This window comes from Camelus ferus, chromosome 2 (assembly GCF_009834535.1).
Source record: "Camelus ferus isolate YT-003-E chromosome 2, BCGSAC_Cfer_1.0, whole genome shotgun sequence".
Classification (NCBI taxonomy): domain Eukaryota; kingdom Metazoa; phylum Chordata; class Mammalia; order Artiodactyla; family Camelidae; genus Camelus; species Camelus ferus.
In genome coordinates, this window is record NC_045697.1 from 5,846,090 (window position 1) to 5,905,654 (window position 59,565).

The 59,565-nt window shown below is 46.8% G+C and overlaps 2 protein-coding genes across 4 annotated transcripts; both read left to right on the forward strand.

Annotated features, from left to right (window-relative positions):
* Positions 1-1,217: 1,217 nt before the first annotated feature.
* TMEM128 (transmembrane protein 128) lies at positions 1,218-12,097 on the forward strand. 3 transcript variants are annotated; one of them, XM_032493894.1, is made up of 5 exons: positions 1,218-1,402; positions 2,919-3,060; positions 7,592-7,750; positions 10,027-10,135; positions 10,493-10,648. In XM_032493894.1, the coding sequence occupies exons 1-4, from the start codon at positions 1,306-1,308 to the stop codon at positions 10,124-10,126; spliced, it is 498 nt and encodes a 165-aa protein (XP_032349785.1). In that variant the 5' UTR covers positions 1,218-1,305; the 3' UTR covers positions 10,127-10,135; positions 10,493-10,648. The 3 variants fall into 3 exon arrangements, with proteins under 3 accessions (XP_032349785.1, XP_014418395.1, XP_006189101.1); XM_014562909.2 differs by lacking the exon at positions 10,493-10,648 and adding an exon at positions 11,417-12,097 and having other exon boundaries at positions 1,226-1,402; XM_006189039.3 differs by lacking the exon at positions 10,493-10,648 and adding an exon at positions 11,031-12,097 and having other exon boundaries at positions 1,232-1,402.
* Positions 12,098-15,797: 3,700 nt separating this feature from the next.
* Positions 15,798-57,748, forward strand: OTOP1 (otopetrin 1). Its single transcript, XM_032493905.1, is given in 9 exon segments — positions 15,798-15,935; positions 21,039-21,955; positions 21,958-22,237; positions 34,178-34,314; positions 39,115-39,173; positions 45,576-45,706; positions 48,742-49,361; positions 49,363-49,671; positions 56,299-57,748. Coding segments are annotated over 8 exon segments (1,833 nt in total). The 5' UTR covers positions 15,798-15,935; positions 21,039-21,829; the 3' UTR covers positions 56,470-57,748.
* Positions 57,749-59,565: the final 1,817 nt, after the last annotated feature.

Sequence of the window (59,565 nt, forward strand, 5' to 3'; positions counted from 1 at the left end):
ATAGAAGATATTAAAGAGTGCCTAATAATTCAAATTTTACTTCCTGAGAGGCTTTCTGGACTATCCATCCATGTATTCAAGCCACTCTCCCTGGTCCCCAGACACCCCAGCAGGATGAACGGATGCCCTTTGTTCTGTGCTCCCAGAACCCCATATACAGTGTCTCTGTTACAGCATTGGATTGAAATTGTCTTCTCCGCTAGATTCTAACATACTTCTGTCCTCGCCACTTTAGCAGATGCAGTTGCTCAGAGATTGTTTGTTGACTGAACTAATGAAACACTTCTGTAGATTTCTAAACTCTGCTCTATACTGTAGTAAGTCTCTGTGGTCAACTTCCGCCCAGGAGCTCCTCAAGTGCAACGTCAGGTCTTATTCTTATCTCCACTGCCTAGCATGTGCCTAACAGTTTCTAGCAGATAGTAGGTGCTCAGCAAACGTTTGAATGGTTAAGCACGAAATTTCTCAACACACGACACAGTGAGAAGGCAGGAGAGCAGGAAACAGGAATATTGAAGGAAATTAATTTGTGAATCAGTGACAGTCCTTTTCAGTTTATGAGCGTGAGCGATGGGAAAATGACGGTTCACCAGTAAAGTACAAATTTAGCTCCCACATTCTCAGCTGGGGGCAATTTCTCACAAGTCCTAAGAAGGGAGCTCACACAAACCACATATCGGTGCTTCATATCTAAACCCCAGAACAAACCCATGAGGCAAGTAAAACCCTTGTTTTGCATAAGATGAAACAGGCCCCGAGAGGTTTATTTTTTGCCCAAGCGCACCCAAGCAATCAGTGCCAGGCCCAGGCTCCCCGGCCCAGCGGTCCTTTCCTCCTCCTGGGACCTCCTCCTCCGACCCTTTCAAGTCTAACTAGGCGACTCCTGAGGAGGAGGCAGCGGGAGGAGGAAAGAAACTGGGGGCTGAGATGCTCTGGGCACAGGGGAGCCAGGGACAGTTCCATAAGCAGAGAGCAAAAGGAACCAGGCGACACCGCAGGGCCGCGCAGCCCCGCCCGCGCGCACTGGCCGGCATCGGTAAGCTCGGTCCTTCTGGGCTTCCGTAGTCGGAACACAAGGGACATCTTTGCCAGGGAAAGATTCGTATTTTGAGATTCAAATCGTTCGTGAATTTGAGCACTGAGATGGCGAAGCCACCCTCGCTCTACATTCACACCAACTAAAACCACGAAGGCAACATAGTCTCCACCCTTCACGTAAGAAACCCCTTCCCTCCGTGGGGAACGGATATCGGAAGTTCCGGTGGAGTTGACGTCACTTCCGCCCCGTCTCTGAGCGGTGTCAAGATGGACGCACTTCGGGCTCGGGAGCAGCTCCGGCGAAGATACCTGTTCCTGCCTGACGCGGAAGTCCCGCCAGACCACCAGGGCTCCACCGGGCCAGGTGAGGCGCTCCCCGGGCGCGCTCCGAGCGGCGCCGAGGTTCCCGGAGGCGAGGCACTCGGACACGGCTCGTCCCGCGGGCCTCCCGCAGCCCTGCCCAGTCAGGAGGGACCGGGTTTCGTTTTTTCCAGGCTTACCAAGTAGTTTTGGAAGTCGGGTATTTAGTGCCGTAAAAGATCTTTAGAGGTCACGTAGCCCTGCGTATCTTCATCTCAGCTGCGCTTCAGGAGTCCCAGGAGAGCTGGTTTAACACCAACTTGGCAATATCCATTAAAATAAAAAATACCCACCAGTTGTAGCTCTAAGAATCTACCAAAGAAGCATACTTGTAGCTGTACACAAGGATGTGTGTGCAGTGCTTCGTCTCAGCATTGCCTGTAATAGCGAACGACTAGAAACATCTAATTGCCCGTCAGCAGAGAGCTGGTTTAATACATTTTGATGTATCTACATGACACAGCAGGCCGACTTTTATGTACCAATGTGGATGATTTTAAAAGGGAGGCCCATAACAAAATATGGTGTGCTACCGTTTGGGTACAAACCAGATAACGTGTAATGTGTGTTCACCTATAGATACATAGAGTATGCAGAAGTTCATAGAAGTTGTTGCTGGTAGTTGCTTTGGGGCTGGGGAACTGGGGTTAAGGATAGGAGAGAGAGGTTTCATTTTAGATCTTTCTTTCCTGTGTGTTGTAAACCTTCTGTATTTATTACCTTTTGAAAATGAACACAGAATACATCATGTCCAGGCATGCTGGTTTATAAATTTTGATGGTGTCTCCCAGATTTTGTATTATGCTTCCCAGGAATTATGATGGTCAGCTAAAGGTTGAGCACCTCAGATGCATATCAGTGATTCTCACATGAACTAAGAGAAAGGGCATTTCAGTCACCTGGGGAGCTTTTCTTTCAGATTGGGCCTATTAAATGCACAGACTGAGCCTGTTCTTTCAGAGTGGGTCCCAAATGGAAGGAATTTGACTTGTTCATCACCTGTCTTGACAGGGCTGTGCTGGGACTAGACCTCCAGTGTACCCTTTCCACTTTTGAGCTGCCTCAAAAGGTTATATTTGTTTAAAATAATTAAAGTATGTAGTTGTAAGTAGTAGTTTTGGAAAATCCCAAGTCCATTTTGTGTTCTAATGTTTGCTATTTACATTTTTCTTAACAGGACTAATCACTTTCCTTGGTGATATATGAAACATAACATTAAAATTCCTTTACTGCTTGAGGGCATTATTCTTTCCAAAAGCCTGTATAAGTAAATTTGATTCCACAATTCATTTAGAGGAAGAGAAGTTGACTGTATTGAACATGTTTTACAGTAGGCTCCTATTATTTCTAGAAATATAAACTTATTTTGATGGTTTTACAGAAGAAATTGGTACTATAGTGGGAGAGAGTCTGGTTCTTAGAAAGCTCTAGGAAATTATTTTATTTGACATAAAATAGGTGTAATTTTTTCCTATGAAGTTAATGGCTATTTGATAAGCTGAAATCTCCCTTCTTTGTAGAAGCCTCTACAGCTGTTGAGAAAAAGGAGAAACCTCTTCCAAGACTTAATATCCATTCTGGGTTCTGGATTGTGGCATCCATAGCTGTGACCTATTACGCTGATTTCTTTAAAACTGTGAAAGACAACTTTCACGCTAGCAGGTAAGAAAACTTTATTGCTTCATAAGTTAAACATGCTTGTTTTATTTTTCATGTTATGTTTTGTCCGTTGAGTTCCTCACTTAGTAAGCACCTGCTTTCTGCCAGTCACCATGTTGGAGGGACTGGTGATACAAAGCTGGAAAAGAGTGTATGTGTCCTGGTCATGTACAACAGAGTGGATGAGACTGAAGTTATTTCAGTGGGCCTTTTCAGCATGAATGTTCTGTAGGGTGAGGAAGATAGTGAATTTAAGAAGGACCTAGTTCATTTGTAAACCATTGAGGGGGAAGGATTGACTGAAGGTCCTTAAGAAGACAAAGTACAGGAGTACGGAGAGGAAGGATGGAGAATTGTCATGGGTGAGAATCAGGTCTCAGAGTTTGTTTTCAGAGTAGTTACAGCTACCAAGGTAACTGCAGGTACAGGCTTCATTGAATTAGAGTTGAGGTCACTGCTGGGAGTAGTTGGGAGCCTTGAGGCAGGATGTCTAATGGTCCATCATTCACGAGGATTGAAATCTCTTGAGTACAATCCCAGGAGTTGACATGGAGGGGAAGGTTGTTAATCATACTTCAGAGTCCTCACTGCACATTGAAGAGTGTTCTGGAGGCTGCTGGATAACAGAAAAAGAGGGAGAGATGTTGGTACAAGTCAGAGTTGGCATCTGAAGGGGTGGTTTGTTTAGAACGCAGGCGTAATTGTTTGGAAGTACCAGCAGCGCCTGGAAAATGCAGAAGGAACTGTGTGATCACAGTTTCTCCTCCAGGGGCCATCAGGAGGAGCTGAGAGTCCTGGAGGGCAGGCTCGGGAGTGAGGGAGCAGGCAGGCAGGGGAAAGTAAGCGCAGGGGAGTTTATGTAAACTGCTGGAGGGAGAAGCTTGTTCTCTCTTTCCTTGTTTCCACAAGCTGGAGCTTTCCGTAAACACTGCCATCTCCCAGCCCTTCCCCTCACTCGCTCCTTCTCTGGGAGGTTGTGGACTTCCTGACTGGATTTGGGATGAAGACGCAGATGGGTAGCTCAGCCCTCTCTTGCTCTTGGGAGCCAGCTGCTTGCGGTCTGAGCAGATTTCAGGCTGCTCATCTGTGCCGTAGCTTTATGGGGCAGCCCTGATGTGAGACGTCTCTAGGTTTTCACGGTAACTGGGAACCCGGTGTGCAAGTCTGTCTATTTCTGGGTTTCAGGATGAGGAAGCACTTTGTCCTCGTTCACCAAAACCATCTTCTTCCCATAGCTCTGTCGGTAAAACAGCGGACAGTTGATCTTTATTAGCCTGTTCCTTTCTCTCTCCCAGTTGGTCTAGAACTTGGGATGGGGAGTGAGGGAATGGTTACTTCCTCACCACCAACAGCAGCTGCCCCTTCGTTCATTGAATATTTCAGGAGAGCCTGAGATGCGTACAGTTCTGGTGACAGGTGAACAAGGCACGTTTCTCACCCTCCAGCAGCTCATTTTAGGCTGTGATAGACAGGTGAATAGGTCACGGGTGCATACTGTGTAAGTGTCTGTGCGGGATGCTGTGGGGGCACCTAGAACGGGCGCCTAGTCCAGCCCAGCCTCAGGAGGTAGACCTTGTTGAGGCTGGGGAGAGGTGAGAGGATTTATCTCTTTGTGTCCTTATATGCCCTTATCTATAAGAACGTGAGTACCTGAGTAGTTTAAGGAAGTGGCGAGGTTCGGAAGACTTCATCGCGCTGTAAGATGTTTGGGGCACCTGTGGTGCTAAGTGGCGTGCCCAGGAGCTCACTGCTGGTGTGTGGCAGAGCCTGGACTCAGCGTCTGAACCGGGGCTGTGGGGCATGAAAAGGAAATGGGGGCGGGAGGGCATAGCTCCACGGTAGAGTGCGTGCTTAGCATGCACAAGGTCCTGGATTCAATCCCCAGTCCCTCCACTGAGAATAAATAAATAAACCTATTTACCCTCACCACCAAAAAAATAAATAAATAAAAGGAAATGGAAATCATAGGCCTGCCCTCCAGAGTGTCATCTTAGAGGAAAAGGGACTAAGTGCCTGCTCAGAGGCAGAGGAGTTTGAGGAGCGTGCCTTCTTGCTGAGACCCAGGGAAGCAGGGAGTCGCCGCAGCCCAGGCGTGAAAGCCCTGCCCCGAGGCCAGCAGCGAGGCTGCCTCCCACCTTCTCAAAGACAGTTCATTCCTCTGATGCTGGAAGTTGCTTCCCTTTCACCCTGCTATTAGCCCAAGTTCGCAAGCTCAGGACGTAGGGTTCTTGAAATCTATGCAAGGCTATAAGATTGTATGTTCAAAGGTGGGAAAGATAAGTCAACATTAAAAACAAAGCAAAACAGTGTGATGCTTTAGAAATCAGTTTTCTAGAGAGTTCCGGTTGCAGGCATCAGAATCAACTGTGGAGTTAAAACACATGCATACACACACACACACATACACACACAACTAAAATTACAATCCCAGGCGCTCAGGGCCTTCCTCAGACCCCCAGTTCAGAATTTTGGAGACGGGGACAAGATAGCTTCCCTTCAGAAAGCTGCAGAGGTGACTGATACACAGCCAGAGCTGATGCTCACTGACTTGCAGTGGTTCTATTTTGTTCAGGCAGATTTCTCCTTCTTTATGTCCTGTACCGTCAGGACAGAGAAGCCACACTAGGCTTCCTGGTGAAGATAAAGACTGAAATGAGTAGGAGGAAGGATTCTGACAAAGAAGGAATCCCCATAACTCTAGCACAGTGTTCCTCTACCTTTCTTTATTATCACCTCCTGAGAAGTCTTTTTTAAAAACATCTTTTTCCTAATATATGACTTGAATATTTGTGCTTTATACAGAAAAAAAAAACGAAGATTTTTTTTTTCTTCTCTTTGCGGGTGATTTTCGCCCCGTTGAGAACGCACGTCCTAGCAGGAGAGCAGTCTTTGAAGACCCCTAAGGAAGAACATGGGAATATTTTCCCCCTCGGTGTCAGCAGTAGAATAATGGTGGTCACTGTTGAGGATTAGCTGTGTAAGAAGAACTGAGCACTGATTCTCACAGCTGTCCTGGGAGCTGTACTGTTAATATTTTCAGAGCACACTAAGGTTGAGTAATTTGTCCAGAGTCACAAAACTAGTCATGCAGAGCTGAGATTCAAACCCAGATAGGTAAGTTTTCAAGGGCTGTGCCCCGAACCCCAGCACTCTCCTGCCTCCTGATTCTGAGTCCCAGAATTGCAGCCGCATGAATTGCCTTAAAGGAATCTGGGTCCTGGCTGTTGTTGGAAGTCCATGCAGTGCCTGGGTAACTTGACTGCTCTGACTGTCTCTTCCCCCTCTCCCTTCTGCGTGGAGTCGATCTTCTTCCCGTGGAGAAGGAAACGCTAACGGGGGGTATTGTGTTGAGTTGGGACTGGGAGAGGGACTTCATTTTCCAAATCTGGCCTCCCCCAACGGCCAGCTGGAGCTGGAAGGAAGGGCTGGTAAGGTTTTCTCGCACACACTGAGCCAGGTCTTGGGTGGAGTCAGAAGGAAGAAAAAGCCATTGCCCCTTGGGAGAGAACTAGAGATAGTCTCAGAAAGGGGGGGGGGGGGGGTTCGTTTAGAAATCTTTTATGAGAGGCAATTTGAATTAACTACTTCCAAATGGATTTTCAGTATTCTAAGGAATCCTGCTTAACTTGGAGGAGTTGATGGTACCTGTTGAAGTCTTCTTTACCCTCACACTTAAAACTTCAGAAACAGCCAGAAAGCCACTATCTTTCCTGCGTTTTTAAAGAAAATGCATTGCTGTAACCAGGGTTCTATTTTGGGTGGTTCGTTTATGAAAGTATGTCTGTGTGTGTGTGTTTAAAGCCTTGCTTTTTCATTCTTTCCTGCGTTTCACCCACCTTTACTCACCCGTCTCCTGTTAGAGTGAGACTGGAAGCTGCGATTGAATAACTGCGTCCTCTGTGCCCCTCCCCTAGTCGGTAGTCTTAGAAATAGATTTTTAGTCTGGTGATGAAAACCTTTAAGATATCTGCTGATTTGCTAAGTGATGTCAATCAGCACTTTTTTTTTAAACCATTTTATTTTTGTCTGCCTATTTGCTTAACAATCACTGAATTTCTAGGCAGCTTCAGGTAACTGCAGAGCCTTTATAAGTAGTTTATATTGTCTAGACCCAAAGTCTGCTGTGAACACAGTCTGGAGCAAAATTGGAAATAACGTCTTTCCAAAGATAGGCTTAGAAATTCTGATCCAGTAGGTTAAGGCGCTTCCTTTCTCTAGAAGCAGGGCTGGGTCATACGTGACTGGTGGGCACCATTCACAGGTATAGCCGAGTAAACAGAGAGTATAGACCACCAAAACCAAAACCCCGTGTTAGGAGCAGGTCTCACAATTCGAATCCACCTGTATTCAAAGGTGAACGTACAAAACCTTCGCCAGATACTTGTACTGTCAAAGACAAGATACCTGCCACTGGTAGGCCCCCATCTGTGTGAGCTGGTGTCATATTTAAGATGCGTGGAAAAAGACTATTTGCTATTAGGCTGTGGAGAGGGTGTGTGAGAGGATAACAAGGATGTTACTCTTGCCCCTACAGTTGGTTTCCCTGTGGCGGTGCCTTGCTGCTTGTCAGCTTATCGATTGCATTTTACTGCATATTCTACCTGGAGTGGTACCGCGGAATCGAAGACTATGACGTCAGGTATCCAGCCCTGATACCGATCACCACGGCTACGTTTATTGTAGCAGGAATTTGGTAAGTTAACTTTGGAATAACTAATAGGAATGAAAAATGTTTTGATCAGGTACATGGTAGGAAATGTAAAAAAAAAAAAAGGAATAATGGGAAAAGAGGCTCCCTGATTCCCTTTTCAGTGGCATCTTTCTCATGTATTTAGTTATTCAAAATACAAGTGGTGACATGCTATGTATATATTCTGCATTTTGCTTTTTAAATCATTTTTGCTGTGAAGTGTAATACATAGAGAAAATTGGAAAAATCTAAATTGTACAGCTGAATGAATGGTTGTGAAATGGGCATTGGTGTGAACCCCACCCAGATCAAGAAGGAGAACCGAGCTGACCCCTTGAACTGCCCCTGTGTCCCCTCCCACTCAGTACACCTTCCTTCCTGCCCCAGGTAAACACCGTCCCCACCGTCAGGGTGCTTGCTTGCTTTTGCGCCTCTTAAATACTGTTTTTGTTTCGTCTTTTTTTTGAACTGTATAGAAGTGGATTCACAGTGTGTATTCTCTCACATTTGACTGTTTGGCTGTTTCCATGCAGCATTACGTATGGTTCATCCATCTTGTCGTCCGTAACAGTCAATCATTTCTATTGCTGTTCAGCATTCCATCCTGTGACTGAGTCCCACTTCATCCGTCCTGCTGTTGATAGCGTCTGGATTGTCCCTGTCTGGGGTTGATATGAGTGATGCTGTTTAGAACAGTCTTGTGTATGTCTTGTGTGCATGGGCGCACTTCTGTTGGGTGTATGTGTCCGTGCGCGTGTATATGTACGCAGCTCCGGAGGTGAAACTGCTGCCTCATCGCGTAGGCACACCTCCAGCTTCAGTAAACGGTGCCAGGCTGCTTCCCAAAAAGGTTTTTTTGACTGAGTCATATTGTTTAGAATTCTTCCATTTGGGTGCCTGTTAGATGTCATTTTTTTTAACATGTTTTTATTGAGTTATAGTCATTTTACAATGTGTCAAATTCCAGTGTAGAGCACAATTTTTCAGTTATACATGAACATACATATATTCACTGTCACACTTTTTGTTTGCTGTGAGCCACCACAAGATCCTGTATATATTTCCCTGTGCTAGATGTGCCTTTTTAATAGATTCTTTTTAGTAGTTACCTGGTTATCACTGCACGGACATTCATGATTTTTTTAACTAGCTCCCTGGTTTTTTATTCTTTTACTGTTATAAACAATGCTGCAATCAATATCCTTATTCGTAAGTTAATAGATTCTCAATGAAAAAAAATTTTTTTTAATGTTTATAAAAGTATACTTGCTTACTAAAGAAAAATCTGTAAGTTACCGAAAAGAAAAGATAAAGAAATGAAGAAAGAAGGGAAAAGAAATCCCATGATCCTGCCAACCAGAGAGAAAACCACACCATTGTGTCTGGCCTTTTAGGTTTTTTCCTTTCTTTATGTTAAGTGAATTTCCATTTTGGGAAAACCACACACCTCTGTACCTATTCAGTTTAAATGTATTTTTTCTGTGATTTATTTTCTGTAGTTAAAGTTTATGGATGCTTGGCCTGTGTTACATTGTGATGTGGTTGTTATTAACCCTTCAGCGATGTGTGTAGACAGGTATGATATTCTGTAATTTCTTACAAGGCTAACATCAATCCCAGAAATGTCATGTTCCTTTTCAGAACAGTAGGATTATAGCTGTTTAAGTTTCTACTTATCAAGACGTTATATCTTAATAATTAGCCATCTGAAACCCTTACTTGACTATAATTTTCCTTTACTAACTTCTGCTCTTACAGATTCAGTCCATAAAAATCATCTGCGCTTAGAAAGCCTTTTATTCTTACCTTGGTGATGAGAAGTGTTTTCCTTGGTATCAAATTTAATAGCAGCTTATGAATGATGACTTTTTTCATTGTGTTTCTAACAGGAAAATACTTTCAACCATCTTTTTTTTTCCCCCCACCACGATAGTTGGGTAATGTGTGAGACTGTGAAAGCAGGCTGTAGTCATTTTACTTCGTGCTCCTGTGCAGACACTAGAGACGTAAGTGTGAAGCCATGCCGGCTCTCACGAGAAGAGCTTTAGTGATTCCACTTCCAGGTGTTTTGTGAAGAGATTGTGATATTTCCAATATGGGCTAAATCACATGTCTGAGAAACACGAGAGATGTATATAGAGAAAGTTACTGGCTGAACGCGCTTTCCCAGACTGGGTGAAAAGTGAGTTCCTCAGATCTGGAGTCTGCAGTGTAGTGTGTCTGTATGGAGTCCAGCTGTGGTTGTCAACCCTGCGGGCTTTTTGTCCTTTTCCTTTCAGCTTCAATGCTGCTCTGTGGCACGTGTGGTCGTTTTTCACTCCGCTGCTGTTGTTCACCCAGTTTATGGGGGTTGTCATGTTGATCTCACTCCTGGGATGATGTCTGAAGGTAAGGTTCTGGGATGGTATTGCTGCTAACGGGCTCATCTGGCAAAGGCTTCTGTGGCAGTTCTCAGAGGACACAGCAGGAGCAGACTGCTCGTGAACTGCTTCAGTGCATAATTTATTATTATAAATATTATAATTGAAGTAACTATGTCAATAAATAACACTGTTTCAGAACACCCGGGCTGCTCATCCATTGAACTCTGAGATGAGAGGGACTGTGATCCCTCCCCTTCTGCATGATTTAGTTCTAAGGGACGACTGTTTAGGGAAGGCACCTTGCCCTTCCAGGTTCTGATGACAGTAGTATTTGCACCTTCCGACTAGATAAATTCACACATTCGTCCATTTTCTATTGCAGGTAGCCTCCACTAACTTCTACACAAATGACTGTTGGCTAGATCATTCTTTGTTAGTGGGAGTATGGAAAGAATGGGCAATTTTACCCAATTCAGAAAAAAAAATTCTACCATTTTCTGACCTTCCTGGCTGCCTTATAAAAATCTGATGGAGTACACATCAGCCTTTTCCTGCTATGTTATTTAAAGAATTTCTGCCTCCACACGGACCCCTGCATCCTCGGGCCTGCCGCCTTACACAGTGGGGTCTGTCTGCTGAATATCAGATAACTCATTTATTAAATAAGCATGTGTTGAGAGTGCTCACTCTGCGCGCTTAGGGACGTGATGAAAAAGACAGCCCCTCTCATGTCACTCACCTCAGAACTTGGAGGCAGTCTCCATACATCGCTTTACACGTATGAAAACGGAGGCCCGGAGAAGTTAAAACACAATTAACTTAACTAACTTAATTAAGTTAATACATTAAATTATTGAGGCACAAAAGAAAACTGACATTTCAGCTCACAGACAGCATGTTCTCCCTTTGAACTTTTAAAGGTAAGTCACTGTTACCAGGTAAGGAAGAAATGGACGCAGCCTTATTGCCAGTCTGAGAGCGGTTGCTAGCACGCACGTGCTGCGCTGTGGAGGCCCCTCCAGGCATCGTGCTGGTCTAGGACGTTGGACCCTCACAGCGCACCCTCTGTCCCTGTCGACATGTCACCACAGGAACTTTCCCTCTTGACCCCGTCTCCTTTAAATCTTTGACTGTTTGGTATTGAGTTTTTACACACGATACAGGAGCTTTCGGCTTATTTGCTGACATCAATTTATAGTTGGTAACAAAGAGCCAGATAGTGTTGCAGGCATGTAGACTGAACTGTGCTTTTTCCCATTAAGTCCAACAGCTTAAGACAGAATGTCTCACTTGGGTTTTCTTTCAGGATTAAGGGCAATGTCAGTTTAAGGTGAATGGTTAGCATCCTGCTAGCTGGGAGCATCACAGACAGAATGGAAAGCTACACTGATTTTGCATCTACAAGGTGAATGGTTTCCTTGGAAAAATTGTAACTTTATACCTCTGAGGTTGAAATCAGAATAAATTATATTTCTTTTGCATATTCTTCAACTCAGGTGATCACTGAGTTTTTCAGATTCAAAGTAGAGATATTCCGTTCAAAACAGAAATAGCTTATTTGCAGTGTCAATCCTTTTGGATCATTAGAGAAAGTTTGTTGTAAAAATTTAAAGTTTCATTATAGGTGGATAAGGTACTGCCAGTGTTGTTGAGAAATTGTTCACTCTTCCACGTGAGGGATAGCAGTTTATTGTATAAGACAGGTTATTGTATGCTTATATGTGTAACTAGATAGCTGTGTATATAAAGGAATGACCGTGTCATGTGCCTTTAACCCAACCTCAACAATTACGATATAATTTCATTTGTATAATAGTTTCGTTAGGTGAGAGGACCAATTGAAAGAATTTTATGTTTTCCCATCACTCAAGATTTTATCACTGTAAATTACTGAGTTTTTAACACTTGTTTAACTTACGAACTTTTAATCATTCTAAGTATGTAGAATTTTTTTCTTAACATTTAAATAAACTATTTTTATAACTTTCTTGTGGGTTTTGGAGTAGTTTCTGTTTTCAGCTACTAGCACTTGGGGTTAACTACAGAAATAAGGCTTCATCGTAGAGAAGGCTACTCTGCTTTTCAGAGACCTCTGGAAGACTGTATTCGAACTTTCAGATACAAATATGTTTACATTAAACCTCAACATAGTAAGCATCATGACACATGAAGTACCTTACTTCATTTCCACTCCCCACCCCAGGGGACTTCAGGCCGTGATCTGTTTCCGTCACCACTTGTGGTCTGGCTCAGGTCACACCTGCACCCACGCTGCAGTGGTAGCTAATCTCTCTCCAGCTGTGAGGCAGGAGCAGTATCTGGGCTGTAGGGTCGTGGGTGACAGGCATAACATCTATGAAACACCTGTTTCGATGCCTGGCACACAGTAGGTGCTCACTCAGTAAGTGGTAATGGGGAGGGAATGAAAGACAAAGAAGATCCAAGATCCAGAAAGGGAAGAGGCATGTGTGATCCGTGAGCAGAATCGAGCCCGGTTCGTGTACACACACAAGTGAGGGTGTGGAGAGAGAGTCGTAAAGTAAGGAGCAAAGTTGAGCTAAGGTCAGAATTAGGTGGCCGCGTCAGTCAGTGATGAGAGGGTCCAGTGCAAGGTCAAGGTTGCAAACCCCCGGGTAGGATTAGAGAGGGCATTGGTTCAGACCCTCGGCAGGGAACTCAGGAGGAACCGGGACCCTGCTTTATGGCTGTGCTCTTGTTTCTTGATTGTTCCTCCCAATTTCTGTCTTCCCTCCCTTCCCTGATTAGCAACTGCTTGAATCTGCTCTTTGGAACACAGGGAGAGTCAGGGAGGCTGAATGAAGTCTATTTCCTACAAACAAGAAACGGAGAACACAGATCTGTATCAGGGGGACCCCCACAGGGTCCTGCTCAGTATCAGTCAAGACCAAGCCTTCAACCTGAGTTGCACGCTGGGGGCCCAGGCTCCGACGCAGCTGGTGACAAGGCTTTTTTGTGAAGGGTTTTAATGTGCACCCTGGGTCCAGAACTATCCTGTTACATTCACTTAGGGCAGAGATGTCTTTGCAGAAGCTAGAATGTTTGAATTTTGGGGGAGCACAGAGATAGAAGAATCTAACGTAGCTCAGGGTAAAAACCAGATTGAGTCTCCCCGCACCCTGTGTCTGGGACCTAGCTTAGGGGCAGTGGTCTTTCTAGGAGACTAATAGGATTTAGGATCCTGGCTGTTTCAGGGTTCTTCGGTTTTATGCAACAACAACAAAAAGTCTCTGGCTAAGCAAGAGAGAAATGCATTGGAAAGGAGTCAAGAGAAAGGCTAAGAGCCACATCCTTGTAAGAGGGGTACTTTCAGGGGCGAAGGGGGGTCGAGGTCTTAGGAGCTGTTACTAGGTGCCCCCTTCTGTGGCCACAGTTAGGATAACTGCCTGCCTTCCATTTAAAAGTATTTTAAGATTTTGATTCAGCTCAATATTTCTTGAAATGGTAAAGAGTTTTGGTGGAATTTAGGAATTGTTTCCATGGAATTCATAAAAATAGTTAAATAAAATAGCAATCGGGAATATTTTGTACACACCAAGGGCTCACTTTAAAGAAGCAGAATTGTGGGCTCTGGGTGGAGGGGAGACTAGGGGCTGGACAGAAAGAAGAGTAAGTTACGCCACAGAGATCTCATCTAAGTCTCACAGATTCAGCGCTGAAGGTGAGGATGAGGATTTTCCCAGTTTGGCAGAAATCACTGTGTAGCTGCTTTATTTCTCAAGCGATGTGAGCAGCTAGCTTTTGGTAGAGCTGCAGCTCTTACAGACTTTCATACCTCAATTGGAATATTCTTCATGCCTTGAGCTGCATCACTCCTATCAGCATACAAACATGTCTACTATTTCCCGTCTTCAAATGAATACACCTAAAATAGGGTTCTCTCATGCCCCCAGGGCTATTAACCACTTTATTTGGTCCCCTTTACAGCAAAACTCCACCAAAGAGTTCTCTATGCTCGTGATATCCAATTATGTTCCTCGTGTTAAAAAAATTGTATGGTGACAAAGCCCAGGAAATTGACATGTCTATTCCAATTTATCCTTCTTTTTAATCCCCTGTGTAGCATTTATCTGATCAGAAACTTGTCCTGATTTCCTTTCTAAGAAGACTACATAGGGGATGGTTAATTAAAAAAAATTTTATTACCATGTTCTAAATAGATCATTTTAAATGAACTGATTGAATCCACATTACTTTTTTTTACTGAAGTAAAGTCGATTTACGTGTTAATTTCTGGTGTACAGCATAGTGTATGTGTGTTACTTTTAGCTTCAGAAGTCATCATTTTTAAGATTATATTTAAGAGGCAGTTAACTATTACAAATAAATCATTTTGATGAATTACAGTATTATCTACTTTTACAGTAAAGGATCCTTTTGATTGTTTAAAAAAATTATATGAAGACATGGATGCAAAAGGGTGTGTATAGTGCTCCCTTCTATATACAATAAAGAAGAGTCAAAAAGGACCTCAGGAACTTGGTTCCTCCCAGCCCTCACCCCCAGGGGCAGGAGTGGGCCCCAGAGTTCAGGTCATTGCTTCCCTCGCTCCCCTCTCCCCAACCCCCACCCCTCAGCCTGATCGCCACCCTCTCTCAGGCCCATCAGAACTCCTTTCATAACCCCTCTACCCCTGTCATGGTGCCACCACAAAGCCTGGTTCTCCCGGGGCACCCTCTCACCCCCTGGGCTCACTCCCACATGCATCTATCTGTACGTTCCTGTTTCATCTATTGCCATGTGACAAAGCACACCAAACATAAGTGGCTTAAAACCACTGCCCCCATTTATTTTGCTCACGCATCTGAAATTGGAGCAGGAATTTGCAGGAACAACTGGTTTCCCCTCCATGTGGGGTACTCAATGAGGCTGGATGGTCCACTTCCAAGGTTGTTCCTTTGTGATTGGTGAGATGGCTCTGGCCGCCGATTTTGCTCCACGTGGACCTCTCCATGGGGCAGCTTGGGTTTCCTCACTGCAGAGGAGATGGGGTCCAAAGGTGGGCATTTATATTAGTTTTCTGTTGCTGCTGGAACAAATTGCCACAAACAGTGCTGGAAACGACAGAAATGGATGATTTCACAGTTCCGTGGTTAGAAGTCTGGTCTGGGTCTTGGCTTAAAATCAAGGTCTCGGCAGGGCTACATTCCTTTCTGGAGGCTCTTAGGGGAGAACCCCTGTCCCTGTTCTTACAGGCTGTGGGCAGAATTCAGTCCCTTGCGGCTGTAGGACTGAGGTTAATATATCACCTCCAAGATGACACGGGGGATGCTGTGCCTGGTACTGCACTTAAAAAGGAAGCAAATACTTACGGGGATTTCCTAGATGTTGGAGGCAACGTCTCCACGTCTAAGTGTGTTACCTGGACCTCCTTCCTGAGGAACCCGCGAGTCTGCCAGTTTACGTGGGTATTGGAGCAGGGGAAGGCTCGGAGCCATTTCCAGGCTGTAGGACACACTGTTCCATCTCTTCGGTCTTATAACCTGACAAAGCCAACGGCACTTGAAGTGTCTGTGGCCGATAGTGGTCTTGTCAGGAGACACTGGCATGAACGGTTTGGAGACTCCCGGTATACAGACCACAAGGATTTAAAGCAAATCCATACCGTCTTCTGCAGATAATTATTTCCCTTTTGAAAAACAACTTCTCACTTGTTAGCAGGCCCTGGTGGAGACTGAACACCAGTTGATGGTGTGAACTCGATGTCACCTGATCCACTGAACCACCAGGTTGGGCCCGTACAGCAGTAACATACTGTTGAGTAGAAATGGAATACAAGACTTGACCTTGAGCAGGTTGGAAACTGAGTAAGTTGCACGTGCAGGTGCCTCAGGTTCTCTGGGACCAACTCCTGCTGCATTGTCCCCTCTGATCCACACCCGGGGTCTCAGGGGGGAGTTTTTCGTGACTGAGGAGAAAAAGCTGAGGCTTAGTGTACGGCTGGCTCTATGTGATATGATAACACCAGCCATCGTGATGTGATGATGTCCAACCACGTGGACAGCTGCAGCATTGCAGCCCCACCCAGGGATCCCCGAGGGGAGGTGGTGAAGGAAAATCTCCCCAGTGGGCAGAGTGCTGAGTGGGACATTTGTCCACTTTGTCTGGACTGAGAGACATCCAGAGTAGAAATCTGCATGAACTCATGGGTGGTCGCTAACCGGCTACCTATGTGGCTAGATGCTCAGTGACTTGGGAAAGAAACAACTCCATGACTGGGTACAAGGAGGCTGGAGGAAGAAGGATGTGGATGGATGTTTCAGGATGAATTCAGAGTATGAAGATTTGCATCTCATGAGAATGCTCACCAGCAGTGACCCCTGGGACGCTGGGGATGAAATAACATGTTCTGTGGGTGTCCGTCAGCCCCACTGCCTGCCCACCCCGGTGCCTGCTCAGTGGGCCCACATACAAGGTACATGATGGCAGGGATAGAGGCTGTGGATGCGCTCGACAACACAGAAGTCCCCTCTCCAAGGCTGACCCGGTTAACACTAGTGCTGAGTGCAGAACCTGCAGTGACGAGTTGAAAAAAAGAAAATTTTTGGAAACGTTTTCCATTGAGAGGGGAAAACTTTTTGCCCTCCCTTGAATCCCGGTGGGCTCATGACTGCTCTCACCAGTATGGGATGCCATTAATGATGCTAGTGGCGACTCAGGTGAAGTCAGAAAGACCATACAGCCCTGGTGAGTTCTCTTGGAATGCCTGCTCTCCAGAGGTTCTCCCCTGACATGCTCCCTCTCAAAGCCCAGGGGCAAGGCTGTGAGAGGTTCAAGCCACTTCAAGAGGCCACGTGGAGGTGCTCTGGTCGGCAGTCCCAGTGGAGCCCAGTCTTCAGGCTATCCGATTCCAGGCACCAGAATGTGAGTGGAAAAACCTTCAGATGGTCCCAGCCCTGACCGTTGAGTCGCCCCCAGCTGCTCGGCTTCCCAGCCAGGGCCCTAGACATTGTAGACCAGACGGAAAATGATCCCCGCTGTGTGCTCTGCAAATCCTGACCCACGAGATCCATGAGCACAACAAGATGGTGGTGGTTATGTACCACTCAGTTGGGTAGTTTCTATGCTGCAATTGAACCGCTGCCAGTAGCAGAGACGCTCAGCTGCTGATGCAAAACTTCCCCTGGGGAGAACTGCCTGCTGGGCGATTGATTGTATGGGATTCCTTCCAGCATGGAGGGAGGGGTAGCTCGTCCTCCCTGGATAAGACACACCTTCTGAAGATGTATTTGTCTTTCCCTCCCATAACGCTCCTCCTGGCGTTCCCATCTGCACACTCAGGGAGAGTCTTAGCATTGTCAGGGTATTCCACGCAACATAGCTTCCAATCTAGCAATTTATTTCCCAGCAAAAGAAGTGACCAGAGACTCCACCAATGCCCAGGACTTAGCATCCGCTCAGAGCCCACATCTAGTGTTTCCCAAAAGATCTGTGTATAAAAAAAAAATGACATTAGTGGGAAAAGTAGCTAAGTTCGAATCAGATCTGTACTTTAGCTGACAGATTTACATCAATGTTAATTTCTTCATTTTGACAAAGGTACCAAGATGTAGAAAGTATCAGGGGAAGCTGGGGAAGGGGAGACAGGTAGGAATGTTTATGCTATCTTTGCAACACTTCTGTAGATTTAATATTATTTGAAGAGAAAAGATTAAGAAAAATCTTTGGTTTGGACCTCTCCCAAGAGAATGGTCACCATGCTGTAATGCAGTATGTCCTTTGGGGCAGCCTTGGAGGAAGGTCCACAGTATATTTGTAGCAGGTTGACAAGGCTCTTCTCAAGGAGACCCAGCCCCCTCTTCATTCAAGAGCTCTGGGTCTGCAAACTGGCTCATGAGTGGGAATTGAGTGAGAGTTTTTGGACTATCTCTTATGAGTCAAGATAGGTCTCTCTTTACTTTCCCTAGAGATTTTCCAGCTCTATGGATCCAATAACACTTTAATTGGCTGCCTGATGTGAATTAAATTGTGCCGCCCAAAAGATACGTTGAAGTCCTAACCCCAGTAGTTGTGAATGTGACCTTATTTGGAAAGTTCTTTGCAGATGTAATTATAATGTAAGTTGAGATGAGGTCATAGTGAAGGAGGGTTGGCCCTTAGTCCAATATGATTGGTGTCCTTATAAGAAAAAACATCCATCGACAGATGACTGGATAAAGAAGATGTGGTACATATATACAAAGGAATACTACTCAGTCATAAAAAATAAAATAATGCCATTTGCAGCAATATGGGTGGACCTGGAAATCATCATTCTAAGTAAAGTAAGCCAGAAAGAAAGAAAAATACCATGATATCACTCAGTGGAATAATAAAAAAAAAAAGACACAGATGAACTTATTCACAAAACAGAAACAGACTCATAGACATAGAGAACAGACTTACGGTTTACCAGGGGGTAAAGGTGGGTAGGAAGGGATAAATTGGGAGTTCGAAATTTGTACCTCTTGGGAAGTGATGGAAATGTTAGCTATCTTGATTGTGGCCATGGTTTCATAGCCGTATACATCTATCAGAATTCATCAAATTGTACATCTGAAATATGTGTAATTTACTCTACAGAAATTATACCACAATAAAGTTTTTTTTTGGAAAAAAAAAAAAAGAGGGACAGAGAGAGATGCAGACAGAGGGAATATGGCCATGTGACAAAGAGGGCAGAGATCGGAGCTGTGCAGCTGTAAGCTAAGGAAGGCCAGGATGGCCGGCAACACTGGAAGCTGGAAGGGGCCAGGAAGGATCCTCCCGAGATCCCTCAGAGGGAGCAGGTCCCTGCGGACACCTTGATTTCCAGCTTCCAGGCTCCAGAACTGTGACCCAATACATTTCTGTTGTTTTAAGCTGCCCAGTTGGTGGCACAAGGTTCCAGCACTCTAGGAAGCTGCTACACTGCTCCCCTCTTATTCTTAGAAACTCTGGGATTATACAGCCACTGGCAAAGATAACTGGGGGCAAAATCTAATTGACTCGGGTCCTGTTGCCCGTCGAGGTGACGGTGCTCGTGTTACCTGAGGGAGTGAAGCACTGCCAGTTGGCCTTTGCCTTTCTGGAACCCTGTCATCCTCACTGAAACTGCGGAGCCCATGTTTCAGGGCAGCAGGTCTCACCATCGTTCTGTAACCAAGCAGGACCCTATAGGGCCTTCCTGGTACAGACCACCAACAATGTCCTCTGCCTGCCTCTTGTCTGTAGACAAACTTTAGTCTCCCAGGATTCCCCAAGTTCCAAAGAGTACATTTAATCAGGGAAGTGAGAAAGTGCTTCATATATCAACTCATTTTATCCTCATGGAAACTTCTAAGAATGATTACTCTTAAGAGCTCCATGTCACAGATGAGGAAATTGAGGCACAGTGAGGCTGAGTAACTTGTCCAGGGTCACACAGCATTAAGTGATGGAGCCAGGAATCAAACCTTGCAGCCTGGCTTTACAACTCACCCCCTCACCACCACTTGATGTTGCCTTTCTCTATAAATTCACGTTGACTTGAGTTGATGTCTGATCGAGCCACAGATATACACACATTTCATATACACACGTTCCAGGCAGCGCTGCGTGCTAAGAAGGAAGACGAAGCAAGGTCAGGGGCTAGAGCACAGTGGGGAAGACACATCCCGAGTCCCACACCTGAATGATCTGATGAGGAGGTGGCACCTCGCTTCCTCCTTCACACAGCCTTCATCCGCTTGTGTGTTCGTTAACTCCTTGGTTTATTTACTGAGTGTCCACCAGGCTTGGCTCTGGGGACACCCCGCTGAAGGGCACAGTCTAAGCTTTGTATTGATGGCCATGTTCCCTGGTCACCACCTGCCTTTCCACACTCATTTCCATGCACACGGTCCACCCTCCTCTAGAACGCCCTCCCTACCCTGCCCATGTCGCTTGGCCGGCTCCTTCTCCTATCAAGGCTGCGCAGGTGATGCCTCCTCCCGGAGCCTCTCAGCCTTCCTGGCAGACTCTGGGCTCACCCAACTCTCCCATCCAGGCAGCCCTGCTGGCCGGACTGCTTGCTCAGTCTCCCCCACTGCGTAGGAGCTCCTTGAAGGCAGGGCGGAGTCTCACATCTGATACCCTCCAGCTTCCCAGTGAGTTAAATACTTGTCCATTGAGTGTGTTTCCATCAGAAGGTCGGCTCCATCAGGGCGGTCCTTTGTACCTGAATCCCCGGTGCCTAGAACAGAGCCTGGCAAATGATTCAGTGTAGGATGGATGAGAGTTGACTACATACATGAATGAACAAACTGAAAGCATGAATGACGGCCAGGCAAGGTCCTCAGGTTGACTCCCTCCCAGCCCAGGGCTCCCCCACAGCCAGGTGCCTCTGACAGTCAGAACCAGCTATGTAATTTGCCAAATCCACTGAAAAATAAAGATGTGAGTCCCCTTGTTCAAATATTAAGGATTTTGGAAGGGCAACAGCAGGATGTTGAACCGAGGGGTAGAGGGGATCTCCTGGGCACCCAGCCCTACGTTACTGCACAGGTGGGTGGCTGTGAGGCCTGCCTGCCTGCCTGCCCGCCCCGGCTTCCCAGGCTGCATCCCCCAGCAGCTCCCTCCCAGCTCCCCCCTCCAGCCCTGATCTCAGCCATGCCCAACCTTGGGACCTCCTGAGATGGGCACCCTGGTGGCCAAGGTCAGCTTCAGGTGGGCTGGGGTAGCTGAGGGAGGCGCTCAGGCCAGCACAGTTGCAGGGAGGAAGGACCTCAGGCAGCCCCCAGTGCCAGCGCCACTCAGTCCAGAAGAAGCTCTCCATTCCCCTGGAGGAGGAAGAGAGGATATTTTTTTCTTGGGAAGTGTCTCCTGCCTTATCTACATTGGGGACCCCCTGGCAGACACACAGGTGCACAGATGTAGAGACAAACACAGACACAAACAAAAAAGATACCCTGTCTCCCTGTTCAAAAATCTAGGGACTGGCGCTGCCACCCTCTCCCAACTGCCGGCTCCAAACAGACACACCTGAACCGATGGCCAGACACAGAGACCTGCCCGGAGGAAACATACTGCGGAAACACGCGGGGACGAGGACAGACAGACAGACTCAGGCACACGGACACTTTCAGGCTCACCTAGGGCTCTTCGGTCCGCAACGCAGACGCTCAGGGACATCCGAGCAGAGCGCGCACCTTCGGAGCCCCCGGCGCCCAGCTCCGTCGCAGCCACGCCTCCCGCGCCCACCCTCTCGGGCGGCTCAGGGCGAGCCCACCGCCCCCCACCTCCACCCCAGGAGCCCGAGGGAGGCGCGCGGGCAGGGCTGGGTAAGCCGGCATCGGTTCAGGAGACGGAGCTGCGGATAGCGGGCGGGGTCGGGACGCGCGGATACGGGAGCGGGAGGACGTCGGGGCAGGGCTGGCCCGGGGCCAAGGCATCGGGGGCGGGGAGAGGCCCGCGTGGGTCTAGAGTGGGCGGGAGGGCTGTCCCGGACTTTGCGGAGTGAGGGGAAGTGGGCAGTGCGCACTGGGGAGCGCGAAGAAGCCGAGGCCAGCCCGGGTTAGCCCAGGTCAGCGGGGTGGGGGCGGTGGTAAGTCGATCGGGCGGGTACCTTGACCGAGGGCAGAGGGGCAGAAGGCGGGAGACTAGGCGTCCGAGGGTGATCAGGACAAGGCAGAGGGCGTCGGGGCTAGGGCAGGGGACAGGAGCAGCAGGTGGGGCCCAGGTCGCAGCCACCCCGGGGACTAGACGCAGTGAGGGTCGCTCAAGGATGCACGAGGGCCAGGCGCCGCCTGCATCTCCCCAGGCCGCTCGGGGCGGCCCCGACAGGGTGACGTCGGGGCCCGCGGCCTGTCTGCCGCCCCAGCTCCTGGCCTCGGGGTCCCCGACGTCCCCGCGTCCCCCCCTCGGCGGGGCGCTGTCCGCGCCAGTTTCCCGCAGAAGCTGGCGGAGGCGCTGAGCAGCCAGTACGGGCTGAACGTGTTCGTGGCGGGGCTGCTGTTCCTGCTGGCCTGGGCCGTGCACGCCTCGGGCGTGGGCAAGAGCGACCTGCTGTGCTTCCTCAGCGCGCTCATGCTGCTGCAGCTGCTCTGGATGCTGTGGTACGTGGGCCGCAGCTCCGCGCACCGCCGCCTCATCCGCCCCAAGGACACGCACGCCGGCGCGCGCTGGCTCCGCGGTGAGTCTCCCGTCCGCGAACCGGCGGGCGGGCCTGCTCGCCCGCTCCCTGCAGCCCGGCCGCGCCTCTGAGCCCTTCCCTCCTCGACTTTTCCCTTTAGTCTTTTCTTCTCGTGCACCTCTGCTGGCTCCCCCACCCCACCTCCTGCCTTTCCTTCTCTCTTTTTCTTTGTTAAGCCTTTATTATTCAAGCAGCCTCCTCTCTCTGCCTCCAGACTCTTGCCTTACATTCCATCGTTAGAGCCACAGTTACACAAACCTGTTCACACGTTTCCTTGGCTTAAAACCCTGCTGTGGTTGCACTGACCCCATGATGGAGGCCACACTCGCCGTCCTGGCATTCAAGGCCTTCTAAGATCTGGCCCCGGATAGCCTCTTCCATTTTAGCCCCTCCTTTGCCTCATTCTGTGCGCCAGTCTCAAAGGCTTTCAGTTCCCATCACAAAATCTCATGTTTCCATGCCTTAGTATATTCTGTTCCCACCTCTTGGAATGCCTCCCACCTGCTTTGCTTTCAAAGACAGGGCTCAGGTCCCACCCTATCTCCCTCCAGTGGTGCTTTTCCGACATCAACCCCCACCCCTACCACCAACCCATCACTTTGTGGTTCTGACCACACTCCTTTTCCCCTCACTGCACCCTAGGTAGGCACTGTTCTTCCTGTTAACACTTATGTCCTCTCCACCACACTGGAGGAACTCTTCAGTGCTCATCTCGTGGTCCTAGGGCCACCTCAGGGCCTGGCACAGAGCGGGTGCAAAGGAAATGCAGTTGGGATGAATGATGTAATGAATAAGTGGATAAACGTTCCAGGCAGTGGGGACAGAAGCACTTGCTAGTCACTCACAACACATCGATTGAAACATTGTCAAGATAAGAACACTCCTCTCCTCAAGGAGCTTCTGCTCTTGAAAGGGAGATAGACATGATACAGGTCAGAGGGAGGAGGCTGTGGGAAGTCTGATTGTGGAGAAAGCCGCTGTCTGAGAAAACTTCATGGGAGGGGCCAGCTACATTTCACTCCGTGTGGTCCAGACACGTCACACTTCCCTGTCTGAATCTCAAGTTAGACCTGAATTTAAGACCATTGTTGTCACTTTCCTTGCGGGATGTTGGGCAAATTACTTAATCTCTCCAACCCTTAGTTTTGGCAAGTGCAGAATGAGACTCAAACACTCTGTAGGATCAGGGACTGCTGGGTACAGGGTGGGCTCCCAGCACGCGTTCGTTTTCCCTCCCACCCACAGTCTCAGCAAAGGCTTGGCCTCAATGCAACTTTCTCCACCCACCTGGCAGAAATGACCCCTCACTCCCACGGGTCACCGAGGCTCCCTCTGTGTAGCACTCTTTTGGTCCTTGTCAATTTCTGCCTTGTCTTGTGACTAGCTGGATGTGAGCCTTGTGACCCGGAGGATTTCAGGTTTCTTAGGCTCAGGGTTCTTAGGTTCCTCTTGCCTTGGGAAAAACTGCACACAGCTCCAGGCTGGCGCAAATGCCTGCTCTGAAAATGGTTGTTTAAGGGAGGTTTGTAGTTTTATGACTCTGTGAATGACAATGAGTCCAGGGCCCTATCAAACAAACAGACAAGGATGAAATGTTATTTTGAGGCTATTGACTTAAATAGGTAAACTATCACACACACAGGCTTCTGGACTCTGCTTTCCCATAGTGGCAGGGTCCTTCCTTTGTTCCTTCCTCACTTCCTCCCCACCATGCTTCTGCCCTTCCTTTTTCCTTCCCTCCTTCCTGTCTTCCCCCATCCTTGACCATCCTTTCCTTTCTTCTTCACCCTCCCAGTTCCCTCCTCATTTCTCTGTCCTCTGTCCCTCTTTCCCTCCTTCCTTCCTTTTCTTTCTCCCTCCCTCCTCTCATCTCTCCTTCTTCTCTCCCTCCCTCAACCCTATTCTTCCTCACTCTTCCCTCCTCTCTCCCTCCTTCCAGGAAACCTCGAAGCACTGTGGCCTGAGTCAGTGGATGAATGGAGGTGCCAGTTCCCCAAATTGGGAAGCCAGATGGAGGAATAGGGGTGGGACTGCAGAATCAGGGTCCCTCTCGTGGACGTGTGACATTTGCGATGGCAGTTAGACATCAGGTAGAGCTGGAGTAAATGAGGCAAGTTAGAAAGAGCACATAGTAGGTGCTCAGTAAATGATGTGACTGTTTAGACTCTCAGCAAGTTGCCCCAGAATAACATAGCTCTCAAGGGAGATACGTGGATAACGGAACGCTGCTAGCCCTGGAGGGCGTGGCTTGATGTCTCAGCTCTGTCGCCTTCGCTTTCCTGAGTCCTGGTTTCCTCACCAGTAAAATAAGAATTCCGGCCACCTCTTAGGGAGGAGCTGGGAGATGTTGAGTGAACGCAGTTTGCAAAGTTTTGATAAAACACAGCTTATCAAAGAAGCAGGAGGGTAATTATCCCAAAGGCTTTCAGGAGGCCATGGGGCCAAGGAAAGTGCCTTCAGCCCCGGCAGGAACTGAGGTTTTCTCTGGAATCATAGCCAGCAAGACAGGTTTGACTTAGCTCTGCCCTGGCTTCTGTGACAGTCTTCAAGATCTGGGGCTCTGAGAGAGAGGGCCCGTCTGCGGAGGTCTGGGCACTGAGGTTTTCCAGAGATTGTTTTTGCATCGTGATGTGGGCTGTGAGGCATTTCTTTGAGCAGGAAACAGTTGGCTCCACCTACTGGGTGTGAGAAAGTGAAGACTTTTTTTGGAACAAAAATATTGACCTATTTAAAAAAAAATCAGTAGAAATGATGAATTATTCATCTAGACTGTGTATTTGCTAAGTACAGAGATTGATTTCTTCTGGAAGGAGTGGCAGCAGCTGGGGCACCTTGCACCAGCCCAGGGTGTGCGGGGACGTGAAAACCTAGTGAATAGCTGTTTCATCCAGTTAATCACCAGGGTCTTGTTTCTCGTCTCTTAAAAGACTACCGCAGTGAAGGCAGGTTTCTTCCTTGTTTCTGGCCTGTCTCAAGCCCAGAGAAGCATTATTAACACAAAATCATGACAATGACGACAATAAGGCTAATAACTAGGTTTCCTGAGTGCATTCAGAGCGCAGGTACTTTAGAGGCACTGTCCCAGCTGTTGGTCACGGCAATTCTTTCTCTGCACATGGGAATAATCACTCCCAAATCTACTCCTTTTATGAGATCAGATTTTTACAATGTGCTTTTTCTTTCTTTCTTTTTTGTGCTTCTTATTTCAAATGAGGCATATCTGTGTATACAACACACTGCATCTCGGTCTAGCCTGCCATCCCTGGAAAAGGGCACTGTGCTTTTTGTCCCTAAGGGACTAGAAGTAAGCTGCTTATGTAAGATCAGCCCAGGGGAGGTGGCCATACAGGTGGTAGAGATAAAAAGTTCAGGACACAATGATGGATTTTGGAAACCATTTCCACGTGTGAGAAAGTGAAGGTTGCAAAAAGAGATGGTTCCAAGGACCTGTGCGAAGAGGGGCGGGGCGCTGCAGGGGATGGTGGCAGAGAGCAGGGGAGGGCCGAGAGGGTAGGGATGAAGGCTGCAGGATGTCAAGATGCAACTGTTCCTGCTCTCAGGGAGCCCACAGTCTTGTTGCACACCAGGACTCACAGAAACCCCTAGAGGATGATTGACAGGTTTGCAAAACCTGGTGTGCAGTCTGGTGTGGTGGAGGAGGGAGCGGTCAGGGTGGGTCCCCGTGGGATCCCAGCCCACCCCGATAACTTCCCGGCAGATGCAGACAGTTCATGAACTCTGGTCTGGACTTCACTTTGTCTCCCTCCTCACAATGCATGCTCATCTCAGTCTGATAGCTTTGCTCTGCTGCAGACACAGCCCTGCCCAGACACGCCTTGTTTCTTTGGGCTTCTGTCCCTGCTGTGGGTAACGCCAGCCCGTATCAGTGTCCCAGAAATAATTCTTCCCCTTCCCCCTCTTCTTCTTCCCTTTCTTCCCTTTCTTCCCTTTCTTCCCTTTCTTCCTCTTCTTCCTCTTCTTCTCCTTCTTCTCCTTCTTCTCCTTCTTCTCCTTCTTCTCCTTCTTCTCCTTCTTCTCCTTCTTCTCCTTCTTCTCTTCTTCTTCTTCTTCTTCTTCTTCTTCTTCTTCTTCTTCTTCTTCTTCTTCTTCTTCTTCTTCTTCTTCTCCTCCTTCTCCTTCTCCTTCTCCTTCTAAAACAATGATTTTCTTGAGATATAGCCCGCATACTGTACAATTCACCCATTTAAAGTGTGCATGAGCCACCAGTTTGCAGAATATTCACAGACAGGTGTAACCATCACCACGGTCAATTTTAGAACATTTTATTGTTGCAAAAAGAAACCCTGTGTCCTTTAGATGTCATCCCCCTATACCTCTTACCCACCACCCCAGGCCCTCCCAGGCAACCACGATCTACTCTCTGTCTCTAGATTTGCCTGGTCTGGACATTTTTATAAATGGATCTCATCTTGGCAACTGGCTTCTTTCACTTAGCATATGTTTTCAATCTCATGGCCGTCCTGGAGGTGGGCGTTATCACCACCATTTTCCAGACCAGGAAGCTGAAAGGGCTTCGGGGGCAGGTTTGAGCCCTTGTCACTGGAAATATTCAACAGTGGAAATCACTGGAAATATTCGAACAGAGTGAGAAAGAGAAGGAGGACATGCTCCTTGCTTCGGTGCCGTGGGGCGATGCTAACAGGAGGTGGAGAAGGTGAAACCCTTTACATGCGTTTTGCTTGTCTTCTCCGTCTTGCAGAGGGATCTCTGGAACCTGCAGAGAGGAATGGGGAAGGCAGCCAAGCCCACAGCCTGGGGGTGACTTTGGTGGTGGCTGGGAGGAAACTGTGGTCCGGTTTTGTTCGACAGCCTGAACTGAGCTCCCTTTCTGTGCCAAGCACTGGCTGGGCTCTGGGACGGCAGGATGATGGAGGCGGCCCTGCACGGAGGGCTTCAGGAGAGGGCGAGGGTGGGGCAGTGAGGAGCAGCAGAGCATGATGGCTAGGAGCCTCCTGCCCCTGGCAGGGCATGTAGCCCCCCTTCTCTGCCTCAGCTTCCTCATCTGTTTAATGGAGATGATCATGGCCCCTACCCCACAGGGTTGTATGAGAATCAGTGAGTTAGTACCTATAGAATGCTTAGAGGAGCCCCTGGCATATAGTAAGGGACATCGATTATTATGATGAAATAAACAATTCAGGGCCCAGGGTGGGTGGGTGGATAGAAGGGTAGCCTGGGGCAAGGGTTAAAAGTTTAGGGAGAGGTCCCAGAGGAGGACCTTCTGCTTTTGCTGGAGTCTGAAAGTGAGTCTAGAACCCTTCATGCAGGCATCAGACCTTGGCTTTGTCTAGTGGGCAGTGGGGAGCCATTGAAGTTTTTAAAAGAAGGAAGTGATGTGATTAGATTTGTATTTCAGAATGGCCATTCTGTCTGCAGGGTGAGGCCTGGTTTTCAGAGGAGTAAGCAGGAGGCTGGGTGATCAGTAAGGAACTGACTAATGAGAAAGCTACCCTGAATTTAAATAATGATCAGAGAACACACAGAATATAGAGAACAGTGTGACAGTGACATCCAGCAAAATTCTGGAGCAGAGAAAGATACAAGGGGTTTTGAACGGTTACTTCAGGAAGGGGAGCAGTGCTCCCAAGGCCCAGCCTGCGGTCACTGTGAGAGAGAGAGTCTTGCCTAACTCCTTGAATTTTCTTCCATATTTGGTGTGCTGGGGTGGGATTTCTGGTCTACTATAGAAAATACAGACCTAATGTCAGGACTGCAGCATCAACAAGATGATGCTGGCTGGGCACTGATTGGAAAGGAAGTCAGGCTGCGCATGGAGTGTCATGTCCCCCTTTGAGCATTGTGAGCACCTATAGGAGGGCGGAACAAAAGGATGTTCAGTCTGAAAGAGAGAGGACGTGAGCTGGTGGGGAAGAAAGTGCAGCAGCCCAGCTCCCGTCAGCTCCAGGCCATCCTTCTGCTCACAGCAAACCAGAGCCACTTCTCCAGGGAAGCCCTTCCTGATGGCTTCAGACCAGATGCGGCTTCTGGGCTGAATGTTCTCATAGTACCCTGTTCGTTTTCTTCTTAGTGCTTACTGAGCGGGAGATTGTGTTACTTTGTTTGTTGATCTGACCAGACTGTGAGCTCTTGAGGGCAGAGACCTTGTGTGAATGTGCTTCCCACTATAACCTGAGCTCCTGGCACAGTGCCCAACCTGTAATAAGTGCCAACTGGTATTTACTAAATCATCAACTGAATGAGTGGATGGACGAATGAGAGTGACGGCAGAACCTCCAGCGAAGAGGATGGCAGGTCTGGGAGACTGACCGCAGTTCAGTGTAAGGACGAGCATCCTAATATAAGCACCAGCTGGTGAAAGAAGGGCGCACCGGGACGGCCAACCTCCCGGCCCTGGGCATGTCCTTCCAGGTGGGGACCAGACGGCTGCTGGTCATGAGGTACTGGGAAGCACCCTTCCTTGAGATGGGAGATGCAGACAAGCTTTGTGGGCCCTTCCACCTCTAAGGTTCTAGACTCCCAGGAGGGATTTGGGTTCCTAACACAGACGAGGGTTCTCCCCTCTCCTAATACTACACATTTCAGGATTATTCTCAAGCAATGTGGCTGGTAAACTTTCTAATTAGTTCTAATTTGTTGGGTGTTTCTTTGTGATGGTAGTGATGACAATAACATTCCCTTTATAGAATTTTCTTCTAGGTGCTCTTCATTTAGTGACTCATTTCATCTCCTCTACATCCCTCAGAGATAGTCAGTCTTCTTATTATCCACATTTGACAGATGGGGAAGCTGAGGCACAGAGAAGTTAAGTAATTCTCAATGTCATAAACTATAGTATGTGGTAGAAAAACAATATGAAGCCAGGTAGTCGGCTCCTACCACTACACTCTATGTACAGTCTTTTTATATAAGAGATTTTTGTCAGTATGCAAGGTGACATTATAAAACCAGGTTTATTGATTGAGTGTCCTGTCTTATGTCTACTAGATCTGTTTAGTTCTGAAATCTTCCACTCTTTTTTTGTTTTAAGTAGCAGTTAGATATACAAAGCAAAAACTAATCTACTTGGGCACACGTGTGGCTATTGTATCTTCCTCATATGTCATGGTTATTTATTTATTTTTTTCCTGTGTAATAATAAAGGTGGGGGACTTCCTTGTCCTATTTTTTACATTGAACCCTAAGTCCCACGTGGTCTGATATTAATGGTCCTGTTTCTCCCGTCTTTTTGTTTGTGTCGCCTACTTCCTCTCAGTCCAGCACTCTATTTCCCTCTGTTATCACTTAGTTAAAAGTGTGATTCATATGAAGAACATATAGCTAGGTTTTATTTTTAATTCAATATTCTCATCCTTGTTTATTAATTAATGAGGGATTTAGATCATTCTAATTTACTGTAACAATTTGTGTAGTGGACTTTATTGTTTCCATTTTTAAGTGATTGTAATGATTTATTTTATATACTGTTCCCACATTTTTCTTTTCCACATGCTTGTTTTTGGAGCCCTTGAACATTTTATTGTGTGTTTCTATTCCGTTGATGGCTAGCTTCCTTTTCCTCATTCTCATAATCAGATGCACATTACTTCATTCTTATCTGGAAGCCCAAATACTCCATATCTCCCCTGGCAAGACACATTGCTTGCTCCAAGACACTCCCATTTCCTTTCTATTCCAGTGAGATAAGACTTTTAGAATACATTTGTTTCCCTTTTCCCCCTGGTACCCATCTCTGCCTTGAGAACTTTGAAAGGTTTTTCATCTCTGCTCCTCATTCAGTCCATCCTCAACTTTATTCTATGTCACAAATCGTTACAGAGTGTGTAAATTAGACATTTCCAGACAAGTTATCTTCCATTTGGATTTAACTTCTCTTATCTGTTTTCTTTTCTATTAATTTGTTCATCTGTCTACCAGACTCATTCACCCATCCTCCCATCCATCCTCCATTCATCTTTCCTCCATCCATCCATCCTCTATCCATCCATCCATCCATCCATCCATCCATCCATCCACCCATCCGTCCTCTATCCATCCATCATCCATCCATCCACCATCCACCCATTTTACACCCTCCCTCTCTTCCTCCTTTTTCTTCTTCCTTCCATTACACATTCATCTACATCTTCAATCTATTGCAAAGTTTATTGCTCACTCTTGTTCCCCCTCCTCTTCATCTCTTACTTTGAGGACTCTCTCCTAGTTCACTGGCGGTTTGGTTAAAGCCCTTTGTCAGGCTAGTTATGTGGGTGACATTTTCCCTCCATTTCTTTTTTCTCTGTCACCTTCTCAGAAAATTCTTTTCTGACCACCCACCCTCACCCTCAGTCCTCCCAGCTTTACTCTTATCCAGGCACTCGGCACTTCCTGGTGTTTCTTCTATGTTTATTATTTATTTGCTTATTTTTCTGACTTCCCCACTAGAATGTTAAACTCACCAAGGGCAGATACTTTATTTTATTGACAATTTTCTATCCCAAGTGCCTGGACCGTAGCTGGAGCTCAACAAATAACTGTCAATGATATTTGGCGTCTCCTCAACCATCTTTCTGACTTTTGCCTTGACAACTGGGTGACATTTTGGCTGGGAACAGGGTTATTGAGATGCAGCCCTTTTCTTGTGGTTCATCTTAGCTTCTTTTCCACTGGCTTCCAGATTCCCCATGATGCAGATGAGAAGTCTGGTACTAGCTCATGCCTCTGTATTTTGTGCACACCCCAATTTATGCAATGTTATACGTGAGTATTTTTGTCTCTCCAGCAATCTTATTTGTATACCTTTGAGCCCCTGGCAAAATGCCTCATGGATAGTAGGATTCCCCAAATATTTGCTGTATAAATAAATGGATGGGAGGATGGATGAAGGAAGGATGGAAGGACTCCAAGAGTGTGAGAAGACATATGATGTATTCATCACAACTCTTGAAATGTGAATGAGAGAGATGCTCCTAGAGATGCTGTTCTTCTCAAGGCGGGGGTCCCAGACCCACAGCCTCACCCCGATCTGGGAACTTGTCAGAGGTGCAAATTTGGGGGCCCCACCCCAGACCTACTGAATTAGAAACTCGGTGGGTGGGGCCCAGCTCTCTAGGTTTTAACAAGCCCTCCTGGTGATTCTGACGCAGGCTCAAGTTTGAGAACCACTGCTGGAGACCCATCCCATTTTATAGATGAGAAAACTGAGGCTTGGAGCAGGGGAGTGACCTGCCTGAACTCACACCTTCCATCAGTGGCACAGCCAGGTTCTTATAGTTACAGCTGTGGTCTTGCCAACCCCACCAGGCTGCCTCAACGCATCTGGTTACTTCTCTTTGTCATCAAAATGAACCACGCATTTGTCAAACCATTTCAAAGCATGGGGATTGAATGTCCACTCTTATAAGCATTCTTACTTCACTGGGGGTTTTCCAGGATGTAAAAAAAAAGTGACTTAGAGTTGTTTCTATAAGACTTTGAGCAATGGAAAGGAGCCAGGCGATTGCATTACTCACTGCAGGCTTCTTAGGTGGGGGCTGTAAGTTTATAGCTCCCCGTCAGGCTCAGGGCCTTCTCTGGGGCCGTGACGCATCCCACACACGAGCCGGTTTCCTCGCGTTACTGGGAGAGGGCGTGTGTGTGGTGGTGCCTGTTGGTCCAGGAGCGGAATTAGGGACTTTGATGTTGATCAAGTCCCCGTGATCGATGCTTTTTTCTGGCTGATTTCTTCATTTGGTTACAAGTTTCTTTTTAATGTATTTTGTGTACTCCTTCCCAGTCTTATTCACATGCCTATTTTTAGTACGTTTTCATATTTTTTGTCAACCGTGCTGGATATACTGTCAAAGAATGTTCCTTTTCTTCACTTCACCTAGCACTGCCCTTTCTATGGCTGCTATAGACCCCGCCCTATAGTTAAAAAAAACTGAACTTTCTATTTTACAGAAGAGATGCAAAGATAGGACAGAAAGTTCCTGGACACCTGTATACTCCTGACTTTTATTCTTTAGAGAGCAGGATTTTAGGATAAGAGAACCGAGATTTTTGAACAGAGCAGTGACACTCCTAGGTTGATCATTTTGGGTGGAAATCTTCTAGAGGTCTTCTGCTGCTTTGGCAACTTTGTTGAATGTATATCTCTTGTCAGACTCTGAGATATACACAGGGTAGGTACAATGAAAAATAGGACACGGTTTTACCTTCTAGATTCAGCTCACCAAGCCAATAGTACAATTTGTTTTGTACATATTTAAAAATTTTTAAATTGTGATAAAATATACAGATCAGACAACTTTCCAACATAGTCATTTACTTGTACGGTTCAGTAGGGTTAAATGCATTCATATTGTGAGTTAATTACAATTAGTCTCCAGCACTCTTCCATCTTGTAAAATGCAAAGTCTGTATTATTAAATACCTCCCCGTTTCTCCCTCACCCCAGCCCTCCGCAACCACCATTTTACTTTTTTGTCCCTATGAATTTAACTACTCTAAGGAATCTCATTTTGTGGAATCATACAGCCTTTGTCTTCTTGGGACTGGCTTGTTTCACTTGGCATGATGTCCTCCAAGTTCATCCACGTTGTAGCGCGTGTCTTGTTTTTAAAAGCTGAATTATAGTCCATTGTATGGATATACCACCCTTTGTTTATCCATTCGTCCATCGATGGACACTAGGATTGCTTCCACCTTTTGGCTGTTGTGAATAATGCTGCCATGAATGCGGGTGCACAGATAGCCCTTTGTGTCCCCTTTTGTGTATAAACCCAGATATGGAATTGCTGGACCATGGGGAGTTACTGATTTTAATATTTTGAGAAACTGCCATACTGTTTTCCACAGTGGCCACACCATTTTACATTCCCATCAAGAGTAAAGGTTTCCAATTTCTCCACATCCTGGGCAACATTTGTTATCTTCCTTCCTTCCTTCCTTCCCTCCCTGCCCCCCACCACCCGCCTTCCCTTGTTTGAGCAGTGGCCATCCCACCGCATGTGAGGCAGCATCTCTGTGATTTTCCTTTCCCTAATTAGGGATGTTGAGCATCTTTTCATGTGTTAATTATCCATTTCCATATGTTCTCTGGAAAAATATCTATTCAAGTCCTTTGCCCATTTTTTGCAAAAAACTTTTTTGGTTAAATTGTAGTTCTTTATAGACTCTGGATATTAACATCTTATTAGATATATGATTGGAAAATATTTTGTCCTGTTGTGTGGGTCAATACTATTCTCTGATACACAATTTTTTTTTTCATTTGATGTAGCCCAGTTTACCTATTTTTTACGTTTGTGGCTTGTGCTTTTGGTGTCAAATCCAACAAATCATTGCCAAATCCAACATTGTAAAGCTTTCCCCTTATGTTTTCTTCTAAGAGTTTTATAGTTTTAGGTTTTACATTGAAGTCCTTGACTCCTTTTGAGTTAATTTTTGAATATACTGTAAAGTAAGGGTCCAGCTTCATTTTTAAAAAGTAAATTTTATTTCATTAAAATTTTTTTATATTAAGACAAATGTATGTATATGCATGACTGGGACATTGTGCTGTACAACAGGAATTGACACATTGTAATTGATTGGACTTCAATTAAAAAATTAAAAAAAAATTTTTTTAAATAGAGCTACTGGGGATTGTATCCAGGACCTCACATATGCTCTACTGCTGAGCTGTACCCCCACCTGCATTTTGTTTTTTTTAATGGAGGTACTGAGGCTTGAACCCAGGACTTTGTGCATGCTAAGCATGCACTTTACTGCTGAGCTCCGCCCCTATCCCTCTAGCTTCATTATTTTACATATGGATACCCAGTTTCCCAGCACTGGTTGTTGAAACAAATATCCTTTCCCCATTGAAATGTCTTGGCACTCTGGTCAAAAATCATTTGACCCTACGTGTGAGGATTTAATATAATTTATTTTGAAATGATATCAGTGCATGGTAACACTTACATGTGTGTGTTTCTAACACCCATTCCCCTAATTTAGGTAGCATCACATTGTTTGCAGCCATTACCATCATCCTGGGATGCCTTAAAATTGGGTACTTCGTTGGATTTTCTGAATGTTTATCAGCCACTGAAGGAGTTTTCCCTGTCACACATGCAGTCCACACTCTGTTGCAGGTAAACCACGTGGTCTTTGCTTATGTTGCCTTGGTTTCTGTTAAGCGTATCCCAGGGTATGCAAAACAGGATACTTGGCGGGGCAGTGTGAGGCGAGGCTCAGTCCTTTTAGCTTCCTCCGCTGTAAAATGGGACTGCGTGTCCTCTTGGCCATTTTAAGGGGAATCTTATGAAGCAGAACTTACACTGATGAAGAGTCGGGAAATTCTGCCAAGTCAGAGGCAAACAGAAAAGGCTTGGGGGAATTTAATCGACGGTTTTATTGAGATAAAATTCACCTGCCATACAATTTACTCATTTAAAAGTGTACAATTCAGCGGGTTAGTATTTCATAGGGTTGTGCAATCCTCACCACGATCAATTTTAGAACATTGTCATCACCCCTAAGAGACTTTGTGAGCCATTACAGTCCTGCCTCTGAGTCATTGAAACACTTCTTTTTGTTTGCCTACTTGTGGATTAAAATCTTTAGAAATGTGTGAGAGGTTCTTTCTCAGCATTGGTCAACATGGTTTGGCTAAAAAGTGAGGATTTGATATATAATTTAAATCTATAGCTTAGAATCAGAAAAATCTCATGTTTGAAAAAAAATCTTAGATGGGCCTCCAGTGTAGTTTCCAGAAATCCCTGGAGATGGCACTCAGAGTTGAGATAATAATAAAGGAAATACTTAGTACTTCTCTAGGACTTTAGAATAGGCAAAGTGCTTTTCATTCATCACTTCGTGTAAGGCTCCCAGCAACTCCACAGGAACAGCTGTTGGATTGTCACACACAATCCTAAGGAAGAAGTTGGAGGTCAGAGAGGACAAATGACTTGCCCAAGGTCACAGTCAAGACACAGTTCCTCTCCATGCAAGTCACCCCGGAAGACCATGGACTTGGTCCAGTGGTACTGCTATTGCTCAAAATATTTCTGGATTCTCAGTTTGGGAACGTCCTTCAGGACCTATTTCTCATCTCCAAACACCAACGATGCCATTTTTAACCTCTGTCCTTTATAAAAAGTGGTCTCCACTCTGTGTACCTCTGTACAGGTGACTGCCTGTCGGGTCTTGGTGACTTTAGGGTGCTTCTTGAGGTCAAACACATTCTCGCAAGTGGAGCTCCTTGGGGGCTGTGCCAGGTGGGCTTGCATCATCTGGCCTCTGTGGGAGCCCTGGTGGAACTGGGCAGCAGCTTCCAGGGAGACTGGTTTGAAGGGGTCACCTTGCATTCTGAGAGTTGTTACAGGCTGAATGGGGTCCCCCGCATTCATATGTTGAAGTGCTAACCTCCAGGACCTCAGAATGTGACTGCGTTTGGAGACAGGGTCTTGACAGAGAGAATTAAGGCTAAATGAGAAGACATGTGAGCTGTTGGGGGCTGTAAGCTGGGATGGACTGGAGCCATGGTTTAGTGTAGCACTTATAAGCATGAACTCTGGTCAGACGACCTGGCTCCAGCTCATACCAGCAGTGTGACCTTGGGCAAATTACTTAACCTCTCTGGGCCTCATCGGGTCTCATCTGTAAAGCACCTCCTCTGTGGGGTTGTTGTGAGGATGAAGGCGCTGATGTGTTTGAAGCATTTTGCAGTGAGTGCTTTGTCTAGACTGACAGCCGCCTAGGAGCTTCAACTTTACCTTGAGGGCAATGGGGAGCCATTGAAGGCTCCAGGCAGAAGAATGGCCTGAACAGATTTGAGTTTTCAGAATATCACTCCGTTGCTTGGTGCGCTGGCGATCTCTTTTCTTCTTAATTTAAGGCATTGTATCAATCAGTCAGTCAGTCAATCAATCCATCTTTCTATACCTATTGGACACGCCCTACATGCATTTGCTACATTCAATGATGGGAAAGTGAAAAATATTATTTTTTAGAAATAGATTTATTTTTAGATTGTGGTAAAATACACATAACATTTGCCATCTTAGCCATTTTTAAGTGTACGTTTCAGTAGAGCTAAGTATAGTTACATTGTCGTGTAACTTCTGGAACACTTTCATTTTGCAAAAAATCAAATTCTGTGCCCATTCAACACTAACTCCTGATTCCTACCACCGCCAGCTCCTGGCAACCATCATTCAACTTTCTGTCTCTATGAATTTGACTACTTTCTGTCCCTGAATCAGACAAGTGGAATCATACAGGATTCGTCCTTCTGTGATGGGCCTGTTTCACTCAACATCATGTCCTCAGGGTTCATTCACATTGTAACAGGTGTCAGAATTTCCTTCCTTTTTTAAGGCTGAATACTCTTCCATTGTATTGATGGACCATATTTTGTTTATTCATCCATTGATGAATATGCGGGTTGCTTCCATCTTTTGGCCATTGTGAATAGCGTTGTCATGAACATGGGGGTACAAATACCTTTTTGAGACCCTGCTTTCAATTCTTTTGGCTATATACCCAGAAGTGAGATTGCTGGATTATATGGTAATTTAAAAATATAGTATATCTTTACTGAAAAAAGTGAAAAAGAGACTAAGAATTCATCTGTAAGTCCATCAACTGAAATATTTGTTGTTTTTATGTGTTCCTTTCATTCTTTGTACTCAAGTGTACATTCTTGTCAATATTTTACATGCAAGGTGCAGAATTTTCTGTTTAGAGTTTTACACTTTAAAAATAATAAACTTTTTTTGTGTTGCTATGTAGTCTTTATAAAAGTGTTAGTTAAGTAGCCATCTAACTTAGAATTCATGGATAAATACTAATTTGCTCCACTGTTTCCATATTGGTAGGCTAAATGTCATCTTTATCAGAAGTCACTGCTACCTGTTTTGTAAATTGTTGGATGTTTCTTCCTAATTATTAGAGAAATGCCAATGAAAATCACAATGAGGTATCACCTTGCATTGATCAGAATGACCATCATCAAAACGTCTACAAACAATAAATGCTGGAGAGGGTGTGCAGCGAAGGGAACCCTCCTATATTATTAGTGGGAATGTAAACTGGTGCAGCCGTTATGGAAAACAGTACGAAATTTCCTTAAAAAACTAAAAATAAGGCTACCATATGATCCAACAAGTCCATTCCTGGGCATATATCCAGAAAAGGTGAAAACTCTAATTTCAAAAGATATATGCACCCCAAATGTTCATAGAGTACTAGTTATAAGAGCCAAGATGTGGAAGCAACCCAAGTGTTCATCAATAGATGAATGGATAAAGAAGAGGTGAGATATGTATATATAATGAAATATTACTCAGCCATAAAAAAGAATGAAATACTGCCATTTGTGGCAACATGCATGGACCTTGAGATTATCATATCAAGTGAATTAAGAAAGAGAAAGACAAACATTATATGGTATCACTTATATGTGGAATCTAAAAAGAATGATACAAATGAATTGTATATAAAACAGAAACAGACTCACAGACATAGAAAACAAACTTATGGTTACCATGATGCAAGGCAGGTGGGGGAGGGATAAATTAGGAATATGGGATTAACAGATACAAACCACCATACATAAAATAGGTTAACAACAGGGATTTACTGTAGAGGACAGGGAACTATGTTCAGTATCATGTAATAACCTATAATGGAAAATAATCTGGAAACAAATAACCAAGTCACTTTGCTGTACACCTGAAACTAACACAATATTGTAATTCAGCTATACTTTAATTTTTAAAAAAAGTTTAAAAAAATTGCCAGATGTTTCAAGAATCTTGCCCTGAAAGTGTCTTTCAGGGCAGGAGAGTAGATCTAAGGTAAAACAATGTGGAGGAGAGGGGATGTGTAAGTGCTTTTTGTGGAGTGTTGTCTGATTTTCTTTGTATAGCACTTAATTGCAGAATGAAGGCAACTGTACGAAGTGCTCAGCTCTGTTTGGCACATAGTAGGTGCTCAACACATTTTTGTGTCTAACTAAGGCCCCAAATGCTTTAGGAGCTCAGATGGTGCCTAGGGCATCAGGGGTGCTCATCCGATGTCCGCAAATGAGTAAACTGACAGGTGAGAGATTTACTGAAAATGTTCCCACTCCACGCGCTGTTCCAAGTAGTTGACACGATTTATCATATTTCACTTTTCACAACACCCTCCAAGGTAGCTTCCATATCATCCCCATTTCACAGGTGGGAAAACAGACTTACCCAGGATGAAGGGAGCTAGGATTTGCACACAGGTCCGATACCGCCCCCGTTGTGTTCAGCCCCCATCGTGAGTTGCTTCTGGTGACCCTGTGGCTGGGGGACTGTGAAATAAGACTGTGTAGCACAGGAAACTACATTCAATAGCTTGTAATAACCTATAATGAGAAAGAATACGCGAAAGAATATATATGTATAACTGAATCACTATGTTATATACCAGAAACTAACACAACATTGTAAATTGCTTCAATTAAAAATAAAACCCATCATGAATCAGTTCTGTTCTTCATTTAAAGCACTTGAAATTTGGTTTCTGGCCACTGGCATAGTACCTGTTTAGTGGGTCTTTCTTGAATGAAGCCCAACATGGGTGATATGAACAGGTGAACAGGGGTTGTGACAGGTGGGCTGCCCCTCCCCAAACCCTGCCCATGGCAGACACCCGCATCGATCACAGCACCACTTCCTCCGACACAGGAGGCCTCCGTCTGATTCTCACAGCAGTGTCCCTGGAGCGCTGTCTCCCCCGGGAACGGCACTGCCAGCTGAGCTGAGGATAGTGACCTGCTGTTTTGGGGGCTGGAGGTCACTGACGTTCCCGATGTGTCCTACACCCTTCCCTTAAGTCTTGTAGCATCCCAAGTGTGTAAGTACAGTGATGGTTTTCCTCCTGATGCATCGTTCTTTTCTTCCTTTATTTTCATCTAGGTGTATTTTCTCTGGGGGCATGCAAAGGATATCATCCAATCTTTCAAAACACTGGAAAGGTAAAACTTGTGGGTAATTGCTTTCTGTGTTGAATTTTGTGTTCATTTAGAATGAACAGAACTCATCACTGCCACCTTGCTTGGGTTTTAAATATGGGACCAACTCTCCTCTCCATCCTGACAAGCAAAACCTTTAGTCGTGGCCAGGGGAGGGGACCCTCCGCCTTCCGTCTCTTCCAGGACAGCCCTGGAAGTAGAGTGATGTGGGTTGAATGTCAACTCTGCTCTCTTAGACATCTCCCCCTTTATAAGCCTCGGTTTTCCTCCTCTGCAAAATGGGGATAATAGCATTGTCAACCTCTGGGGACTGAAGGAACTCATTGGTGTGAAGCTTGTGCCTGGCATGGAACAAGGACGAAGTAAGTGTGGGGTCTGTTATTACCTCTGTCCAACCTCTCTCTCGATGATTGTGAGGATCAAGGAAGAGAACCTGCAGGATAATGGAGTGAGTTACCTAAATGCAAGGATTGTTATTGTGTAAGGAGCTCTGTGTGCTCACATACAGAGGAAGCAAGTCATCAGTACTGGCTTTATAGAAAGATGCCTCATGGTAGAAACGGTCAATGAGGAACAGAAAACTCCCCCAGGACCATCTGAAATGAAAACTAATATTTAAAAGATTGTATACAACCACCAGCTGGAACTATTTTAATAGAGTATTGAACTAGAAATAACTTTCACCAAACTTATTATGCAAAAAGGATCAGCTTCAATGAGAAGTGAAGCATCTCTTGAGCTCTTGCTGTGTGCAGAGCCTGCTGCCTGGTGATGTGCAGTGGTAATGGGCTGAGGTATCCCGAGCATCATCCTGGGAGTGTGCAGACTGCGGTCTCGCCCGTGCGGCCCAAGCCTTTGCCCTGGGCTTCAACCCCAGTCTTAACTTGAGAAGCCACGCCTCCTGGCAGAGGAGGGGCAGGATGTGGGCGCCAATTCTTCTGCCCCTAGGGGAGAGAAATGGACAAATGGGGTCTAATGGACAAGTCAGGGACAAATGAAGTCCAGGCCCCAAGGATATAGCAAAGGCAGCTTAACTTGTCCCTTAGAGCAGGACAAAGACTTCCACATCCGTCCTCACATTTAATCTGGGCTCTGTCAGGGTGACTATGGTAACTATGCTTCTCTGCGTTAAATGGTGTGGCAGTGGGTTCCAGCAGGTTAGGGAACTTACCTGGGTCTCCAGAGTACAAGTGGCCAGCCCGGAATTTCCATCCAATTTCTCCCATTTCATGTGCTGGGCAGCGAGGAGTATGTGTGTGTTGCTTACCCCTCCTTCCATCAGTGAGGCTGGGCTCTTCTCGCAGCTTGGAGAGAACTTACTGATTTTGTTCTGGGACATGGGCTTTGCTTCATCTACTCCAGAGACATTCTTTAAAAAATGTACTTTTTTCCCCTGATAAAACTTGTAAGGATATAATAGAATTTAAAAATCACCATAATGCCATTGTTATGGACTGAATGTTTGTGTCTGCCCCTAAATGCGTATGTTGAAGCCCTAACCTCCAATGTGATGGTATTAGGTGGTGCCTTTGGGAAGTGATAGGTCATGAGGTCATGAGGGTGCAGCCCCTACAATAGCATTAGTGCCCTTAGATTAGAAGAGGAAGAGACACGAGAGCTCTCTCTCTCTCCGAGAGCACCCAGAGGAAAGGCCATGTGAGGACACAGTGACAGGCAGCCGCCTGCCAGCCACGAAGAGAAGCATCACCAGAAATCAACTCTGCGTGCACCTGGATCTTGGACTTTGAGCCTCTGGAACTGTGAGAAATAAACACCTGTTGTTTTATTCTAGCAGCCAGAGCTGAGACAGCTGCCACCCAGCGGTAACTAGTTACATTGTGGTCTGTTTCTTTCCAGTCTTTTTTTGTGACTAGAGATATATTTTTTCTTTTTCCTTTTTACAGTTGTGGTCCTGCTCTTCTTGCTCTGTTTTCCCTTTTCCTTTTGTTGTTAACATCTCCCTCGTTGGTCTTTTTCTACACCGTGATCTTTGCTGGTTGCACATTTTGCCATTGCTGTGGTTTATGGAACTGGTACCTTGTTGTGTTAGTCAGCTCGGGCCGCACGCTGGGGGACTTAACAACAAAAACTTATCTTCTCACAGTTCCAGAGGCTCCAAGTTCCAGGTCAAAGTGCCAGCAGGTTGGTTTCTGGTGAGGCTGTCTCTGGGCAGAGTGAGAGAGCTCTCTGGTGTCTCTTCCTCCTCTTAGAAGAACGCCAGTCCTACTGGATCAGGGCCCCACCCTTATGACCTCATTTAACCTTTATACCCATTTATACCCTAAATGTCTCTAAGTACAGTTGTTACCCCAAAGGGGGAAGGAAAAAGATCCCAGTTCTTGTCTTACTGGAAAGACAAGAATTCAGGTGGGAGATGGGAGCATTGTGTAGCGAAAGACTTTAAAGGGTTTATTAGCAAAGGGCAAGTACCCCTCCAAGAACAGGAGGCGGGCTGATCCAGGGGCAGGTGGCAGTGGTCTTTGTTTGCCCCCTTCTCTTATACCCTTGCTTAGAGGTGGTCTCTTGATTGATTGACAGCTCTTGCCCCTGGAGTGCTTGGTCATGCTCGTCCCGTTTTGTGCAGGTTCTGACCCATGATGCACATAGGAAAGCCCATGGAGGAGCCTAAACCGCCATGCTAATTACATTACAAAGGGCACTGGGTCCCGTCCAGTTAGGTCCCTGTCACTGCTGTGCAGTTGCTGCCCTCGGGTTCTAACCGGTTGCTTGCTGGCGCTCATTTGGAGGAAGTAAAGCCCCTTTATGCCGCAGCAGGCAAACCGCCATCTTCCGGACCATGCTCCCCCTCCCGCACCTTAGCTGCCCGTGCCCCGCTTATCTAACTACCCGACACAGTCACACTGGGGGTGGGTCTTCAGCATGTAAGTTCTGAGGGGACACATCCAGTCCATACACCTCTTGTTGGACATCTAATTTGTCTGAAAGCTTTTGTTGTTGTTATAAATTGTGCTCTAATGAACATTTTTCAATGAACAATATTTTTGGACAGCTCTGATTACTTTCTTAGCTTAAACCCCTACAAGCAGAGTTGCTGGCATCAAGGGTGAGATGTTTTCAACAAATGCAGATTGGGCAGCCTGTCGTCCCCAGGAACTCCTGGCTGAGTCTGTGGGCTTTCCCGTTCATAACGCATTTTCTTTTACATGTATTACTCATGAGAACCTCTCTAACCCTGTCAGTTAGAGACAGTAGGTATGATCGTGATTCCACTTAGCAGAGGAGGAAACTGAGGAATGAAGCAAAGGTCCACGGTCAGGCAGCTCACTTGGGCATCACTGGATGGGACCTGAATGTTGACTTTAAATCCACGGCTATTTCCATGGCATCGCAGCAGCTGAGGTGGCCAGCGGGGTTTGCTGGGTGAAGTCTTTCTCTTTGCTTTAGTCACTATTCAATCAGAGCCTCAAGGACACTTGGGCCCATTTCCCTCTATGCAGAAAAGGGTCTTCGGCTTGCTTTCTAGGTCTGTGCTATCCGATATAGCAGCCGCCAGCCACACGTGGCTATGGAGCACTTGAACTGTGGCTGGTTTGCACTGAGATGTGCCATGAGTGTACATGACACACCGGGTTTTGGAGATTAAAATAAAAAACAGAATGTAAAATATCTCAGTGATGACTGTTTTAGTATTGATTCTATGTTGACATGGTGGTATGTTAGATATAGTGGGTTTAACAAAATATGATTAAAATTGTTTTTTCCTGTTCCTTTTTGCTATTCTTTTACTGTGGCTACTAGGAAACGGAAAATGACTTATGTGGCTTGCATCAGTGTCTTGCATTATCTTTTTTTGGACAGTGCTGCCCTAAGCCACGTACCTAGACATTTCCCATGAGAACTTTTCATCTGAGGGAACCCTGAAGGACTGGGACACAGTCCTGCCTTGACCTTGCTTCTTGAGTGACTGGAGACAAGTCACTTTCTTGTCTCTGGGCCTCTTTCCTAAACTGGACAGTGAGTGGTTTGAACCTGCTATGCTTATAGCTTGATTTAGCTTGTTTTGATTGTCAGGCAAAGTGTTAACCATTTTTGAGTTACTTACCTCCTTTAGGTTTTAGAATTAGACTTTTCTTAAAAAAAGAAAATGGAAGATTTGACCATCCCACATGTGTCTGGCAACAAAGAGCTAGAGTTGGAATTGTTCCCTCCAGATAGAGTCTGGCCCCTTAGTTAGCTACAGTCCCCACCACCCCCTAATGTCACCCACTTCATTCACTGATGTTGTCTGCCAGGCCCTGGAGCTTTCAGAACTCAACACTCCTGGACTTACTCTTTTCTTTCTGGTCTTTCAAGCCAATATTCCAGTATCCATGCTTTTAGTACCTACAGGGACTTTTCTCCTGATGTGGGAAGTCCCTTTACTGGTTTGAGTCCTTTTCTTTTCTCAAGAGTGAAGTTTAGAGGAACAGCAGTTCCAAAAGGAGGGCTGGATACAAAAAGATGAGGTCAGCGATGTCTCACGAAAGCCTTCTCTTGATTGTGCTCTGGGGTTATGGGATCCAAGTAGGGGAGAGGCAGTCTGGCATGAGGAAGGGATGCCTGCCTTTAGTTAGCAGGACAGCTTCCAGCTCCAACCCACAGGAGGCTGCCAGCTCGCGGGGAGCATGCGTGGCAGAACAGGCAGCAGCTGTGGGCGGCAGCGGTCTCACCTGCCTGGGTGCAGAGGGTCTGGGATTAGATAGCTCCGTTTGGAGCAGGAAAGAGAAGAAAGGGGGAGCTGTGTGCATTATAAGTAAAAGAAAAGCCAGCTGGCCTGAGGCAAACAGCATTGTCTGCGTTTGTCAAAGGCTCTATACAATGCCTCCCCGATGCCCGAGGGGGAGGCTGGCCACGGTCTATAGTAACTGGGCAAGCGCCAGGCGCAAGAAGACGGGTAAGCGCCTAACTCAGACCCGCCCCCGCCACAGGTGACCGTTTCCTCCTCCACTTGTGCCTGGACATTGGGAAGCGGCCAAAGGAAGCTAGAATTCAAACGAGGAAAGGCTTTGCCTGCGGGTGCTCATGGGAGCCCCAGAGGAGTCTTCTGGGATTGAAATCCAGAGGAGAGGCAGGGTCAGGGTTGAGTACCCAGCTGCACCATTTTCCCTTAGGCAGGTGGTGGACAAGTGTGTCCTGGTTGCAGCCTCCGGCCTCTGCTTTCCAACTGGAAAGCGATCAGTTACACACAAGTTTCAAGGAATGCGTCTCTCAAATCACCTGCCTTTGCTGCACCTGCTCCACGCAAGGCCCTTCGTTAAGTACCCTGGACGCTGCTGATGCGAACACGTCCTCAGCTGGCAGCCACGGGGAGACTTCGGAGGTTTGGAACAGACAGTGACCTCATTGGAACCATATCCCCCCAGATCCCGTCTCTGTTTCCCACAGTCCAGAGTCCACTCTCCACGTCATTCTTTTTCTCCTTCCTCAAGAGGCAGCGTGGCACATACGCAGGGACAGAACCCTGGGGTCGGACTAGAACAACCTTGTTGCTTGCTAACTTTCAAACCCCAAATGTGGTTACTTATTCTGTTTGTGACTATGGCCTAACTCCCGAGCCTATCAGACTTCAGCATCTCCGCGGTGTCATCACAGAACAGGCTCTTTCTATGTTTCCACTCTGCCATCCTCAGTGGGTGAGGGTTTCAGCCCATGCTGGTTGCTTTGTGGTCACAAGGTAGCTGCCGCAACTCCAGCCTTCATGTCTACGTTCAAGGCTGGAAAAAATGGGGAGAAGCACAGTAAATAGGCTTTTCTCATTCTTACCTCTTTCATCAAGAAAGCAAAAGCTTTTCAGTAGTTCACAGCAGATTTCACCTTACTGGTCAGAATGGCCATGCCTAACTGCAAGGAGACCAGATAGTGTGTCTCTGGTTTGTTTTGGTGTCTTCAGAAGTAACTGGTAAGACTGAGGGGGTGGATAATAATCATGCGGTTGGCCAACCAACAGTAAGGGCGTACCCAACTCTCCAGATTCTCAGTGTAGCCCTTTCATCTTTTCTTCATCATTCTCTCCTCTTCCTTTCTGGGAGAAAGGGTTTAGGGTATGGTGGGGTTGGTAGCCTGCTTTGAGGAAACTTCCATGCCTGTATCCCTGCTTCCAAGACCCAGTACGTTTTTGTCCCATAGACAATGAGTTGAACACTGGCAAGTTCAAGATTAAGGTCGAGTGCCAAGACTATGGTTTTGGAAGTTTCCAGAGAACTGCTTCTCCCAGGCAGGCAGGGAGGGGACCCACCCAGAGCCTGAGATGCCAGACAAAACCACAATCACGGCTAAGAAGGAGGCGTGTGTGTGTGTGTGTGTGTGTGTGTGTGTGCGCGCGCATGTGTTTAATGTCTCTATCTCACCCCAAGGGGCTTGGAGCTTCCCAGGGCTGCTCCAGAAATAAATCCTTGTGTTTTTCAGGTTTGGGGTGATCCACTCGGTGTTCACCAACCTGCTTCTGTGGGCCAACAGCGTCCTGAATGAGTCAAAGCACCAACTCAACGAGCACAAGGAACGGCTCATCACCCTGGGCTTCGGGAACATAACCATAGGTGAGTGGTAGCAGTGGCCCCGCCGCCACATGGGAATGTCTGGGAACCTGCAGAGACCAGGCTGTTCAGAGCTGGAGGGACGGGTTTCAGGGTCCGTCCAGCTCAACATCAGTCAGACAATCCTCTGTTGTTGAAAATCTTTCAAAACCTCCCAAGTCTCTCATCCTGCCTCCTTAAGTAGGGTGCCCTGAGCATAATGAAAGGTTTCTCCCACGACTCAGGGACATGTCAGACCCAAGGGCCATCATTTTGAGCGCCGTTTCTCACGGTCCAGTTTGGTGTGGAAACGAAGGTCTTTGTCTACAACCGTGGAAGACGGGTGGTTGTTTCTGTTTGTGTTTTTAATGAAACCTCTGTTACTAATACTTTCTATTAAAAGTGTAGCTTTGAAAAATCCATACAAGGCTAATGGTATGTTGTGGTTAATTGGTTTTCGTTCATTTGAAGGTTTTATTCAACTCTGCTTGGTTGGCCATTTTCCATCTTTATTTCCCCCTGTTCCTGTAGCGCTAATCTTTTTATTTTCTTTCAAAGTTCTTTAGCATTTGTGATCTGTCACTTTTCTATTAGGACACTGGGGTTGAGAAAAAGGCAGGGAGGGGAGGGGTAGAGGAAGGAGCAGTATACTAGAACTGGGTGTCTCGGGTTTGGGTCCTGTTCCCATCACGTACAAGCTGTGTGACCTTTGGAAACCATTCGACCTCTCTGAGCCTTCCTTTTCTCATTCATAAAGTGAGGGCACCTGAACCATGGACTTTCCACGAGTCCTTCCAGCTTTCGTGTACTGCATCTCTGTACTTTATTCAATGCCAGGGCAGTCACGGAGAGAACTTTAAACCCGTTTCCTCACCAGTGGGGTGGGAAAGACAACAGCAGGGGTGCACGTGATGTGTCTTCACCAACCCCAGCTGGCAGCCCGCTCTTGGGATGGCCACTCTCTTGGTATCAAAACCAGTAACAGCAAGGACAAGAATAACAAAAATAGAGTTTTATTAAGCATTTTTTTGAGTGGCTGGGACATTAAATTCTGCCCCAGTACTCTGAGGTAGGCTACAATGACTGCATCATACAGATGAAGCCATTGAGCCACAAAGTTAAGTAAGTAACCCAAGGTTGCACAGTGAGTAGGTGATTGAGCCAGGGTTTGAATCCTAGCAATCTGGCTTCAGAAACCTCTGCGAAAGATGAGATGAGATTAATTTATTTAAAAAAGGAGTCCATCAGCACTAACATTCTGTTAATCTGAACGTTTTCCTCTGATTTCTTCCCTTATCTTTTGCATCATATTGTACTGGGTCATAAGTGGCGGGGAACTCCTTAGGAACTGAACATTTTAGTGTTCTGCAAAGGCGCTACCACAGAGCTATTAATGCTGCCACAAAGAGCTTTTGTCTGATTTTGTAAGTAGTATATGCATATCATATCATAAATTAAAACCACTGTTTTACAAAGTGTAAAGAAACAAACCCACCGTGTCACCTACCCGGGAGTGCAGTCAAGTGCTGTTAACATCTAGTGATTTTTGGTAGAGAGTTACTTTTTATTCATTTATAGTTGAGATTATACTGCAAATATTCAATGTTTTTTTTTTCTACAACCTACAATAAGAAACAGATTTTACACTGCAACCCAAATGCACACATCCCTGCATGTATATGCATGTGTGTATGTCATGAAATAATAATCTTACTATATCAGAGACACTCTTAAATTTATATTATATTTGATTCTGTTCATTCAATCCCATTTTATTCCATTACAATTCCATTAAAAAATATTGATTGCTTCTCTCTAAGTTGATTTCACAACTGAGTTCCAGGTTGTGATGTGCATTTAAAAATACTGGATATAAAATTTGTTCTTATTTTTTTCCCATTGTATTGTAACATGATTCTTTTCTTGTGTCATTAAAACACAACTTGATTTTAACTTTTAATGGCTGCCTACGATTCTATTGTAAGGGGATATCAAAATTCACTTCACACTTTCTAAACTGTTAAGGTGTTTTTCTTTCTCAAAAACCCACAACAACAACAAAAAACCAAAAAACAAAACAAAAAAAGCCCCACGCACAACAAAATTTTACCTAATGCTTTGATTATATTTTTGACTTTTCCCTCAGAATAGATTGGAATCATAGGCCAGAGACTTTATATCATCCTTAAGGTTTTTGTTGTTTATTTCATGATTAATTTACAAAATTTCCCCTCCTAGTTATGAAACGGCCCTTGGCACCATCGCCAGGTGTCTTCCGGAAGGTGGTTCCGGCTCATGCCACACTGGCTAGCTTCGGATGTTCTCAAGAGGAAAATCTTTGCTGACAAGACGGGACGTTTTCCCTCACAAAGTTGTTTTTTAAAAATAACTTAAAAATCACACATGTAAATCCTATTCATATAGAAGGTTTAGGAAATACAATAAAGCAAAATCTAGAGGAAAATGACACACTGTGCACCGTAAACTTACAGCATCGTATGTCAGTTACATCTCAATAAAGCTGGGAAAAAAGACATTCTAGACATTTCTTTTACTGAAAAAAACAAAGAAAAATCACCTGCCATTTTCCCCACCCAGAGAGAACCATTGGTAACATTTTAGTTTATGCCTGTCCAGATTTTTTTCTGTCTGTCTGCCTCTCTCTCTATCTACATAAAGTTATGTATCGTCTGTGTATCTACTTGGAAGAACAAATTCATACTCTATCCTCTTTGGGAAACTGCTTTTGTTCAACAGTATCTTGTGAACATCCTTATATGTTGTCCAGGAAATTTCTGCAATACGATTTTCAATGGCTGGGCAATAATCTGATGTCTGGATAAGATGTAATTCACGTAATTAGTCCTCTTTGGGGGGTATTCCTGGCTGTCAATTTAGCCATAATATTAAATGTGATAATACGCCATGAAACACATGAGCTTTTAACTCAGCAGGCAAACCCAAGCATGAATCCACAGGAAGGGTATTTCTTTGTGGTTTGCCGTGTGGCCACTGAACATGCTAATCGCCCTCCCTTGCGATCTGCCTCTGTCCCCTAGTCTTAGATGACCACACGCCTCCGTGTAACTGCACGCCCCCAGCACTCTGCTCTGCCATCTCGCAGGGGATCTACTACCTCTACCCTTTCAACATAGAGTACCAGATCCTGGCCTCCACAATGCTCTATGTCCTGTGGAAGAACGTCGGGCGCAAAGTGGACAGTCACCAGCACCAGGAGATGCGGTTCCGGTTTCACGGGGTCACGCCAGGCTCGGCCCTGGGCCTGACGGCGCTGGCCACCACGATTGGGGTGGTGGTGGTGTATCTGATTCGGATCGGGCGCTCCAAAACCAAGAGCGAGTCGGCCCTCATCATGTTCTACCTCTACGCCATCGTCTTGCTGATGCTCATGGCAGCGGCAGGGCTGGTTGGGATCTGGATCTATAGGGTAGATGAGCAGTCCCTGGATGAGTCCAAAAACCCAGCCCGCAAACTGGACGCGGACCTGCTGGTGGGCACTGCCTCCGGCTCCTGGCTCATCTCCTGGGGCTCCATCTTGGCCATCCTCTGTGCGGAGTCCCGCCCCCCGTACACCTGGTACAACCTGCCCTACTCCATCCTGGTGGTGCTCGAGAAGTACATCCAGAACCTCTTCATCATTGAGTCCGTCCACCGAGAGCCCAGAGAAGCTCTCCGAGGACATCAGAACCCTGCGGGTGGTCACGGTCTGCAACGGCGATACCACGCCCTTCGCTTCTTCCTGCCCCAAGAGCGGACCTGCGGCTGGGGCCGGGGCTCCCCAGGGCAGCGAGCTGCCACCTGTGGCCAATGGAAATATGTGTCTGAGTGAGGTTGGCAGCAAAGAGGAAGAGGAGAGAAGCTGCGAAGGGGTCCCGGCCCCGGCCCTCTGTCCCCATTTCCTGCAGGGCAACGCCCAGAGAAGAGTCTTAAGGAATATTGCGGCCTTTTTGTTCCTCTGCAATATTTCGGTAATCTGCCTCAAGTTATTTCTTTATTTAAAAAAAATCAATTAAGCTATTTTCTTTGCCTTTTTCAAATAAGGAATCGAGGCAGCTTGTAATCAAAATCATTTAAGTGTAAGGAGAAAATAGGAACCTAGGCTCATATTCTGCAAATCCGTTTACCGAGTATTTGCTGTGTGCCAGAGGCTGGGCTGGGAACTAAGAATGAAAAGTGGGAGGGCTCAATCTTTTTCCTCAAAAAGGTCACAGCGTTAGTGGGAGAGGAAAACAAGGAAAAAATATAATGCAGTGAGTGTGGCCAGTGCTGGGACAGGGTCATGTGCAAAGGTGTCATGGGAGCACGGCTTCAGGATAATTTCAATGAGTAGGGAATGCTTGAAGTGAGACACTGTCTCAATTTGGAGTGCTTTTGGCTGCAAATTATAGAAAGCTTGACCCGCAGTGTCCTCAGTCTTAAAGACAAGAATTCTGGAGGTAGGCTGCTCAGGGTTGGCCTGGCAGCTGAACCCTATCATAAAGGATCCAGGCACTGTTCACCTTTGCCCTCGACCTTGGTTGATGTGGTGCACACTGCCACATGGTCATAGGATGGCTGCAGTGGCACCAGGCATTGCATCTTGGTTCAAGACAAGAAGGAGGGAAGGACTAGTGCTAGGCAGTGTCTGTGATGTGACCACCCCTGACTACAAGGGAGGATGGAGAAGTGGATGGTTTGCTTTCTAGACTCTAAGATGGAAAGTAACAAGGGAGAAAATGAACGGTCTCAGCACCGTCTGCCTCAGCCTCAAGGAATGGTGGGAAGTTTACCAACCGTGGTCAAGGCCAGGACAAGCCTTGGGGCAGTTTGGGGCAGAGGGCACATGGTGTGCAAAGACACAGAGGCAAAGGACACTGAGGCCTGTCGGGCGAGCATCAGGAGCTTAGCGCGAATCCCGTACATGTGAAGCAGAGCGGCAGAGCGGGGATAGGATGGCAGGTCCGGCTTGAGCAGAGCTTGGTAAGCCTGACTGAGTCTGGTCTTCATGGTGAGGACAGTAGAGGACCCTCTGGAATTTGTGTTTTGGGATGATCCCTTGGCAGCAGCATGTGGAAAGGATGGAGAGAACTAAGACCAAAGTCAGGGAACCCAGAACAGAAGCCCTGCAGCCGCCCAGAGAGGAAATGATGGGAACGAACTCACACCAGACAGTGGCGGCGGGGATGGAGAAAAGGTAGAGAAATAGAAAGCTTTGTGTGTGGTTGGGTTTGTTCCAGAAGGACAGAGAGGGATGACAGGGCTTGGTAAGAGGGAGGGGGACCCAGCCTTTGGCACCACACAGGCCTCTGCAGTGACTGTGGGGATGCCCCGCTCACAGAGCTGGCCGATTATCACGGTCACCTCTCTGCTACCCACCTCCGTCTCATCAGGGCTGCTCTGTTTCCCCACGAGCTCACTGGCTTTTACCTCCCCTCTCCCATTTCAGTCGGCACATGCCCAGGGGCTGCAGCTTTTGATATCATCCTACAGTCACGACATCGGGGGTGGGGGCATCTGAAGCCGAAATAGCTATGTGTCTGCCAATCAAATCCAATTCTTGCTTTGGGTCACTGGGACCTCGGTCCCCCTCCAGGTCAGCAGACAGGTATGAGGAGCTCTGAAGGGAGAAGGGGTCCCAGAAGAGTTTGGCTCCAGTGGGCCCCCTTCTTCCATCTTAAAGACATTTATGGAGCACCTGCTGTATGCTAGGACCATTGTGGGCACAGCAGTGAACAAAGGAGTCAAACAGGGAAACAAGAGAGAGACGGAGGTCAGTGACTAGGGCGGGGCTGCACGTGCTGAGGGGCTTATATCCCTGGAGGGGGTCGGGTATCAGCTCAGATTCTTATAAAGTCCGAGCTGGTTCTAGAACTGCCCCTAAAGCTTATTGTTTTTCACACACCGCGAGGTATGAAGATCTGTCTTTTCAGTGAGTTCAGAAAAGCCTCGTTCTCTGAGCTGCATCTTTGCTGCACCACCAGGTGGCGTGCTTGGCTTGCTCTTTTGGACCAGCTTGAGCTAGGACAGCACCGCCTGCAGTACTGGAATCAAGTGCTGATTGATTGATGGTCTGCTGGGACCCGAAGGCTGGGTTCAGGGCTCTGGACCCAGGAGGAGGCTGCGTGTTGTCCCTTCATCTTTGGGCTCCATCCCTGGTGGCCCCAGGCACTGCCTCCGTTCACTGAGGAGTGAGCCAGAGGGTGGAAATCATTGCAGGCTGATGTCTTAGGATGACCCGAGCCAACCCCATGGGCAGCACTTTGAAACTCCACGGTTGGCTCTCTATTGTCCCAGAGGCATGTGGCAGGGGCAGCGACTGTTCTCCAGGACCTGGGGGCTGGCACGGAGGCTGCAGCTGGAGGGGCTGGTGTGCATGTCCACGTGGGGAAATAGGCAGCTGCGGAGTGGACAGTAAAGAGAGGTGGATGTGATGATGGAGGAGGTTCGGTGCTGTGGGGACCTCGGGGGTCAGGAAGGCCTCCTCTGGAGGGAGGGTGGCTGGTGGTGTGGGGGCAGTCTGGGCAGAGCCAGGGGCATGGGGACCACATGGATGCAGGGCAGGGCAGGGCTTGCTGGATGTGCCCAAGGTCCTGGAAAGCAACCCACGTGGCTAGAATTCAGAGAGCAGGGGACAGAGGCGTGAGAGGCATCAGGGCAGACCACACAGGGCCTCGTAAGCCACAGCCATTAACCTGGACTTAACCCTAAACACAACAGAAAACCATGGAAGAATTTTATGCCAGGAGTGACAGGATCTGATTCATGGGTTTTTTTCCTTTTAAATTAAATTAATTTAGTTGTGGTAGGAAACACATAACATTCACACGATTGTGCAACTATTACCACCACCAACCTCTAAAATTTTCTTCACCTCGAGAGACTGAAACCTTGTACTCACAAAGCAGTTCTCCCTTCCCTCCACCGCAGCCCCTGGCGAACGCCATTCTCCTCTTTTTCTCTGTGAGTCTGACTCTCTAGGTCCCTCATCTAAGTGGAATCATGCAGGATTTATCTCACGCAGCATGAGGACCGCCAGGTCCATCCACGGTGTAGCGTGGGAAGGGACAGGGATGCCAAAGGTGACCTGCAGATTCTGACTCGAGTTCCTGGGTAGATGGGGATGCCACTTACGGAGATTGGGGGCCTTGGAGGGGGAGCAGGCTTGAGAGGGGGCGCAGGTGGGAGGGACATTCAGTGGTGTCTCGAAGACATCCGAAAGGACATAACCAACAGGCAGATTTTTTTTTTTTTTTTGGTTTTCTCTTGCCGTGTAACCAGCGACCCCAAATGGATGACAAAAATAGCAACCATTTTACTAAGTGTCATGACCTTGTGGGTTCGGAATTCCGGCAGGGCTTGGCTGGACAGTTCTGTCCCTCGTGGCAGTGACTGAAGCTGGTGGAGGGGCTGGCTGGGTTGGAAAGTCCAAGAGCTGGTGCCTCGGGCTGGGGAGACTGGAAGGCTGCCCTCGGCCGGGACGCTCAGCTGCAGTGTCTGCTCCAGCCTGGGGGTCTCGGGGCAGGCGGACTTCTCAGCTGGTGGCTCAGGGCCCCAGAGCCAAGCTTCCAAGGGATTGGACGTGCCCGTCTCTTAAGGCTTGGGTGTGGAAATGGCACAATTTCTGCCATTTTTATGGGTCACGCAGTGACAGTGTCCATCCAGGTTCAAGGGAAAGGGACACAGATGGGCCCTCTCCCAAGGGGATGAATAGCAAGAATTACAGTCAACGTAACAGCAGATGGAAAGGTCTGGATTTCAGGAAAGAGGTGCACACTTTCTTCTTCCTTCCTTCCCGTTTTCCCTCCCTCTCTCCTTTTCTGAAAATACAGCCGCCACCGCGTGCCTACTGAGGGCCAGGCACTGGTGTGAGTGGTGGGAGTGCGACTGATCTCTGGTCTTCCTCCTGTGGGGCTGACAAACCAGATGGCAATAAACAGACAAGAGAGACTTCCCGGAGTGACTCGTGTCCTGCAGGCACCTAGGAAAGGAGGGTGTGCAGACAGTGCTTGGGGGGCCCCTGTAGATCAGAAGGTTGAGCTGGTGGGAAAGGCTCTTCAGGGGTCACATTAGAGCCCAGGGCTGGATGGCAGGAGGGGCTGCGAGTGCTCCAGGCAGAGGGGGCAGCCGGTGCAAAACTGCAGGTGAGATGAGCTTGCCTCCTTTGAGAAGAGGGGAAAGGCATGTGACTGGGCTGGGTGGGTGGGAGATGATCCTGGGGGTGGGTTGGGAGTGGGAAGGGATCAGCTCACAGAGGGCTGCCCCCTGTAGGGGAAGATTTTATTTTAAGTGAAGACTGTAGCTGTTTAACCAGGGAAGGGACACGATCTTATTTACAGAAGAAATTAATCTGGCTCTGAGTGGTGAATAGACGGTGGAGTTGAGTGTAAGCATGGGCCGCTGCATCAGTCCAGGTGAGAGAGGGAGTGGTGGCCTGCACAGGTGGAGCAGAGAGTGATGGGTGGGTTGAGGATGTCATTTTGGAGGTGCGGTCGTCAAGACTTGCAGATGGATGGGATGGCAGGTGGATGGTTCTGAGAGTAAGTGGGAAGGCCAGGATGATGCATAGAGTTTTCACTGAGTGAGTGGGAGGAAGATGTTGCTGATGAGATAGGGGGAAGTGGGGAAGGAACGTTGAGTCTGAGATGTGTTTTAGACCACCAAGTAGCCTGTGGGCTGTAGGAGTCTGGAATTCTCCAGGCTAGTGATTTGGATCTGGAAGTCACAGGTTGATAGCTGGTATTTACAACCAGGACCACGTGAGATCATCAGGGGTCATGGGTATAGGGAGGGAGAGGACTCGGGAATGAATGAGCGCAGGGACCAGCCAACCTTGAGAGACTGAGCAAATGAGGGGGAGCTAGCCAAGGAGAGCAAGAAGGAGCAGCTGGCGTTGTAGGAGGACCCCTAAGGATGCAGAACCGAGAGAACACTGTGGGCTGGAGATAAAAGTCTTGGAAGGTTCTGTATGGAGATGTCAATGATAGCCACGTGTATCAGTTACCTCTTGCTGTGTAAGAAATGACCCCCAAACACAGCAACTTAAAACAACAGACATTTATCATTTCACGGTTTCTCTGGGTCAGGAATCCAAGTATGGCTTGACAGTTGAGGGGGAGGGGATCTGTTTTCAAATCTGCTTATGCAGCTGTTGGCAGGATTCAGTTCCCAGTGGGTTGTTGGGCCAAGGGTTTGAGTTCCCTGCTGGCTGCGGGCCTGAGACCTCCCTCAGTTCCTGGCCACGTGGAATCTCCACGGGACAGCTCACAGAGTGGCAGCTGCTTCCTCCCTTGAGAGATGGAATGAGTGAGAAGGACTCCGGAGCCCTTCTGTAGCCACATCTCAGAGGTGCCATGGGACTCTTGTCATGCTCTGTTGGTTAGAAGTGAGTTGCTAGGTTCAGCCCAACTCGAGGGGAGGAGGCTCCACAGGACATGATTCCCAGGAGGTGGGACCACTGGGGGTCATCTGAGAGGCTGCCTGCCGCAGCGTGGGGCTGGAGCAAGTTGCAGAAGTGTCAGTGTGACAGAGAGGCCGGCCTCGAAGCCCGGAAGTTTAAGAGGAGTGGGGAAGGAGGAGCTGGGACAGGACCAATGAGTAGGTTCCATGAGCAACAAAAATAATAGGTTATTGCTTTATGTTTTGCAAACGTAGTTGCCATTTTATTCTCATCTGAGCCCTCTGAGACAGGTGTCAGTATCCCCATCTTACAGATGAGGAAACTGAGGCTTGGAGAGGTTCAATTACAGTCTATCAGTGGCATGAACCCAGGGCTGGCTCCAAGGCATGTGCTTCTCCCCCTGATTCGGGGGATGTGGGCAGGGCCTGAGCTGCCTCTCTAAGCCAAGACAAGCCAGAGAAAAGACCACAGAACTCACCAGCCCAGACCCACGTGATGGGGCTCTCCAAGCACCTGTGCTGGTATGTAAAGGTGGGCATGGGAAACGGGGGACCTCCACTGGAGGAAAACGCTGGGGGCTGTGGGAACACAGAGGGAGATCCCCCTCTGCCTGCTTAGATCAAGGAGAGCTTCTTGGAAGGGGAGGTGTCTCAGGACTTGGAAGAAAGTAGTACTTAGCAAAAGGAAGACAGGGAACCCTGATAGAGGAACAAGCGGGAGCAAAGCCCTGAAGACTGGGGAGAGAAAGGCACACTTAGGGGCTGAGCGCAGCCTGGGGAGGCCAGGGTGAAGGGCGTGATGAGGGACGTGGACGGGGGTCTGGTCACTGAGGGAATTTGGACTTTCTCCTGAAGGCAACTGGAGCCCTGGTGAGTGACCAGCAGAGGAGTGACAGGTCAGACGTGTGCTTTATAAAGACCACCCCCGCAGCCACATGGGGGTGGAGTGAAGGTGCTCACTGGAGTAGGGGGGACATGGGAGGTGTTGCAGCAGTCCGGGGGGAGACCAAGGGCTGGACCAAGGTGAGGGCTGCGAGGATGGAGAGAACCAGGTAGAGCGTTTGTACAGGAGTGGGGCTCCGTGGGCTGATGGGGGACTTGGCGCAGGGACTGCTGACCCCTGTGACAGGTGTGACCCTGGTCTCCCCGAGTCCAGATTGGTGCCTGGGTTGGTGTGGGGCCCCAGGCGGCTGCTGGGACCCACTCTCCTTCTCTTGCAGCTCTGGATCCCACCCGCCTTCGGCTGCCGCCCTGAGTACGACAACGGATTGGAGGAAATTGTCTTTGGCTTTGAACCCTGGATAATTGTGGTCAACCTGGCCATACCCTTTTCTATTTTCTACCGGATGCACGCAGCTGCCTCCCTCTTTGAGGTCTATTGTAAGATATAATCTGTGTCCACATCAAAGACTGGAGCAGGGAGCTCACGAGAGAATTCAGTGGAGCCATCTGGGAACCGGGAGGTCGGGCAAATACTGCCATACAAAGGCGAGAAGGGCTGCCTTTTGTCTGTGACAATTGTTTTTCCCATGAGCTGGAGTGGCCCATCACCCCGGGTGGATGTAAACACTTCAGATTAAAATCAGTGAGGTGGCTGAAGTCTGTCCTTGGTTAGTTAGTTCTAATCAAACCCAAATTACTTTCTCTCCTAAGTGAGATCTTCTCTTTTAGAAGCATGTGATCCTAGATTGGGAAAAAAAAAACATATCCAGTTTATTTTTCATAAACATCATTTTCTCGTCTCATGTTATGATATTCAACCCTTTCCTGACCATCTGCATTGTATAATCACCCTTACATTTTATCCTTCCCTGAGCTGATAAATGTGATTACAATCACATATAGTTTATACTGTACTTTCTGAATATGTTTAATTTTTTGAACAAGGGTATTTTTATCATTCAGAAGGAAATTTGTGTCTAGATCAATATAAAGGACATGTTTCTCACCTGAAATTGTGGCACATTTTCACTTGTAATCATTTTTAAGTTTTTAAAAAAATGGATTTTACTGTCTTTCTCTCACTATAAACATATACATGATTATTTTAGAAAATTTGGACATTTCAGACCAGTAAAGAGAGAAAAATCACCTAGGATGTCACTGTTCAATTGACCATCATTTTTTTCTTCCAGTTTTATTGAGATTTAATTGATGTACAACACTGCATAAGCTTAAGGTGGACAGCATAATGGTTTGACCTACATACATCATGAAATGATTATCACAATAAGTTTAGTGACCATCATCATCTCATACAGATACAAAATTAAAGATAAGGGTCTTGACAGTCATTTTTTAAAAAAATCTTGGTGTGTTTCTTTTAGCTACATGGGTGCATAGGATTCTTTTTATGTTGTTATTGTTATATGTGCCAGCGATGATGCAACATGTTGAATTCTGTATGCGTTTTCCCCTTACTTAACAATATGGCATAAACCTTTCCCCCACACTGATATAAACTCTTTGTAAATATCATTTTAATACTATATTATAGTCTATCAAGTACCATAATTAGTTTCCTGTTGTTGGTTTTAAAGTGTAATTTTTTGTTTTTATAAGTGACTGCAAAAATCAACCATATATGTAAGGCAATTTTTATATCTAGAATTGCTTCTCTAAGATCTAGACTTAAAATCAGGATGTCTGTCCAAGGTTAGAAATATTTTAAAGCCTCTGAAGGAATATTGACATTTGGAATGGCTTTGTATACACTTTTTCTTAGTTATTTAAAAGTCATAATAAAATTAGTTTACTTCCTGTAAATTCTAACATGAACATCTTATCATCTGCATGTATTTTTTTGACAGCAGAGGCAATGGGGGCATTAAGAAACACCATTTTTTTACATGACTAAAATACTTTATGTTCATTTTAGGTAAAAAGCTAAGAAATGGGCAGACAGACTAAAAACAAAGTAAAACATTATCTATCATACCTTCCATCTAGGGCTGTGGTTCTCAAGGCTGAAGGGAAGCCGTCTTGTTTTCCAGGGGACTTTTGCCAACATCTGGAGACATTTTTGATTGTTACCACTAGGGGGCGTTACTGGCATCGAATGCGTAGAGGCCAGAGAAACTGCTAAACAGTCTCTAACCACCTGACCTCCACCGCAAAGAATTATCGAGCCCCAACTGTCAGGAGTGCTGAGGCTGAGAAATTTCCATCTAGAGGTAATTGTTGATTTTTTGGTACCAGGGTACCTATTAGTACGCACACAGACAGACACACAGACACACAGACACACACACAAATGAGATCGTTTCTATAAATACTGAATTTGCATGTAACATGCTTTATTTTTCTCTGAACACACCAGCATGCTTCTTAACGATTTTAGGGTCTCCAGGGCATTGATTCCCACACTTTAGTATGCATTAGACTCATGTAGGGAGCTTGTTAGAGTTCCTGCCTTCCCAGCTACAAGTTCCGCTTCCAGTGGGCAGGACCGGGGTCTGTGGTGCTTACCTAACCATCTCAGGTGACGCCAGCTCCCTTCCGGGAGCCTCGCCTCAGGAGTCCGTGGGCCCGAGTTAAGACTCCTGAACGACATTCCCTGACATTGTGTTCTCTTCTGCAGCGTGACTCCGGATGGCTTCAAAGGACATTCCGTGGAGGGAGGCATCATTCCTTAGTCAGACCCCGATGTTGGACATTTAGAGATATTTAAGTGGTTGCTTGCTTGTTCTTTGCTCTTATAAATGACACCGTGACAAGCATCTTCTGCTGGGTCTTTGTGCACATTGACAAACGACCCTGTGTGAGATGACTGCATGTGAATGCCAGTTCCGGTTGCTATTAACTTCCCCCTGTTCTAAGCACATTAGTACAGCCCTAGGGCCTCAGCCTGTGGGTTTCAGGCCCTGCCAAAGAGATAGAGGGAATCACAATAACACTGGGAAGAATTAAGTGGTCCAGAGGTGGTGTTTTGGGGTGGACATGGGGCATCATCAGAGCTCAGAAAAGTCAGCACCGTCGTGCTGGATTCGGGGCTTCTGAGGAGTGATCTTAAAGATGGATCATCTCTTGGCCGTAAACAGGAAGAGCCCACAGCGTCAGGGATGGTTATTCCAGCCAGGCAGCTCCGACCCACAAGTAGTCAGTCATCCGGGCTCAACCAGCTTAGGCAGCAAGGAGAATTTATTACCTTAATGCCAATGCAATTCACAGCAGAGGAACTGGAGTGTGCAATAGACAAGTGTCAAGATCTCTGGGCTAGAGTAAGAGCAGTACAACTTAAAATTATAATGAGACACCATTTCCCGTTCATCAGATTGGCAAGGGTGGCCAAGATGAATAAGAAAGGGAACTCACATACGTGAGGTGGGAGAGTAAATTGGTAAAGCCAGACCGAAGAACAACTGACAACATTGACTCGGGCTGAAGGTGCACATTCCTTAGGACCTGGCGATGCTGCTCCTTGTGTGTGTCCAGAGATCCCCTCCCCACATGTGTAAGGAGACACGCTCAGAAATGTCTACTGTAGC

Bases quoted from the DNA above. Each gene is read 5' to 3' on its own strand.
- TMEM128 (XM_032493894.1), top strand. From the start codon at position 1,306: ATGGACGCACTTCGGGCTCGGGAGCAGCTCCGGCGAAGATACCTGTTC. The intron at 3,061-7,591 runs GTAAGAAAACTT...TTGCCCCTACAG, and splicing joins GACAACTTTCACGCTAGCAG to TTGGTTTCCCTGTGGCGGTG. The intron at 7,751-10,026 runs GTAAGTTAACTT...TTTTCCTTTCAG, and splicing joins TTTATTGTAGCAGGAATTTG to CTTCAATGCTGCTCTGTGGC.